A 50,977-nucleotide genomic window follows, 5' to 3' on the forward strand; every position below is an offset into this window, starting at 1 on the left:
TTCTGAAGGGTCTAGGCCTGAAACGTCAGCCTTCCTGCTCCTCTGATGCTGCTTGGCCTGCTGTGTTCATCCAGCTCTACATCTTGTTATCTCATTAAAAAAAGTTTGTCTGGTTCCCAACACCACCTCTTCCAGTGATTAAGCTTTTTTAAAAAAAAAGCTTTGCTTAACTGACACTTTAGTTTTTCCTTGGACTGCTGAGACCTATTTTGTTTACAATTTGACTGTTGAAACTTTAAATGCTGATGGTCTAAACTTTTCAATAGTTCCAACAACTTGAAGATTTAAATCCACAGTCTCCTGGATTGGAAGCTCTACAGACAAGAAACTATTAATTCTGAGCAGACTGGTTCCTCTGAACTAGTTGGAAGAAATTAGTTCCCCTGCTCACTCAACTTGTTTCTGAACTCAACTCTTGATCTTTCTGAATTTAAAAAAAAACTTTGAATCTTCTGTTCTAAAAGTTACAACTAAAGTTGTCTTAATGTGTTAATTCTGCCTCTTGTAAACCCAAGAGGGTAAGCATTTCACCTATTAATACTTTGGTATGTAGGTCACTCCTTCAAAATTAACTAACTTCTTAAACAATGAAGCCACAGAACTCACATCCATGTGCCTCTGTTTTGAAATCCAAATCCTAACAAATAAATATACATGAGGAACTTTTGCATCCTTTGTTCAAGTGCAAGTTATTCAGTTTCAACAAACTGGTGACTTGTAGGCTATTTAATTTGCATCCATAAACAGGAAAAGCAAGTTCACAAATGAAAGATACCATGAATTTACCCTAATCACCCTGATAATACTAGGTGCAGTACCCATTTGCTGAGTAATTCATGATATTGCTCAATGTGAAATCCAATATAATTCACTTGGTGAATCAGGAAAAGGAATGCAAACAGAACTATCCAAGATGCAACTGAATCATATGATTTTCCTGATTATCTGCTGTTGCTAAACAGAAGCACAAATGAGTTGAGAACTGGATTTTCTCAGCCCATCTCATCCATTTCACAGACCATGTGAAAGTGATTACTCCTTATGGAATCCCATTTTAATTACAATTGGCCCATCAATGATGCCATATCAGGGAAAACCTCAGCTGACTTAGTAATCTAAGGATAAGATTCTACCTGGTAAGCCAGTCATTCTCACATTAAAGCAGTGATTCAGTGTAGGCACAACTCTATAAATACCCTTCGTGAAGATACAAACTTGCAATTAGATGGCACCTTTCATTACCTTCAGGATACCACCCATGTGAAAAAGACTATATATAGTGAAGTATACTCATACATTCTGCCTTAAGCAATAAAAGGCAAAGACAGTCAAAAACTAAAATGACTGTTACAGAAGTTTAAAGAATGTGTTCGGTAAAGTAGGACTGTCCCTCTGTAAAACACCACAAGTTAAAAGTAGTCTAGTGTGGAGCACAATGTGCTTCTTCATTTCCCCAGTTTATGAAAAATGCCTTTTTACCTTCCTGATAATGGAAATGAGACAACCTTGATAAGGTTTAATGGTGCTAGTTTAAAGACAAACTTGTTCATGTGGCCCAAAAAAAATTTGTAGGTCTTTGCCCTGTGAAGATCTGGAAGTATGTCAGAGGTCCTCTTTCAAGTAAAGGTTGGTGACATGTTGGGTCAGGCATGCAGCATACATTTGTTATACTGACAATAAAACTGATAACACTGATTCTTTGACCATAACTAAACTAAAAACGTTTTAACAACCATTAGCTTCCCAAAGCAGACTCCCTTTTATTCCCCAAACCTGTTTTTACAAAATGATAGAGCTTTAACAGAACAGAAAGAGGCCCTTTCACCCACCATGGTGTGCTGGTCAAACAAACATCTATCTATTCCAATCCAATCTTCCAGCACTCGGCCTGTAACTTGATATGCTGTGCTATTTTATTTGTTGTTATGAAGGTTACTGTCTCCAGTGTTTTAAGAAGTTAGTTTCAAATACCTACAACTGTCAGAATTTTTCCCCTCAAAAGCACCTGCTCCTTACCTTAAAAAGGTGTCCTCCTTGGTTATCGATTCCTCCACTAACAGGAAGAGTTTCTCCTTGTCAAAGCCCCAGAACTTTCTACACCTCACTCAGATGCCCCTCAGCTTTTTCTGCCAAAGGAAAACTACCCTAGCTTATTTAGTCTTTTCTTAACAGAACTGCTCCAGTCCGGGCAATGTACAAGTGAATCTCTTGTACCCCTTTAGTACAGGCTCATTCTTCTTTTTGGAGGGTGGGTGCAACAAGATCACAGTATTCCAGTTGTGGTCTGATTAATTTATGTAGCTCCATCATAACACCTTGCTCTTGTGTTCAGTGCCTTGACTAATAAAAGGAACAAAGTATCCCATGTCTTGTTTAACCACCTTATCTAATTGTCTTGCTGCCTTCAGGCATCCATTGACATGCACACTAAGGTCCCTCCAATTCTCTGTACTTCCTGGGGTCTGACCATTCAGCATGTACTCCTTTGCACAGTTAGACCTCCCAAGACATATCACCTCTTATTTTAAAGGAGAAAGTTCCATTTGCTGCTGTTCAGCTTCTCAACATGATCCTGTAGTTTAAGGCTCCTCACTATTTGCCACATAACTAATTTTCTATCGTCTGTGAATTTATTCATCATACCACCTACACTTATGTCTAGACTATTAATGTACACAACAAACAGCAAGCAGAAGCAACATCCTGGTGGTATTATCACTGGATTGTTAGTTTAGAGATCCAGATAATGTTCTGGGGATTCAGGTTTGAATCCCACCACAGCAGATGGTGGAATTTGGATTCAATTTTAAAAAATTAGGAGTTTAACAATGATTATGAATAAAAACTATCTGGTTCACTAATGCCCTTTAGGGAAGGAAACTGCCATCCTTATCTAGTGTGGCCTCAAGTGCACCCCTATATAGTTGATTTAACTGCCTCCTTGGCAATTAGGATGGTCTAGCCAGCAACGCCCTCATCCATGAATGAATTTAAGAAAATTGACACATCAAATCTTGTCACCTGCCATTGAAATCTGCTTGCAGTCACAAAACCACCTTTTAACCATCAGCTTTTGATTCCTGTGGCTAAGCCAATTTTAGATCCAATTTACCAGTGTCCTGGATCCCATCAACTCTTAGCTTAAGAAGTTTCCAATGCAAAACCAATGTCAGAAATCCACCTTGACTACAATCAACTGCACTACCTTCATCTACACACTTAGTCACCTCAAAAAATTCAAATCAAATCTGTTAGACATGATGTCTCCCAATGAAAGCTATGCTGACTATCTCTGCATCTTAAACAGGAGATCGATTCTGTCACTCAGTTTTTCCCCCCCAACAGTTTCCAAACACAGATGTTAGATTCACTGACTTATAATTTCCTAGTTTATCCCTCGGACCCTTGATTTCTGCAGCAGAATGGGTTACATCTCACGTAGGCCAAGGGTTTTATACACTTTCAAGCATGTTAAATTGCTCATTCCTCCTCAATGCTAATTTGCTCAAGTATATCACATTCCCTCATTCATTTTCCATCACCCCAATTTCTATACCTACATCATCCTTCTTTATGGTGAATACAGATGCAATGTACTCATTAAAAACTTCAGCCATGTCTTCCAAGTTCTAAACAGATTGCCCCTCTTTTGTTCCCGACTGTTTTTCTGGTTATTCTCTTGCCCCCAATATACTTACAAAACACTTAAGTAATCCTAAGGGAAAAAACTGTTTTTTTCAGCACCCTCTTCACTCCGTTATTTAAGGGAGCCCTGACATTTTTCATACACCTAGACTATCTGCTGATGAGTGGAGTTTCTACTTTAACCTTCCTTTTCGCCCCCTGTATTCTGTCCTGTACGTCCCTCAATTATCTAGGATTCTCTGGATTTGTTGGTCTCACCCTTCACCTTTACAGCAAAGTGTTGGACCTACACCATCACTTATTTTTCAATGACTCCCACTACTGATGTGAATTTTCCTGCAAACTAGCTACTCCAATCTGACCAGATCCCAGCATCTTAAAAATCAAACCTCCAACAAATGAGAAACTTTATTTCTGGTCCACCTTTCTCCTTATCCATAAGGCCTTAAGTCTTGAATTAAAGGTCGCTAACAAAATGACCCCCCACTGCCACATCTTTCACAAGCCTGGCTTTGGTCTCAAACTAGGTCCAGCATCACTCCCTCTCTTATTGGAGAGTGTGTGTCGGCTTAAAGCCGATCTGGACACTAAAGACTTTCACACTTTGTCCGTCCAAGTTAATATTGGGGAAAATTAAAGTGTTTAGTTTTACTTGTGTGGATCCATCAGATGCGATTAGCTCACTCCAAGTGAAATTTAGCTAAACTCACACCACTGCCCTCTTCTGGCAGCCTTCTGAATGATTCCAGTCACATGCTCATTACCTTTTGAAAGCAAGAATTGAAATACCTCTCCAACTTTAAGTCTAAAATTTTGGATCTCTATTCCATGTAAATGTTTTCCTCCAGCTTCATTCCATGCTTTTACCATTCCCCTTAAGTTATGCTGTCACTTGGTCCTTCCAGCAATAGCAATAGTTTCTTTTTGATCTATTGATTGGACCAGACCCTTCCTAATTTTGTATATCTCTATTGCCAAGGTAAGTGACTTCAGCTTCTCCAATCTATTGAAGTTACCAAACCCATTTATCTCTGATAATAGTATCATTGATCTTTTTAGTACAAGTTCTTTTCACATCCTGTCTAAAAACTGAGATTTTGACAGTTCTCCAGTTGTGACCAAGCTAGCCAGTTATAAATATTTCAGAGATAGTAGGAACTGCAGATGCTGGAGCATCTGAGATAACAAGGTGTAGAGCTGGATGAACACAGCAGGCCAAGCATCAGAGGAGCAGGAAGGCTGACGTTTCAGGCCTAGACCCTTCTTCAGAAAGTTATAAATATTTACTGTCTTTCACACCCTTCCCAAAAAGAGAGTGGTGCCTAGAACTTCTGGCAGTACCAAGTCAACATTTTACAATGCACGGATAGTTCAATCATAAGCAACAAACAGGAGTAGAGCATTCAGCCAAGATTGTAGTTAATCCAACATCCCACGTCCATTTTCCTGCCTTTTCAGTAACCCTTAAATCTCATACTAATCAAGCTGTTAAGTTCAGCCTTCAGTGTACATCAGTGTCTTACCCCACAGGTCTGTCACAAGGAGTTTTAAAAACTAACAACCCTCAAGAAATTCATCCTTTATTGTGACAATATACCCTCTAGTCCTAGAGGCTCAAGTAAGGGAAACATCCTGAGCACCTACCTGGTCTAGCTTCCCAAGAATCCTATGCGCTTCATGGAGGTCACCTCATTCTTCTAAACCCCAGTGAGTAGAGTCCAAACTAGTTTGACCACTGCTCATAATATAGTGTTCCCCACCCCACCCCTTCCCAATACCAGCGATCATTCTCGTGAGCCTTTTCTGAGCTGCTTCCAATGAAGTCTTTTATTAGTTAAGGGGACCAACACTGCTCATAGTACTCCAGTAGTGCTCTCACCAGCACCTTGTACACCAGCAGTAAGACTTCCCTATGCTTGTTTTGAGGGGGTTGGAGTACAAGAACCAACGTTCCATTAGCATTCCCAATTACATGCGTTTCATGCACAAGTACCCCCAGGTCCCCTTTTGTTGCAGCTTCTTGCTGTTTTGTCCATTTAAACATCACTATTCCTTTGTTGTACCCTTCAAAGTGAAGGAAACATTTTTCCCCCCACATTATACTCCATTTGTCAGCTTTTCACTCACTCACTTGATCCATCCATTTTTTTTGTATTACCTGCAGCTTTTCTCTATTTAGATAATACTCTTCTGAAGTTCTCCCTTGCAATATGGAGAAATGTTTCTACGTGCAACTTGCAAAGACACCCAGCCGCTAAAATACTAATTTCCCAGTCTGTTAAGACTCTTAATTATTAATTAATCCCCTGAGCCAGGTTCCTGGTCATGTTGACTTTATCATCAATTGCAAAAGCAAACGTGGGCGCTAAGATGTCGAAGCGTCAAGTTTGTTATGTCGCTCAGCTGACCGAGTGTCGTGATAATCTGGGTCGACACACGAATCTTTTGCGGACCATTATCTTGCTGCGGACTTTTCCGCCGCTGGCCCTCCCTCTCGTCCTGCGGCCCAGCCGTTTCCGGGCCGCTGCTTTCTTGTGTGTGCGGTGTTTCCTATTCCCGGCGGCGCAGCCCACCGGCTGTACCACAAGATGGCTCAACAGAGAGTTCCAGTGTTGTAGGCGGGAAGCCTTGGAGGCGCTGCGGCCGTACTTGCACACTAGACTGGTGCAGTGGCAGCTCCGAGGCCTGACACGCTCAGCAGTCTTGAACCTATTGTATCTGCTCGGCCAGAACCTGTGAACAGCGGTAGCGGCCTTAATGAGAGACCTGAGGGTATTTGGAGGCCGGTTCGACGGCATGATTGGCCAGATCCGTCGGGGTCGCCCACGCTGCTGGTCTGGCGATTGGTTTACACCTGGTCCGCACCTTACTCGTTATTGGCCGCATATCGCACTCGTTGTGACGTCAGGTGCATCTCCGTAGCAACCAGTGGCGGCCGTGGATCCAACCGATACACTGATTGGTCGCTGTCCTCCCGGTCGTCTTAACAACACACCCCAGCCGCGGATACCTGCAGCATTTCTAGGAGGCAGGCCGAATTTATGATTGGCTACGGCTAAGCCTGATCGAAGCTGCGATTGGTGGAGGTGTTAACACCTTGCGGATTGGCTACGGATAACCTTTTTGCCAATTGGCTGCTGCCGAGATCCGCCCACTGCGCCTGTCCCCTTCTCTAATTGGCCGATGCCGCCGCAGTCGTTTCCATGGGCGGAGACTCTATCCAAGATGGCGGCGGCGGAGAGCCTGTCACAATTGGTCTTGGACTTGACTTGTTCCCTCTGTCAGGCGATCTTCACCGACCCCGTGGAGCTACAATGCGAACATTACTTCTGCAGGTACAAGTCCGCTGTAGTGACTGATCTGGGCCTTAAGAACCTCACAATGTGACCGATTATGGTGTGGGGGATGAACATTGGTCTTGGAAAGGGAGGACTTTGGGCTTGGATGGAGATTATTTATCTGGAGAGGATAATTGGCTGGGAAAGGGAGAGCCATAGAGCTCTGGGTGACGATGTCACTGGGCTGGGGGAGAGAGGAGGATCCACTGGGCTGGGAGAGGCAAGAACTTACTGGCTGATAGGGAGAAGGAATGAGGAGGCTGGGAGTGGCGGAGGGGAGCTGACATTGGGTTGGGAGTGATGGGAGGGAACTGATACTATGATGGTGGGAGAAGTGGGGAACTGTCACTGAGTTGCGAGTAGTGTGGGAGCTGACACTGGGCTGGTGGGAGAAAGGAGGGTGCTGCCATTGGGCTGAGAGTTATGCAGGAGCTGTCACTGGATTGGGAGATGCAGGACGCTGATACTAAGCTGGGAGTGGTGGAGGCAGCTGACACTGGTTTGGGAGCGCTGGAGGGAGCTGACACTACACTGGTTGGGAGAAAGGGGGCTGCTGCCACTGGGTTGTGAGTAATGCAGGAGCAGATACTGGGCTGAGAGAAGCAGAGTGCTGACACTAAGCTGGGAGTGGTCGGGGCAGCAGACACTGGGCTTGGAGAAGGGTTTGCCATCACTTGGCTGGTGGAGGGACTGTTTTTGAACTTGGCAGGGTGAATGTTACAGGGCTTGAGTGGAGGAAGAATGTGTCATGGCTTGGGTTTGTTTTACCTATGACGGACTGAAGAGAAGTACGAAACTAAGTTTGGATTTAGTTCTGGATTAGCAATGCAAGGGTACTGAGTTCAAATTCCACTTTAAGAAATTGAGATAAGCAATAGTTTGTTTACATTATGGGCTTACGCCAGAAATGAACCACAATATCTGGCAGGTTGTTGCAAAATAGAAAAGCCTCTTGCACAATCTCTGTACTTTCCAAAGTGCTTCAGATTGAATTGTGTGCCTTTTGAATTGTAGCCACTGTCGTAATGTGGGAAATGTGTCTGCCAGGTTGCACACAGCAAGACCCCATGGACACCAGGGAGAATTCCCCTGCTATCCTTCAGAACTATGGGATCTTGTGTCTAGCTTGATGATCATGCAGGGTTGCCTCAGTTTAGGCTAGTAACCAAAAAACAGCTACCTTACAACTGCAGTACTCCCACAATGGAAACTTTAGATTTTATTGTACCATCAAGTTGGTCTTGTGTGTGACAAATCAAGATTAAGCAATTTGTTAACTGGCTCTATTTCCCCTTTGTGTCAAGACGGCATGAAAGTTATTGGATGTACAAAGCTAACTCAGTGTTGAGCATAAATGAAGATATTTGAATTTTTAATGGTCAGCAAGGCTGCATTCACAGCCAGCTCAAAATCTCACCAGTATTCAGTCAACTGCTGCAAGGCGAATCATCCTAAGACTTTTAAAAAAATGTTGATCTTTGAGACTCAGCTCCACTTACCCGCCCACTCACCATAACCCTTAATTCCTTTACTGTTCAAAAATTTATCTAGCCTTGCCTTAAAAACATTCAATGAGGTAGCTTCAACCACTTCACTGGGCAGGGAATTCCACAGATTCACAACCCTTTGGGTGAAGAAGTTCCTCTTGACCTCAGTCCTACATCTGCTTCCCTTTATTTTGAGGCAATGCCCTCTAGTCCTAGTTTCACCTGCTAGCGGAAACAACCTCCCTGCCTCCACTTTATCTATTCCCTTCATAATCTTATATGTTTCTATAAGATTTCCCCTCATTCTTCTGAATTCCAATGAGTATAAGCCCAGTCTACTCAGTCTCTCCTCATAATCCAACCCTCTCAACTCTGGAATCAACCGAGTGTATCTCCTCTGCACCCCCTCCAGTGCTAAAGAACCAATCCAGGTTCAGTACAATGCTGAGGGAGTGTTGTCCTGCTGGAGGTCAGTAGTGTGATGGAATGCTCCCCACATGCTTGGATTAGTGTAGCTCCAAGAACACTTGATAACATCCAGGTCGCTTGATCAGCACAGAATCCACCACCATAAATATTCACCCTCTCCACCACTGAAACAAGCAGCAGTTATCATGTATCACATCACTAAGGTTTTGGAGTAGATCTGTAGCCCGGGTTGTGGGTGTTGAGGTTGGTTGGCTCGCCAAGTTGATTTCTTGTTCCGCAGATGTTTCGTTACCGTGCTTGGTAACATCCTCAGTGCAGCCTCTGATGAAGCGTTGGTGTGTTTTCCCATCTGGTTTTTAAACTCTGGGGTCCGTTGAGATGGATTGCCTCACTTCCATAGTGGAATGTATATGGGGTCGAGTTCAATGTGTTTATTAATAGCATGCTTCGTGGAGTGCCATGCTTCCAGGAATTCTTGTGCTTGTCTCTGCCTAGCCTGTCCCAGGATCTTGGTGTTGTCCCAGTCGAAGTTGTGGTTCTCCTTGTCCATGTGGATTGAGATGAGTGAGTATTGGTCGTGCCTTTTTGTAGCCAGTTGGTGTTCATCACTGTTTATAAAACGTACTGCAGCAATCATCAAGGCTCTTCGTTAGCACTTTTCAAACCTACGACCTCAACCACCCATAAGAACAGGGGCAGTAAAGTTAAAATCACCAAAGTCTCACCAAATCATAGGGCTGCTCTCTTATTAGAGCGAGAGGGACACCTGTTGGTAGTTTAACCTGAGGGTCACAAAGCCTCAGGTGAGGGGTGGTTTTGAGAAGGACAGTCCTTCATGGTGACCTCAGCCAATTTGGGAATCGAACCAACACTGTTAGCATCACACTGCATCGCAAACCAGCATCTAGGTAACTGAGCTAACCAACACCCGACCCCAAAAGGCAGTAGACACATGGGAACACAGTCACCTTCGAGCCATGCATCTGTAATCATCTTCAATATCGTTGGATCAAAGTCCTGAAACTCCCTCCCTAGCAGCATTGCAAGTGTTCCCACACCCCATGACTGCAGTGGTTCACGAAGATAGCTCATCACCATTGACTTAAGTGGAACTTAAATCCCAAGAATCTTTAAGATCAGTAATGAAGGGTAGTGCCATCTGCACTCTTGCGTTGATGTGCACATCCCATGGTGCAATATTTGAGTAGGAAAGTACTTCCTGGTGTCCTGGGTTAATCTTTATCCAGCAAAAACCAATCTCACTGAAATTGTGATTGTTGTTTTCAGAAAATTGTGCACAAGTTTGAGCTGCATGTCCTGCATTTCAAGTTGTGAGCTATGTTACATGAATGCAAATCTGTCCTTTCATTAAGCTCCTTGGATATACTTAAGTCCCTAAAGGTAAAAGCTGAAAGATTGCCCTGGTCTAAACCAGTAATAGGTGCAAACACAAATGGTGAGGATGACAGAGTCTGTAGAGGGATGCAGACAGGTGAAGTGAGTGGGCACATACTTGGCAGACAGAATATAATGTGGGAAAGTGTGAGGTTATGCACTTTGGCAGGAAGAGTAGAGGAGCTAAATGTTGTCTACATGGAGAAAGATTGCAGAAATCTACACAAGAGGGATTTGGGAGTCCTTGCCCATGAATCACTAAAAGCTAAGTTCATCGGTTAATTGGGAAGACAAATAGAATGTTGGCTTAAATTTCAAAGCGAATGAAGTATAAAAGTAGGGAGGCTTTGCTAAAACTACACAAGGTACTAGTCACAGAGTCCTCAGCACGGAGACAGGCCCTTCGGCCCAAACTGATCCATGCTGACCAAAATGTCCATCCATGCTGACCAAAATGTCCATCCACGCTAACCCCATTTCCCTGCACTTGGTCCATATCCTTATAACCTTTCCTATCCATGTATTTGTCCAAATGCCTTTTAAATGTTGTTAATGTACCCACCTCACCCACTTCCACGGGCAGCTCATTCTATATGCCTAGCACCCTCTGCGCAAAAAAAAAAAGCTGTCCCTCAGGTTCCCATGTATTCTTTCCCCTCTTACCTTAAACTAATGCATCTAGTCCTTGATTCCTCAACCCTGGCAAAAAGACTGAGCGCATTCACCCTATCCATGGCTCTCATGATCCTATATGCTTCTATGAGATTGCCCCTCAGGCTCCTACACACTAAAGAAAAATGTCCTAGCTTTTTCAACCACTTCCTATAATTCAGTCCCTTGAGTCCTGGTAACATCCTTGTAAATCTCTTCAGCACCCTTTCCAATTTAATAACATCCTTCCTATACCAAGGTGACTAAAACCGAAAGTGTTTTCGGTGTGGCCTCGCCAATGTCCTGCACAACTGCAACATAACTTCCCAACTTTTGTACTCAGTGCCCTGACTGATGAAGGCCAGTGTGCCAAAAGCCTTCTTCACTGCTCTGTCTACGTCTGACTCCAATTTCATGCACCTGAACTCCAAGGTCCCTCTGTTCCACTACACTCCTTAAGGCCCGACTATTCATCATGAAACACTTACCTGGATTTGACTTTCCAAAATGCAACACCTCACACTTGTCTATATTAAACTCCACTTGCCATTTCTGGACCCACTTGCCCAGCTGATCAAGATCCTGCTGCATAATTGATCCATCATGGTCCATGATTGTCAGACCTACAACTGGAATACTGTGGACAGTTTTGGGACTTTTATCTAAGGATAGATAGACTGGTGTTGGAGGCATTCCAGAGATGGTTCAATAGGCTGATACCAGGAAGAGAAGAACTGCTGCCTTATGAGGGGATGTTGAGTAGGTTTAGCCTATAGTCTTTAGAATATAGAAGAATGAATGGTGGCCTCTTTGAAACATTGAAAATTTTTAGGGGACTTGACAGGAGAGATGTGGACAGGTTTTTTCCCCCTTGGGAGAGTCTAGGACCAGAGGGGCATAATTCCTAGTAAAGAATCTCACATTTAAGACAGATGAGGAAGTTTTTTTTCTCTGAGAATGGTGACAGATCACAGAGGTCTGTCGAGGCTGGCTCATTAAGCATTTTCAAGATTGAGGTGGACAGATTTTCATCAGTAAGGGCATTTAAAGGTTATGGGGAAAAATGTAAGAAAGTGGAGTTGAGGATCATCTGAGAAGCCATGACCTCATTGAATGACGGAGCAGACTCGAATGGCCCTACTTCTGCTCCTACGTTTTGTAACTCCCAGCTAAATAACCTATCATCTAATCCTTTCTTCACAGGGATTGCATTACAAAATACTGGGAGCAGCAGGGCCAGTTGGTTTGCGCGGTTTGCTCCAATATCTCTGGGTCGAGTGCTTTGAAGAGTAACCGCAAGCTCTCGAGTGTCGTGGCGACAGTCTGCAAAGGATGTGCCCAGCTAGAGGAGACCTTCCCCAGCCAGCACACCTGCCCAGAGCACCGGAAGAAAATGGAACGCTTTTGTGTGACAGACTGCGAAGTTATCTGCCTGGACTGCCGGGACTCCAGGAAACACTTGCATCACGATGTCCTCAACATACAGGAGGCTGCGGAGGAGTTCAAGGTACCAAGTGTGACACCACGCCCTTCTCAGTTAACTTCAGGTTCTCCGTGACGTTGCTACCATCCCAACACACCCCTCCCCAGGCACGCAAGTGTCCCGCGACACATATGGCTCACGTGTTGCACACCGGGCATCTGCCCTTCTCTGTTTCAAATCTCAAATCGGCACTGCTGGAGCTCTCATTCAGAGTCAGGGGTATGATACTTGTACAGCTAATTGACCGGACCTAAGCTGAGGCCCAGTTCCTCACCAAGCAGGGGCTGTCCTTTGAAAAACCAGAAGCCCTTACGGTGTCCCGGATGGTGTTTACTCAGCCAACATTGCTAAAGGCAGATTAACAGGTTATTCACCTTGGAGCTAAGTGATACATTTAATCTTGTACCTAACAGACAGTTAGGCTAATGATGATCCTTAACTCCACTTTCCTGCCTTTTCCCCATAACCCTTAATTCCCTTTTAAAAATCTGTCTACCTCAACCTTGAAAATGCTGAATGACCCAGCCTCGACAGACCTCTGTGGTCTGTCATCACCCTCAGAGAGGAAGTTCCTCCTTTATCTATGCCTGAAATGTGCAATCCTTTATTCTGAATTATGCCCTCTGGTCGTAGACGTTTCCGCATCTCCCTTTTCAAGTCCCCTAAGAATTTTGTATGTTTCAACAAGGTCACCTCTATATTTCAATAAATACAGGCCAAAGCCACTCAACATCTCCTCATAACGTAGTCTCTCTAGGCCTAGTACCAGCTACTGAACCTTCCCTGGACTGCTTCCAACATCTTTCCTTAGGTAAGGGGCCCAAAACTGTTCACAGTATTCCAGCCGTGGTCCAACTAGTGCTTTGCATGGTTTTAGAAAAACCTTCCTACTTTTACACTTCATTCTCTTTGAAATAAAATAAAACATCCCATGAGTGAATTAAAAACAAGAACTGAACCGTTGGTTGTGGGTTTATTTAGCCCAGTTTTTTGATGCCATTTCAGCTGTTTGGCATGCAGAGGACACTATTGTAACCTCACCAGGTCAACCCCTCGTTTTTAGACATGCCCTGCTATATTTTTCATTGAACCAGGGTTAATCTCTTGGCTCAACGGTAATAGTGGAGTTGGCGATATGCCAGAACATGGTGCAGAAGGGAGCCATTTGGCCCATTATCCACGTACTGGCTAGCGAGATTACTGAGTGTGGTAAAATCCAATTCTGCTGTTGCTGATGGTCCACAGCTAGGTCTGTTTGAAATCGGCCCTGTTTAGCACAGTGATAATGGATGGAGGGCACCCACAGTGTGAAGACGGGACTCCATCTCCACAAGGACTGTGTAAGTGGTCAATGCACCCGATGCTGTCATAGATCCATCTGCAGCTCCCAGCTTGGTGAGGATGAGGTCAAGGACATTTTTTTCCCTCTTGTTGGTCACAACTGGCCGCAGACTCTCAGTTTAGCAACAATGTCCTTTAGGACTTGGCTAACTCAGTCAGTAGTTTTGCTGTTGAACCGTTCTTGGTGGTGGACACTGGGGGGTGTGTGTGTCCCCACCCTCAACCAAGTACATTCTGTGTCCTTAGCACATTCAGTGCTTCCTCTAAGTGGCGTTTAACATAAAGCGGTGATCCCTCAACTGGGAAGAGCTGGTGGGGTGTAATCATTAGGAAATCTCCTTGCCTATGTGCGACCTGATGCCATGACATATCATGGCATCTGGAGTTAATGTTGAGGTCTCCGAGGATGACAACTTGACACTAAATATACTTATTTCTGAATTTAAAAATTCTGTTCTATGGCCATAAAATCACATAAATTCTGGATTCCTGTTGTATCTTCTGCTCTTGCAGAGCCTCAGTATGCTGTGATTTGATTTTTTTTTCCCCCCTAGACACAACTTCAGAAATCTGTGATCAAACTGCAAACCTTGATTGAAAAGCGAAACGTAGCAAAAAGAAAATTTGAGGGTCTGCTGGAGGACACCTTGGTAAGGCCGGTGCCCCTTTTCTAACCTCGCAATTTGACACTGTTTTGTTATGTTGAACTCTTAAATTATGTATCTGTATGTGATTATTCAGAATGACCGGATTGTAGAGTATACGAGGAGAGCATTCAGACTATTGAATGAGGTGATGGCCTAGTGGTATCATCACTGGACTGTTAATCCAGAGACCCAGATAATGTTCTGGGGACCCAGGTTCGAATTCAGCCACGGCAGTTGGTGGAATTTGAATTCAATAAATATCTGGAATTAAGAGTCATGATGACCATGAATCCATTGTCAATTTTCAGAAAATCCCATCTGGTTCACTAATGTTCTTCAGGGAGGGAAACTGCCACCCTTACCAGGTCTGGCCGACGTGACTCCAGACCCACAGCAATGTGGTTGACTCTCAACTGCCCTCTAGGCAATTAAAGCAACATGCTCCTCATCCTGTGAATGAATAAAACAAAATCTGTACTGGTCCTTCTGAGGAGCAGTCTAATTGGTTGCGCTGTTTTCCCATATCCTAGATATATTTCCCTCCATCAAATATTTAGCCCATTTTAAAGACTTGTTGAAACTATCACCACTATTATCTCAAACAGAGTGATTCTAATCTTGATTTATTTTCCCCCTCCTGTCACACCCATCACCTTAAATCTTTGCCCTCTGGTTATGGAGCCTTCAGTCATTGAAAACAGTTTTGACTTGACTCACTTGATCCAAACCTTTCCTTATTTTTGATCTTGAAATACTTTCTCAGCAAACCTGTGCAGAAGTTGGAAAATCCGATGTCCTCTGGCATTCCTCACTCAGTGTCTTTAATCTTTCACAATTCCCTCCCACCTTGCAACACCTCACTGCTCACTTTTAAAACCCTCCTGAAGAGTGAATGCCTCCGTCTCTCACAATTCTTCTGCCATGGCATCTTTTTTTTTTTTGGCATTTTCCTGACTTCCGTCAGGTTTTATTCGAGTCGTTATCTGAATGTATGTTGCGAGTGACTAGAATGTAAAATTGAATGTTAATAAGGAGAGGTATTGATTGCTGGCAGCAATGCACCACTTTCTGCACATGACCCATTCATTTGTTGCCCACTCAGGTGTAAGGCTGGTGCCACTATCCCTCTGGTGCCTCGTCCAATTGGCTATTATTGATGTGAACGTATGAATTAGGAGCAGGAGTAGGCCGCTTGTCCGCATCTCTCATTCAATAAGATCATGGCTGATTTAATTATTCCACATTCTTGCCTATTCCTGACAACCTTTCACCCCCTTTGAAACCCACGGGAGGAGCATTTTAGCTGAGTGTGATTCTGTTTCTTCTCATGTGCGACAACGACCACCCGTACTTGTATTGTGTCTGCCAGCCATTAAAATATCCCAAATCTTTTCATCAGAATGTTACCTGCCAGAGTTTGGCATGAAAAGGAGGAAACATTTAACCAAATGTTTGGTCAAAGGATGAGCTTTTGAGGGAGAGACAGAGGTTGAGAAGTTAGAGCTGGGAATGCCAGGGCCTGTACTAGAGGCCGGGAAGCTACATTTCCAATTGTCAGTGGTGGAATGATTACAATTAGTGATAGACAAGTGGCCAGATTTGGAGGAAGTGACTGAGTTGGTGGAGATATGAGAAATTTGACCTTGGTGAGAAAATTTAAATGGAACTGTTAATGGACTAGGAGTCAGCAAGTACAGGAGTGATGGGCAAACTAAATTTGATGCAAATCAGGGCATGGGCTGTAAAGGTTTGTACAAGCTGTAGGAGTATGGAGAGCTGAAGATGGGCATTCAGCGAAGAAATCCTTGGAATAGTCCGATCTGGTGATTGAGTATCATCCTGGCTGAGGGTTTCAGCAGCAGATGGAGATCGTTCATTGTGTTTAAGGTGGAAATACTCTGCCTTGGCTATGTAGTTGGAAGCTTGACTTAGGCTCAAACAGGGACATTTTGCCAAAATAGGAAAGAGCCTGATCTGGCTTCAGACATTTCCCAGGGAAAGGAATCGTTTCAAACAAAAAACAGAATTCGCTGGAGAAACTCAGCAGGTCTGGCAGTGCCCGTGGAGAGAGAAAGCAGAGTGAACATTTCGAATCCAGTGACACTTCTTCAGAACTAGAATTAGCTCGGAGAAGGTGGTATTTATGCTGAAGACGGGGGTGCATTTGTGAGGGAAAAAGAATGAGGAGATGGTGGAGAGGGAGCCCAGAGAGAGCAAGAAGGGAAATGGGGAGACAAACAAAGGGATTGTTGATAATAAGCCAGGGAAGATGGAAAGCTAGATAGCTGACAGTGGGGGCTGCGGGTAGTTGAAAATGGGTTGGCTGTGCTGAAAGCAACCCATTTCATCGCAGTACCTGGGATTGTTGGGGTAGGTAAGAGACGAGGAAGGGGATATTCTTGCTACAACATTGTTAAACTCGATGCTAGTCCTGAAGGCTGTGAGGTCCCTAAGAGGTGTTGTTCCCCCCTGAGCTTGCATTGAGCCTTTCTGGAATATTGCAGCAGGCCTGTGATAGAAATGTTGGTGTGGGAACACAATGTGTTGAAGTGATAGGCATCTGGACGCTTGATGAATTAATTCAGTGGCTGCAGAACAGGGTTTGGGGCTGGGTCTGAGGACAGTATCTTCGATCTTAAAGCAATTGGATATGTTGGACCATAGGGTCCGTTTCCATGCTGTATAACTCGATAAACTGATTACAAAGACATCTTCTGGGGAGGTGTGGGGGGAGTCACTCACAGCCAGAGATAGTCAGGTTATTGGCTGTGAATCCAGCATGAACTCTGTGTGCAGATGCATGTCTGTATATGTATTTAAAGTGAAACTTACTAACTGCATGTATTTGCTTGGGCCTAGAACATGACCCAGAGTATAGTGGACAGCATCAAGAAAAACTTCGAGGAGCTGCACAGCTTTCTTTACAAGGAGGAATCTGTCCTGCTTCAGCAGTTGAAGGAGGAGGTGAACCAACAGAGCCACCAATTACAACGGCAGATCGATCAGATTCCCAGAGATCTGTTGTCACTGGATGGCAGCATCAAGGCGATGGAGGAGGAGATAAACCAGAAGGATAACATTACCTTCCTATCGGTAAACCAGCTCGCATTCTCTCACCTATCCGGGGCCAGGCTCTAGCTGCTTGTTAGCAGTCTGCAAACAGTAAGCCAAAATGTAAAGACCAGTGGCCACAGACACCCCCTCTCCATCTCACGACAGATGGGGTCTGTAATTTAGGGATTTTTTTGCCCCCAATGGACTGATCGAGAATTGGGGTTTAGTAATGTAGGATGGCCAGTAAAGAATCCAACCAAGGAATTCAAGAGGAGTTTGTTTAATGGAATGAGCCACCTGAGCTGGTTCTGCGCTGTGAATTCTGCATGATTCTACAGCTCGGTGCTCAGTCCAGTGGAATTTGGCTGGCCTCCAGTACTGAGGGCAGCAAGGTAGAGCGAGACTGTTGTTGGCTAATTGCCATGACTGTGAAGTGCCATTGGAGCCACCAGGTCTGCATTAATAACAGCCCAACCTTATCAGTCAGTTCACCTTAGAGAAACTCTGCTTTTTGGTGTGAATTAGGAGGTTACACTTGTCAGGAAAATTTGGACAGGCTGAGGCATTTTCTTTTATTCTTCGTCAAAGAGGAGACGGACGGATGACCATGAAGTTATCTCCACATGAGTTTGCATGTGAGACCACAACCAGAGACTTTCCGATGGTAGAGTGGCCACACACAAATCTAGTTGGAAGAATTCAGGAAATCCGTCTTAGGTTAGGGTGGTAGGCCGTATCACCACAAAGAATTGGTCAAGGTGAATGGGTTTGAAGGATCTCTGTTTGAAGGAAAGCATTGAAGGATATGCTGGTAGGATTGGATGAAGGGAAGGAGGAATTGAATGTGGAGCATTAACAACAGCAAGAAACTGCTTTGCTGAATGTTCTGCTTCGGTGCAGTACGTGCCATATAACTAAGCTGCAACTGTCAAAACCAGAATCTGGGTAACAGTTTGGTCACTGGATGAGTAATCCAGAGGTATGAGGTAGAGACATGAGTTGGAATTCACAGCGGGACAGCTAGGAAATTTAAATACATGTTTTTTTTAATAGAAAAGCACAGCCTGATTAATTATTGGCTTGCATGTGACTCTCAATCCCCAGCAACATGGTTGACTCTTTGACTGCCCTCTGATATGGACCAGCAAACCAACTGGGTGGACAAATGTATTTATTGGTCTTGCTGGTTAAAAACAAAAAAGATTAGTTTCATTTTTAAAAATCCTCCAAGTTAACTTGTGCAAAATAAATCAAATCTTGTGTGTTTATATTCTAATCTCTTTTTTATTTTGCATTTGCAGAATCTGAAAGAAACACAGAAAAGGTAATCAATTCTAGTTCCGTATTACCACGTGTTAAAGCTTGTTAGGTTTATTCCTATTTAGTCGTGTGGTTTTACTGTTTTAACTCCATGAAGATACTTCATAAGGTCTTATTATTGTTATAAAGGGGAATCTACAATCAGTGCGGCAGCTGTAAGCAGAGAACTTTTTAAAAAGACACTGACAAGCTTATGTTTGACAGAAGGTACTTTATTGTCCTCAATGTTACTGGTCACTCTAATGAGCAGATCAACACATGGGTAAAGAACCGAAGACCTAGGGAATTTCAACAACTTTTAAAATCTAACTTCTCAGGTATGCAATAAATTTGAAAGTACTTGGAAGAGGATACTGAGAGCCTGGGTGGTAAAAGAAGAGGTAAGGCCAGTATTGAGAGAGGATCTCAGCCCAGAAAATCAGAATCCATACAGTTGGAGCTAAGAAATAGCAAAGAGCAAATGAGTAGTTTACCACCTCCTAAATGTGTTGTGTTGTGCAGAGTACAAATTGGGAAATTGGACAAGTATGTAACAGAGGTAAGACAATACCATGGAACTCTGTAACCATTATGTGAACTGGACAAATCAAATTGGCAAAAATAAATTTGAGGGTGAATATATCTTGAGACTATCTTCTAGAACAACATATTTGTTTACCTAAACAGCGAGCAGACTATTTTTCAGTCTACCATTATGCAAAGAACTGGTGTTATCAGTTTTATAGTAAAGGGTTCTTTAGGGTGGGGAGAAATGATCATAATACAAGCGAACACTATGTTGAGTTTTGAGATTGATGTGGTTAAGTCCCAAACAAAGGTCCCAAACTTTAAAAAAGCCAAGTTGGAAAGTTGGCTTAGATAAACTGGGAGCATAAAGGTGTGACAGTAAGTAGGAAATGATAAATGTTTCAAGAAATAATGCATGATGTGGTTAATTTGTGATGCTGTGGATAGCATACTTTCCTTTACGTAGCAAAGTTGAGCTCAGAACCAACTCCAAGACTCAACTGCAACAATATAAGCTGATTCTTCAGTTCAGTACTAAGGGAGTACCACATTGTAGGCAGTGCAATCTTTAGGATGAGACTTTTAAACTTTCTCTCCCTCAGACATGGGAGATCCCATTAGCACTGTCTTGATGAAGAATGGTGGGAGTTCTTCAGGTAGACTGGGGATCACCGGGGCCAAAGTAGTGGACATAAGCCGATTGGTGCGTTTTCACCGGATACAATGAGTGATGATTTGATCTGACATTTCACAGGATAGTTTTGATATGCATCAGCTGAGCAGATGGCTAGGGCCCTATTCACAACTTGCCAGTAAGTGGAACTGTAGGAACCACAACACACACATTGACCAGCGAACTGTAAGACCAAAGATATAGGAACAGGATTAGGCCATTCAGCCCATCAAGTCTGTTGTACCATTCGATCATGGCTCAAACCCATTCTCCTGGCTTCTCCCCGTAGCCCTCAATCCCCTTATTAATCAAGAGCCTATCTCTATCTTAAATACCCTCCATGACTTGGCCAACACAGCCGTCTACTGTAATGAGTTCCACAGAGTGACCACCCTGTGGCTGAAGAAATTCCTTTTAGAACATAGAACATTACAGCGCAGTACAGGCCCTTCGGCCCTTGATGTTGCGCCGACCTGTGAAACGAATCTGAAGCCCATCTAACCTAAACTATTCCATTATCATCCATATGTTTATCCAATGACCATCTAAATGCCCTTGAAGTTGGCGAGTCTGCTACTTTTGCAGGCAGGGCATTCCATGCCCTTACTACTCTCTGAGTAAAGAACCTCATCTCAGTCCTACAGAATCACTCTGAGGCTGTATCCTCAGATCGTAGTCTCTCCTATAGTGGAAACATCTTTTCTCCATCCACTCTATCCAGGCCTTTCAGTATTCTGTAAGTCTTAATCCGATCGCTCCTCATCCTTCTAAACTCCAATGAGTACAGAGCCAGAGTCTTCAACCGCTCCTCAATTGACAAACCCTTCATCCCTGAAATCATAGGCTGAATGTAGGCTTCAGTAAATTGCACTCAAGAACTCTTTCTTCAACTAATACATTGAGGAATGGGAGCTCTTTGGTTTTCCCATTTCAGTGGCAGCTTTGAGATTTGAGCTCAGATGGAGCTTATTCAGGTGCGTGAAGAGATTATTTGATGCAGCTATCGAAATTACTAAGCTATCCAAATATAGACCACAGTTTAGAAAAATCCTAAAACACACGGCAAAACAAAGTTTTCACTTATTCTCCAACACCATTACATTACAGCATCAAATCTGGAGAGACGACCCCTCTATCTGAAATCTACGTTTGATTCAAATGACTCTTCACAGTTCTTCTTCCATGAATACTTTCAAAACTGAAAACTTATACTTTCTCAGCTTTCAATAATCTGTTGATTTCTAATCAAGACTCCTGGTCTGGAAGTTGTATGAACCAACTTTCTGCAAAGGTAACGTATTCTTTGAACTGTTCCATTTTCCTTTTTAGGAGAGAAACTATATTGTGCTTCCAATCCAAGTCAGTTTCATTCTGAACTGCCCAAACGTCCAATTTGTGGGTTTTCTAAATTAAAATCAATGCTTGATTACCCTAAATCAAAAGCAACCCAATGGTCTTAATGTTTACACTCCTAATTGTAAACCCTAATTGTAATCCTGGGGAGGTGATGACCTAGTGGTATTATCGTGGACTGTTAATCTAGAAACCCAGGTAATGGTCTGGGCGCAGGTTTGAATCCCCCCATGGAAGATGGTGGAATTTGAATTCAATAAATATCTGGAATTAAGAATCTAATGACTACGAATCTATTGTCGATTGTTGGAAAACCCCATCTGGTTCACAGGGAAGGAAACTGCCATCCTTACCTGATCTGACTTACAAACAAGCCCAGACCCACAGCAATGTGGTTCTCTCTTAACTGCCCTCTGGGACAATAAATGCTGGTCTAGCTAGTGACGCCCTCATCCTGTGAATGAATAAATTTTTAAGAAGTAAAAAAAAAGTAACAGTCTTCCATTAACAACCCAGAGATCCTTGCTCTCTGACACCCAAAAGTTAGGCTATTCTGCTTCAGTTATACCTGGCATCAGTGAGGCCACATCTCAATCCTTGAATATACGTAACAACCAGCCTCCATGGCTCTCTGCGGTAAAGAATTCTACAAATTCACAATGCTCTGAGTGAAGGAATTCCTCATCTCCCTTTAATATGTGACCCCTTATTCTGAGATTATGCCCTTTGGTCCTAGATTCTCCCTCGAGGAAACAACCTTTCCACATCTCCCTGTCAAGTCCTCTAAGAATCTTGTGCATTTCAACATGATCCTGTCTCATTCTTCTATATTTTAACGAGTACCGGCCCAATCTACGAAACCACTCTCGTAAGACAGTCCCTCCATACTTGGTATCAGCCTAGTCAACCATCTGTGGACTGCCTCCAAAGGCAGTATATCTTTCCACAGGATTTCAGCTGTGGTCTGACTAATGCCTTGTATAATTACAGCAAAACACGTCCCTACTTTTATATTCCATTCCCTTCGAAATATAGGCCAAATTCCAGGAAAGAGATATTAACAAGAGTAAAGTTATGAGGAAGAGTCACTGGCCGCAAACGTTAACTTTGCTTTCTCTCAACAGGTGCTGCCAGGCCTCCTGAGTTTTTCCAGCAATTAATTTACATTTGGGCATCGGGAAATGGCAGAGACAATAAACAAATATTTTCTACCTGCCTTCAAATGCACTAAACAATTTAGTTTAGAAATGAGAGTCACAGAGTGAAGAACTTAATGTTAAACTGGAAAATGTAAATTACTCGAAACAATACTGGGAATAAAAACTGACAAATTTAATCTGGTGGATGTTTACCCTTGGGTTTCATCACATAACTTGCCCACACAATTCTATGACTGAACGATCCTCAACAAAGACACAACATTCATTCTCTCTTCATAGAAAAGTGGAAAGGGCTATTACACTATCTGGATAGAATAACCTGCATTAGTAAAGCACCTCCTGTAACCTTCGAGCTGTAAAGAAAAAAGTATTTTAAGCCTATTTTTGAGGTGTAAAGAATTGTAACAACACTTAATCTTTCTAGATGTTTTTTCAACTATTTAAAATCTGTAGCCTCTGATTTTTTTTTTTTGATTGTCGATGAAAACACACCAAAATCTCACAACATCCTTAAAGTCTCTATTGGGTCCCCTGTAGAACCTTGCCTAGCCTCATAACATGAGTCTGATGTCACTGGTCTTGGCTTACTGAACAGTTGTGTCTCTTCTGTATCTATCTATTTGCAATACTTTCTGTTGTCCCAGTGAGGGACGTTTGGAACACCAGTACTGCACCGTCAGTAAAGAAATGGCTCTAACTTTTGCTTCTTTCGCTTCTGAATGTAGAGCGAAGGTTTGCGTGGCTCCCTTGGAGAATATATCTGTGAAGGTAAAGCCAGAGAACTACTTGGGTCCGCTACAGTACTGGACGTGGAAAAATATGTTCAAGATCTTAAACCCAGGTGACGCAAAGCGACAGATTTTTTTATCTCTGCTGCCTGTTTGGGCGAGGGCGCTGGGAGGGGTGGTTGTTGGGGAAGGCCCCACGATTTCTTATGGAATTAAGATGGGTAGGTGATAGTTTACATAAAGATATGTCATTAATCGAACTGGCGGTGCACTTGAGGGACCGAATGGCCTCCTGCTGACTCAGTGTAAGTGAGTTGAGGGGTTGATCAGGCTGAACTGTGAAGGTGTTTGACCTGCCCCCCCAGTTTGGGATAATCCATTGCTGGGCAGTGGAGGGTTGAGGGTGATGAAGGCTGCCCAGCGCTGTTGGAACTGCACTCCAACACGAGCCATTTGCCTTGCAGCAGTGGCTGAGTGGGGAGTGCTTTTGCCTCAGTCCCTGAAGTTGTGGGCTCAAATTGCAGTTCCAGAGCCTTGAGTGTGAGCTCAGCCAGCACTCCCAGTACAATCCTGAGGGAGTGCTGCGATGTTGGAGGCATTGCCTTTTCAGATGAACTAAAGCTGCGGCCTGGCCCACCCTATTGGCCTGGCAGCAGGGGGAGTCGATACAATCCGAGCTCTCCCGGGTGTGCTGAGCCATATGTCTTTTTTTTGAAAAAAAGAATAATCTGGTGATTGTCGCATTGCTGTTTTTGGGAGTTTACTGTGTGCACATTGGCTGCAACTTTTCCTGTGTTGCACAGTGCCTTAAAGGATCATAGAACAGTTACAGCACAGAAGGGAGATCGCTTAGTTCGTCCTTCATGTCCTGGCTTTCTGCAAGGTCAATTCGCCTACCGTCCCACCCCCACCTTTATTCCTTAGGCCCACAACCTATCCCTTTTCAGACGGTGATCACGTTTCCTTTCAAGAGCCTTGACTGAGCCTGCTTTCATCACATGTTCGGACCGTACACTGCAGATCCTGAACCTTCACTGAGAAAAACAATTTTTCTTCATGTCGTAGGCCAGGCAGCATCAGAGGAACGGGAAAGTTGAAGTTTCGGGTTGGGACCATACTTTCTGAAGAAGGGTCCCAACCCGAAACGTTAGCTTTTCTGCTCCTCTGATGCTGCCTGGCCTGCTGTGTTCATCCAGCTCCACACTGTGTGTTATCTCAGACTCCAGCATCAGCAGTTCTTATTACCTTTTCTTTATGTCGCCTTTGTTTGATTGGTCAATTGCGATGCAATGAGGAAAATATCCCATAGGCTGAAAAGATGGTTTGCTTTGTCCTAAGGTTCTGATGGGTGACATATAAATGCAGGAAGAAGCAAACCAGACCAGTTTAATCTTTCTGTAAAGATACGTACCTGACGGCAGAGAAACAATTCTTTTTGTTTTAAATTCTTGCTTATCTGAAACATTGTAACGTTGAATAATCTTTACAGGTCTGTCAAATCTAACCTTCAACCCTGCCACTGCATGCTCCCACCTCTCCCTCTGTGGCCCAACCAGAGTAAGGTACAATGAGAAGCCTAAGATGGTCCCTGACACTCCGGAGCGCTTCAGTGTTGCACCCTTCATCCTGGGCTCTGATGGCTTTGCATCAGGAAGGCACTACTGGCAGGTTGATGTGGGCGATGGCAAAGACTGGAGCCTGGGTGTTGCCAAAGAGTCCATCAACCGCAAGGGTGACCTGCGTCAGTCTCCCAAGCACGGGTACTGGACCATATACAGGGAGAATGACAGCTTCGGGGCATTCCTCTTCCACCCTAAAGTGATTGAGGTGAGAGGCAACCCCACCCGGATTGGGATCTACCTGGACTACGAAGGAGGAAGGGTTTCCTTTTACGATGCGGATCTCTTTTCCCATCTGTTCACTTTCCACGCCAACTTCACAGAGAAGGTGTATCCTTTCTTTTACCCAGGCCTGAAGGTGACCAAGAGCAATAACAGTATGCTGAGAATACAGCACCTGTACTTGTGAACGGTGAGAGTGGTCCTGCACCAGACCAGTTCTGCCTGCAGCTTCTTAATTGAGGATTTGACATTGTTCCCTCCCATTGTCCCCGCAACTCACCACAACCACCCTCGTCCCACCACTGACAGGCCTTGGCAACTGAAATCTCTGCTGAACTGCCAATTCTGCCTGCAGTGGGAGTGGGGGGAAGGTCCTATAAGTGGCCAGTGAGCTTGCCCAAAGGAGGGGTTGGGGAGTGGGGTCTAGCTGCAGTTCCAGAGAGTATATTTGCAAACTGTTCAGCCGGTAGAAGAGGTGGTGATTTGTTTTTCAAGAGAGAAAGTTTCTAGCATGATGCCCACGCAGGCATGTAGGACAAGAGGCCTGTATTGTTGGGGTTACTGGGAAGAAATGTATTTGTTTTTATCTTTACAGTGAAACCGCAACCAAATCAAACCCCACCCACCCCACCCAAAAAATAAAGCCTCCCCACCACCCTGCTTCACCACCCGTCCCCTACCAAACAATATGAAGGGGCAGGGGCAGACCAGGCATCTCAGCTCACAAAACCAATCAAATTACGTCGGGTTTTACAATAACAAAGCAGACCATTTGAATGTTCTGGTCTTTGCCAGTGCTTATGCTCATCGCTTACTACTTTGCCTCATATCCTTGTATCCTTCCAATCATTTGCCCCTATAGCTTTCCCCTTGTTATCTATTGTTCCATTGTTATTATCTATTATTCACATCAACCAGTGGTAACCAGTTCCACATTCCCACCGTTCCTGTAAGGCCTCCGTTTCGGTGTCACTCGGAGAATGCAGTTGTGCCGGGGTGGGAAAATGTGTCCACTGAATTTGGTATTTTGTGAGTGGAGATATTGGCGAATCAACAGCTTTAGAAGCCTGTCGTTTGTAAGAGCTTACTGGCAAAGCCATTTTATAATTTCCTTCACGGTGTGAAGCAAGTGTATCTGGTAACTCCAGTTCCTCTCAATCCGCGGTAGCCAGCATAAACGTGATAGCACCATTCTCTGTAACAGGAACACTGCTTCTGTGTCACTTATTTAGTTGTTCCCAGCTTCCATCTGACCTGCAATGCTCAGTCAGCGCATCCCGTAATCTTAACTTGCTCAGAGGCCTCAAAGTTTAAATACACAAAGGATGATTGAACATTAATGAGATGGTGTTTACTTGGTGGCAGTGGCTTGTGTTCAGTGTTCCCTGACCAGCTATAATTTGGAGGATGAGTACAGCCCAACATAAAGGGAGCCCTCAATATAGTATCACTGGCAGCTTTCAAATTGTTGCTGTAAATGTTCTATGTTTTGTGCTTTGTGGACAACATAATTTAAAAGTGAACAACTGGACCAGTGGTAGCTGTATGTCCCTTGGTTAGTTGTCCTGTGCTCTACAAGCTGTCAGATTACCAGGCAATGGGTGCAATTGCTTCTTGTTAGGTTTTTGGTATGTAGCCTGGTACTTAAATTGACAAACTGGTTCTGTTTCTAATCATTACTGGTTCTTGTTGCATTAATAGTGCAGCATTTGTTGGTGATTTAATGTATTAATTGGATGAACCTTAAATCAATTCCTCCATGTTTTCTTGGTTTCAGCTTATGTGTAACTTGTGCAGGCAAATGAGAGTGTGGATTTAAACCTGTTGTGCATATGTATGCAAAGTGTGCAGATCCCTAAATTGCTTGTCCACTTACTTGCACAGAGGAAAGTTTTATACAAGGTCTTCACCACATCACCAGCTTTAACCATCCAAAGATATTGGGCTAAAGTCTTCCTTATCTGCCAGCTCATCATTCACAACAAAATTGTTGGCACAAGTGCAGAGCACAAAGCCTCTCGTTAATAAATAACTGATATAGTTAGGGCTGTGCATTTGCGCTAGGGTCATAGTGAAGCAAGCTTTCCTGGTGTAAATTACACATTGCCTGAACGGTATGAGTAATCCCATTGCATAACTGAGGTCCAGCAGCGCTCTCTCGCTAAGAGTTAAAACTGGTAATGTGGGGTGTGGGGATGTGAGAAAGGAGTAGCAAAGGAAGTGATTCAAAAGCATGTAAACCCATGAAATCATGCAGTAAAGGAGGCCATTTGGCCTTCCATGCCTGTGCTAGCTCTTTGAAAGAGCATTCTAGCTTTATTTTTCCTTGCTGCTCTGAACGTTTTTCCACTTTGTGTAATTCTCCCTCTGGGACATGGTTACTGAATCTGTTTCCAACATCTTTACAAGCGTTGCATTCCAGATACAAGTACACCACCCTGAAACCTCAATTTTCTTATTCCTACATCCTCGGTTACTGACTCGACATCCAGCAGAAAGCTTTTCTCCCTGATCACTCAGTGTGAACCCCACTATAATCCAGAAGGCCTCTGATAAATTTCCCCTTGATGTTCCAAGAACTAAGCAGAATTAAACTTCTGTTAAATTATCTTTAGCAACACTTAATATTACCGAAAATATACTTTGATAAATTGCAAGTGATAAATTGAGCACAATGCAGTAATAAGACTGTCTAGTAATGTGACCACAGCATTAGTTACAACTTAAAACTTTTTAAGTACTTATCTCAACATTATCATACATAGTAAAGACAACATAAACAGTGCTAATTGCTTTATTCTTTAGTTAATAGCAACATCTATTAAGGCTACAATTGATTGGTGTGCAATCTTTAGCCTGCATATGAACTCATTCAGATGAACTTAAAATGGCAAGTTTTACTATTTTAACCTGCTTCAAGTAAATTAATTGGTGTCAGTTATGCTCACCAGAAAACTTCTATATACATTTGTGACAAGAATTTCTTAATGCAGTTAAGCAACCAGCTGGGAAGCGAGCAATTCTGAAACTCCTATCATTGCTGTTTAGTTGTAATATTCTTCAAAACTTTAATCTGAGGGAGAAGATCTTTAATGCTGTTTTAACTTGTGTTGCGGAAATGTTGCTTTTGTTTTGAAGAAATTATTGTAAATCATTTTGTGTTTTCTAATATTAAAACAGCCCTAAACTTATTGATGCCAATATCAGTGTTGTTGCTTAGGTTATTTATTCAGTGTATTGCTAATGCTTAGGACAGTATCGCAATTGAAGGCAAACTGCTTTTAAAGATGTTTGGTAATCCCATTGTAGTTGTGTCCTTGGTTGTCATTGGGAGAACATGTCAGGCTACAGGTTACCAAGGTGATGTCAGACACACTCATAAAGCCTAACATATTTTGATCAGCAATGTATTGAACGCACTTGCTAGTGCGATCCTGTTTAACTTTATGCAAGTCCCCAGTATGTGCACAGTTTAATGCGACACAGGATATCAAGTGTGAGTGGTAGGAGATAGCAGGAACTGCCGATGCTGGAGTCAGAGACAACACAGTGTGGAGCTGGATGAACACAGCAGGCCAGGCAGCATCAGAGGAGCAGGAAAGCTGACATTTCGGGTCTGGGCCCTTCTTCAGAAAAGTTATTTGAGTGGCAGGAGGCTACCTTAAGGATTGAGAGTTACTGGCCTTGTTTCATAATGGACACCACTCTGTGTCAACATCAGGAGTTGTGGGCATCACAGCTAAGGCCAGCATCTGTAGCCCATTTCTAAGTGACCTTTGATAGCAGTTATACATTAACCATTGCTGTGGGCCTGGAATTGCAGGTTGTCCAGATGGGGTAAATACAGTCAATGCCCTTCCCTAAATGAATTCCAGATTTATTTATTGAATTTAAATTCTACCACCAGCTGCTGCAGTTAAATTGGAATCTCTGTCCCTAAAGCATTAGGCTGCACTTCTGGATTGCTTGCCCAATGGCATGACCAGACAAATTAGGAGGAGTCGGACATTCAGCTTCTTCAGCACACTCTACCACTCAATAAAATCACGCCTGATCTGAATGTAACCTCAGATCTATATTTCCACTTACCACGATGCCAACAAGTCTCTCGCTTGAATCATCAAGCATAATTCTAAACTCCAGCAGGCCCAGTCCGCTAGGGAAAGACCTCGAGTTACTTGTGTTAATCTAAAGCTAGTCACTTGGTAATAGAGTTTCAGGAGAAACGTCTTGCCCAAGAGAGTGGTGAAAATGTTTCTCTCAATTTTTTTTGTCAAATGGGGAATATGCAAAACCAGGAGATTGGCTCTGCCATACCTAGTAGATGTTAATAAATGAATGTTTCTCAGCGGGGGGATTAATAGAAAAGTAGGGAAGTTGTGCTTTAGGGGACTGGTGAGACCACGTCTGGAATAATGTACACTGTATTGGTCTCCTTATTGAAGGCAGGATGTAAATGCATTGGAAGCAGTTCAGAGAAGGTTGACCATACTAATACCTGGAATGGACGGGCCTCTCTTTGAGGACATTATTGGACAGGCTAGCTGTGTATCCAGTGGAGTTTGGAAGAATAAGAGGTGACCTGATTGACACACAGTTCTTGAAGGTTCTTGATAGGATTGGTATGGAAAATTTGTGGAAGAATCTACAACTAGGGAAGTCACTTGAAAAATCAGGGGTCACCAATTTAAGACAGATCTGAGGATTATTTTCTCTTGAGAGTTAGGAGTCCTCAGGACTCTCTCTTCCTCGAAAAGCAGTCCATGAATATTTTTAAGGCAGAGCTAGTTAGATTCTTGGAATCCGTACAGTGTGGAAGCCATTTGGCCCATACCAACCCTCCAAAGAGCATCCCATCCAGACCCACCACATTCCCTCTAACTCTGCATTTCCAATGGCTAACCCACCTAGCTTACACATCCCAGGATACTACAGGGCAATTTAGTATGGCCAAACCACCTAACCTGCACATCTTTGGACTATCGGGGGAAACCCATCCAGTCACAGGGAGAATGGGCAAACTTCACACAGTTGCTAGAGGGTAGAATTGAACCTGGGTCCCTGGCGCTGTGAGGCAGCAGTACTAACCACTGAGCCACTGTGCCTTGATAAATGAGGAGGTGAAAGGTTATTGGGAGGAGGTAGGAATGTGGAGTAATCAGACCAGCCGTGATCTTATTGAATGGTTGAACTTGAGGCATCAAGTGGTCTATTCCTTGTTCATATGTAACTCAGGACACCATAAATGCTTTGTACCCAATGGAATACACCTGAAGTATAGCTATTATAATGCAGGAATTTGAGCAAAACAGTGTTCAAAACAGAATATAATCAGAAAATCTGTTTTCTTTTGCTCCTGTTGATTGAATGTTATCAGCCAATATACAAGGGATAGCTTGTCTGCTACTCTTCAAAATGGCGCCATAGCATCTTTGACATCTGAAAAACTGATGCAAAGTGCAGGTGGTTACCTCACATTGGCAGAAATAAAATCTGCATGTTTTGTCTGTAAATGATTTGGTCTCGTGACCCAAATATGGAATGGGTAGTGCTGCAAATGAATTTCACTTGGCTAAGCACATGTGCTGTTGTCGAAATAGAATCACTCTTGGCTGTGTACGTGCCCTGTTGATGCAAACAACATACAGAACCAAGGAAATAGTAGGTTACCTATCTGCCTGTCTTTCCATGCAGCACAGCACCTTGCCAATGTAGCCAAGTGTTTTACATGCAAATTAGATTGAGATTGGTGACATTCTGCTAAACCATGGGCATTGCGTTACAGCGGAGTTCAGTTCTATGCTCATCTGCCCACCACACATTTCCATTTTCCAACAAAGGCTTACAGGACTGCACTGACTGTGGAATGACTCACTTACCATACATCTACTTCCCCACCCAACCCCCTCTTGCCCCCACCCTCTTTCGCCAGCTGTACCAAATGAGGTCAAGAAGATCAGCATAGACTGGACACTGAACCTGAGGTCTTGAGGACTCCATGTTAAAAGTAGCCATTTGTGCTCATGATCACAGTGAGGATACTATTGCCACTAACTCAGTAAGTCATAAATTCAAGCCCTTACTTCAGAGCTGAGGACAGAAAAGCTACAAAGAAAAACACTAAGCAAGTACTGTGCAGTCAGAAATTCCAACTGCCAGATGACTTTTTAAACTGAGGCTCTGCTTTCCCCCTCAAACACTCACAACAGATCACACAACATTATTCTGAAAATAAAGAGGTGGGTTCCTCACAGTTCCTCGGCCACTAGCTATCACACAACAAACTTTGTGTTAAAAATTTATCCGGTCATTCTCACATTGCTGCCTATGGGAGCTGCAGTGTGAGAATTAGCCGGTATCTGTTTCCCATATCACAGCATGCTGTGGAGGTGCTAGTGTTGGACTGGGTTGGACACATCAAAAATCACACGACACCAGGTTATAGTCCAACAGGTTTATTTTTAACACAAGCTTTCGGAGCAGTGACGAGCACTTGAATGAAAATATTTCTAGACAAGTTGTTTCCTTCTCTTGAAAAAAGAATTGTAAAGTTTTGCCCGCACCATGAAATAAATTTAAATTTAGATAATTAATTTCATTTTGTCCCAAGTGACTAGAGATTTAAAACATGAAGATCAGGTTCTCGCGAGTGTGTTGAGTGAGCTCGATAGGCTGAAAATCGAGTTCTTGTTCCATACTTGTGCTTCAGGACTTGGCAATGATAGTAGTGGAACACAGGCATCAGCTTCATCTTGGACATTCTGTTGCTCACATCTGCTTTCTTGTGTCATTTGTGTTAACAGCAACAATGTGCCATCATTACCAAATTAATAATGGGCTCAGTACTTACAAGGCCTAGTTTGGAGTAAACATATTATCATCCATTTGTGCCGACCTAATTGCATATACAACTTGATTGTAAGTCTTCTATTTATTTAAATGATAACAATATATCTGTAAATGGAAATCAAGTAATTTGTGCTTGAATAAACTATGTTTGCAAATTTCTGATTTCTGTTGTGCATACTATGTGTATTGAGTTATATCTATCAATCGCTACCCTCAATGTGCTCCAAGACCAAGTCTCCAAAGTTCTCCATAGTGAGAAATTCCAATGATTCACAAACTTCTGAATAAAAAAACAATTCATCTCAAACCCAAGTGACAACCCCTTATTTTTAAACTGCACGCCCTGGTTCTAGACTTCCCAATCAGTGGAAACTCTTCCCTGCATCTACCTTGTCTGCCTCTTTTAAATAAGATTCAGTGAGATTGCCTGTTATTCCTTTGAAACTTTACAGAATATCGCTCTAATTGTCCAATCTCTCTTCATAGGACAGTCTCACCGTCCCAGGAATGTGTTTGGTGAACTTTGGTTGTGCTCAATGGTCAGAGTCTGGACTTGACAACAGTCTGCCAAACAGTCGCTGTCAAAGTAAAGCAGTGTAAAAGCAAACCCTCCAAGTTACACACCCTTCTGTCCTAGAAATATCCACAATTCTTTCACTGACAGCACTGTGGATGTACCTACACATCACAGAATTACAGCAGTATAAAAACACAAGATATACGCCACATTCTCTGAGAAATTAGGTATGTCAACAACGAGGCTTTTTTCTGTTGATGGGTCTCACAATAAAAATTAAGAATGAAAGGGCATGGACTTACCCCCAAGAAGCACATCAAAACATGTTTGGCCTTTTTTCTGTGATTTCTTAAGCACTTGTAGGGTTTGTCTGCAATGTGTAACTAAGCAACAAAGCAGCATATTCTATTACCAATATTTCAGTGATACCTCTGTGGAATCCCCTGCCCAGTGAAGCAGTTGAGGCTAACTCATCGAATGCTTTTGAGGCAAAGGTAGATCTTTGAAAAGTGAAGGAATTAAGGGTTATGGTGAGCCGGAGGGCAAGTAGAGCTGAGTCCATGAAAAGATCAGCAATGATCTTCTAGTGGAACAGGTAAAATTAGAATCAATGGGTATCAGGGGCAAACTCTCCCATGGTTAGAGTCATACATGACCCAGAGGAAGATGGTCGTGGTTTTTGGAGATCAGTCATCCCAGCTCCAGGAGATCTCTGCAGGAGTTCCTCAGGCTAGTGTCTGAGGCCCAAACATCTTCAACTGCTTCATTAATGCCCTTCCTTCCATCATAAGGTCAGAAGTGGGATGTTCACTGATGGGTGCACAATGTTCAGCACTATTTGTCACACCTCAGATACTGAAGCAGCCTGTGTTCAAATGCAAGAAGATCTGGACAATATCTAGGCTTGGGCTGACAAGTGGCAAGTGACATTCGCATCACACAAATGCCAGGCTATGATCATCACTAATAAGAGACAATATAACCACTACCCCATAACATCCAATGCTGTTACCATAACTGAATTCTCCACTATCAACATCCTGGAGGTCATCATTGACCAGCAGCTCAACTGGACCCATCACATAAACACAGCGGCTACATGAGCAAGTCAGAGACTGGGAATCCTGCAGCGAGTAATTCACCTCCTGACTCCCCAAAGCCTGTCCCACCATCTACAAGGCACAAGGCAGGAGTGTGATGGAATACTCCACACTTGCCCTGGATGGGTACAACACCAAAAACACTCAAGAAGGTCAACACCATCTAGGACAAAGCAGCCCCCGCTTGATTGGCACCACATCCACAAACATCCCACTCCCTCCCCCACTGACGCTCAGTAGCAGCAGTGTGTACCATCTACAAGATGCACTGCAGAAATTCACCAAAGACCCTCAGGCAGCACCTTCCAAACCCATGACCACTTCCATCGAGAAGGATAGGGACAGCAATACACGGGAACACCAGCCCCTGCAAGCTCCCCTCACCATCCTGACTTGGAAATATATCGCCGTTCCTTCAGTGCCGCTGGGTCAGAATCCTGGAATTCCCTCCCTAAGAATCTAACTACAGCACATGGACTGCAGCAGTTCAAGAAGGCAGATCATCACTGCCTTTGAAGGCAGCAGCTAGGGACGGGGCAGTAAATGCTGGGCCCAGCCAGAGACGCCAACATCCCACAAATAACAAAAAGGAAGAGGGTACGTCTCATATTTCTGTGGAACGTCTTGTGGAATTCCCTGCCCAATGAAGCAGTAGAGACTGACTCAATGAGTGTTTTTAAGGCATAGGGGTAGATGTTTGAACAGTAAAGAAATTAAGGGTTATGGAGAGTGAGACGGTAAGTGGAACTGAGTCCACAGCCATGATCTTACTGAATGGTGGAGCAGACTTGAGGGATCAGATGGTCTACTCCTGATCCTATTTCTTATGTTCCGGACATACCGAGATGTTTCTCAGGACTGGTACTAAACAAAATTAGAGCAGGAGCCATTCAAGATGATATTGTGGCATATGGTGTTAACTCCCACCCCCAATATCACAGACATTATCAGCCGCCATTCCCATTCCAGATCCAACCCAGTCCCCTGGGACGCTGGCCATGTTGCTATAATAACGGACACCATGCAACAATCGCCAGACAGGAATGTTCCCTACCAGTCAGGGAACACTTCAGCGCTCAAGGACATCCAACCTCTGATCTTTGGGTAGGTGTCCTCCAAGGCACCCTTCGAGATACACAACAACACAGAATCACCGAGCAGAGACTGATAGCCAAGTTCCGTACCCATGAAGAGGACCTCAAACGTGATCTTGGGCTCTTATCACACTACATGTAACCCTACCACACTTCTGTATTTGTAAAATCTTCCTTACTGTCCTGTTCTGACACTATCACCTTGATAACTTGTTATGATCTCTCTACCTTAATTAGTTTGTACAGTTATGGATTACTTATTACTTTGAATAGACCCTCATCATGCGACTCTTATACCTATAATGTTATTCTGGCCATGTGGTTTGTCTCCAGCGTCATCTTATTTTTGATTTTTGCAATTATCTCTCTGCCTTAATTAATTGGATCATAGGTCATCCCTTCACTTGCTATTCAGCTCTTGACACATTACTCACACCATTTGACATTTTTAATCGCCTGCAAATTCTTGTTATTCAGCTTCTCAAAACTCCACTCACACCATTTGTACAATCTTTTGACACTCTTAATTACCTAGAATTATCTTGCGATGATCCCTCCACCTATAAATTCTGTGCCTGTGCACTTCCCTCCACTTCATTTGACAAAGGAGCAATGGTCTGAAAGCTTGTGATTTCAAATAAAGCTGTTGGACTATAACTTGATGTTATGTGACTTCTGACTCAGAACAAGGAGTTGACCATGACTGAGTGTGGCAGACTGGCATATTCTAAGGTCCGGGATTAAGTGCTGAGGGATGCACTAAAGCTTGGGGCAGCTGCTGCCAAGGTACAGTGGGGAAGGACCGTTGCCTGAGGTTCTTCTGACAAAGTTAAATGCTCAGTTATTTGCCCCTCCCATTGCCTCAAATAATTTGTACAGGCAAGAAATGCCTTTGGTTTGTTGGGTAAAGCCAAACTCCAATGTTTGATTTTCTCTTCATATGCTACTGTTCAGAACTGAACTGCTTTAGTAGAGGAGTGGCAGATGAAGTTTAGATGAGACAAATGTGAGGTGGTACATTTTGGAAGGGCAAATCAGGGCAGGACTTATATACTTAATGTTAATGTCCTGGGGAGCGTTGATGAACAAAGAGACCTTGGAGTGCAGGTAGACAGGGCGGTGAAGAAGGCATTTGGTACACTTGCCTTTATTGGTCAGTGCATTGAGTAGAGGAATTGAGAGGGTCATGTTGCACTGTACAGGACATTGGTTAGGCCACTTTTGGAATACTGTGTTTAGTTCTGGTCTCCCTGCTACAGGAAGGATGTTCTGAAACCAAAAGGGTTCATAAAAGATTTACAAGGATGGAGGGCATGAGCTAAAGGGAGAGGCTGAATAGGTTGGGGCTATTTTCCCTGGAGCATTGGAGGCTGAGGGGTGACCTTATAGAGGTTTATAAGCTCATGAGTGACTTCGATAGGGTAAATAGCCAAGGTCTTTTCCCAGGAGTGTGGGAGTCCAAAGCTAGAGGGGCATAGGTTTAAAGTGAGAGGGGTAAGATTTAAAAGGGACCTAAGGGGCAACTTTTTCATGCAGGGGGTGGTGTGTGTATGGAATGAGCTGCCAGAGGAAGTGGTGGAGTCTGGTACAGTTACAACATTTAAAAGGCACCTGGATTGGAATAGGAGTAGGAAGGGTTTAGAGGGATATGGACCAAATGCTGGTGAATGGGACTAGATTAATTTAGCATATCTGGTTGGCTTGGACAAGTTGGGCCAAAGGGTCTGTTTCTGTACATCTCTGTGACTCTAGGACTCCAGTGACTATGTATGTATGCACACATGGTTTATAAGAATAAAGTATATTTTTGAAATTAAAACAATGATATTCTCAGAAGGACTTCCCCAGCGGAGGCTATTTCAACCTCACCTTCAGCAGCAGCTTGACCCTGGAAGCTTGTACGTTTCAGAGAATTTACAAATTGATCCAAGATCCTTGGAGATAGTAGGAACTGCAGACGCTGGAGAATCTGAGATAACAAGGTGTAGAGCTGGATGAACACAGCAGGCCAAGCAGCATCAGAGGAGCAGGAAGGCTGACGTTTCGGGCCCACACCCTTCACATTTTCAGATCCAACCAAAAGCAGATTCTGAGAAACTGGTTTAAATCCCAATTCCCGAAGAAAGGATAAAGTTTCTCAGAGAATTTATTCCCAGTGAAGCTGTGGAGACGGGACTTGGTGTCTGCATGAAATTTCTGAAGACGGGTCTAGACCCGAAACGTCAGCCTTCCTGCTCCTCTGATGCTGCCTGACCTGCTGTGTTCATCCAGCTCTACACCTTGTTATCCAAGATCCTTGGAGTCTTTTCGACAACATGGTACAGGACTGCCTCTGCCTGGCAGGATACGGTACTGCAGCCCAATATCATACAGTGACTATAACATCCACAAGACAGCGCTGTCACACCATCAAATCCTGGGGATGCTGGAAATCTGAAATAAAATCAGAAAATGCTGCAAATCCTCAGCAGGTCAGGCAGCATCTGTGGACAGAGAGCCAGAGTTAAATACTGGGGATGCTGGAAATCCTGGGAGAGAGTGGATTTTATTCTCCCTAAGCCAATGATACAGGGAGCTCAGTAGAACATGCTATGTAAATACAGCTTTGTCTCCCTTCAGTGTTTGGATTTCTCCCTCAGGATTTCATGTTCCGGGTGCAGAGTGAGAAATGGAAACACAGAGAAATCCCAGATTCAGATGATGGTACTGGGGGGAATTTGACTGAAGCAGGGAGTAAATGAAGGAAGGAGAGACATAAGAATTTAATGTCTTTTTTATTGTCACCATCTGACATTTATATTTGGATATGATTTATTTACACTTTGGTTGTGACTTTATAAAGTATCATCTTGAAATTCAATGACACATTTTGTAACAACGTGTGGTCAATGGAGGAGGTTTCTGACCCCAATCCCTGACCTCTGACCTTGACCCTAATCCCAGGGTCAGTTTATTGTGGGGTCAGGGAGACCCCAAGGCCCCTTACCTTTCACATTTTCAGATCCAACCCAGAGCAGATTCTGAGACTGGTTTTCATCACAACTCCCGAAAAAAGGGTAAAGTTTCTCAGTGAATTTATTCCCAGTGAAACTATGGAGACGGGACTTGGTGTCCGCATCGTAAAATGAAACTATCCCAGATTCATAACTGAGATAAACTCCCACCTTCCCCGGGACCTGATTGACAGGGAGAGTGGGTTCAGGAGTGTTTATGTGTAACCGATCCCAAAATCTCTCAATGATCCAGAATCCATTCTCTGGGATCAGGCTGACTTCTCTCTTCCTCTCCACAGATTCTGAGACAACTCCGACACTCCAGCGCCAATTCCCCTCCACCTCCACCTCCCACTAACGTCGCCCCGATGTGAACCCCTCTGATCCCAGGGCACACTCCCAGTAGGTAAACCTCTTCCCGGAGATTCCTCCGGGTCCCGGTAAGTCTCAAACTGTTCAAATCCTCAGACACCTCGAAATCGGGATTCGCTGTTTCCACATTCAGGATCACAGAGACTGGGAGAGAACAACACAGAATAGAGTCAGTCTCTCACTTTGTGTGTGTGTGTGTGTCTGTGTGTGCGTCTGAACTGAGATTCGTGTGTTCCCACAGTTAAAGGAGCTGCATTCCTAAAGTTGACTCGACTGTTCCTCGTTGTCCGGAGACTAACTATTGGAGGAAGACGTTTACGTAAAACTACCTGCAGGAAAATATCAATTATCAAAGCCTTGCTACACCTTGCAAATTCAGGGAACCATTTTCCCCTGGGAATTAAACAAGCAGACAGTGGCAGGATTCACTACTTCCCACAGGAGGTTCCTTTCTCTGCAATAATTATTTGCCATGTTTTTCCCTCTTCAGAGTGATCTGCTTCTAGCAGCATCCTTTGTGAATCACTGGGCAGGGGGACAGACCGCAGAGTTTTTCTTGATGTTATGGTTATTTGACGATAAGCAGGTGTTTGGGAGCAGCTGGAGCGATTCCTCCTGCTCCCTGCAGTGAAGTGTCTGCCTTCAGGGTCAGTTCGGTTCCTGCTGATTGCAATCGGTGAGACTGGCTCCCGGCACAGCTCCTGATCCCCAGTACAACCGAGCAGCGACGTGAGCTGCCAATTCTAGCGAACGCCTGCACTCCGTCCCAGAGAGAAATGTGCCTCTCACAACCGTTCTCGGGAACGAAAAACAAAAGCGCGCAACTTCTTGAGATGGAGACGGCTGTGGTGACAGCACTTTCCATACAAAGTACTCCCGTGGTTTGCAATCGCTTGTAGCTGCTGGGAGCGGACTGAGTATCAGCCTGATACTGGCAGCTCTTTGGAGACCTGACAGTTTGGGTCTGAAATTTGGCAAAGGGCCAAACACGAGCAGCAGAACGGCTCAATGTCCAATTACTGCTAATTAGCACGTTTTTCAGTCACGCAAAGCACGAACAATCCCATTTTGTATGAATGGATTGAATAATATTTAATGTATTAACTGGTAATGTATTCTGCATCACTGGGTATGCCTCTTGCAGATGAGGTAATGTATGAGGAACTATGAGGAACAAAGTTACATAAGTCAGTCTGTAACATTGTATTGCTGCTCTGTGAATCAAACCGTCCTGATTTCTATCTATTATGGTTAGCAGTAATTATAATGCTACGCTTTCTTGCCGTTCCGTGGTGCAGCTGTACTCTCCTGACCACATGTGCGAGCTTGTAAACAGTGAAGTCAGAATGTATAGCTTTTTTTAAGAGGGTCTATTAAGAAGGAGATGACATCTGTATTGAATGGGAATCGTTCCCAGGGAACCACTTCATTTGCATTCAAATTATGGGCCTTCCTTACTCTTCCATCGCAGCCAGTTACCCTCTTAAAAGGATTGTTCAGAAGATGAGGCAGAACAGGTTCAAAATGATTCCCCTCAGGAAGGGAGCGAAGCACATTGCCTTCGTATTCTGCAGCTTTTCATTAGAGCGAGTTTACAAAACATGTTGGCATAGGTCTGGGCACAGGACACATGCATTTATCCCCTCTCCATCACCCCCTCTCCCCACCACACCCATCCCACTGGCACACCGGAGAATGCAGTGCAATAAAGGGTGGAAGGAAGGAGGATATTTTGTTTTTGCTAAACTTTGCCCTGTGCTTTAATCAAACCCTTTTAACAGTCGCACAAGGCTTTCGCTCCTTCCGGATTAACCATCATTTATTTTCTTCCCATTTTAACATTATTTTCTGTAGGTAACGAAAGGTAGTTTGTTTTACGTATAAGGTGTGATTGAAACATCCTTTTTTAAAAAAATTCTTATTGTTATGGAGGCCATATATAAGGTGCAGAGTGAGATGGCTACTGGACTTAGAAAAGTTATTACCGAGCAGGATCAGTCAGATAGATGGGTGACTGTCAAGAAGGTAAGAAATTAGTTCAAAAGGCTCTGGTGGCTATTCCTCTATCAAATAGATTTCAGTTTTTCAAACAGCTGAATCGAATAGTCTCTCTGATAAAAATAGAAGGGGCAATCAGTTCTTGGGCACTTCGAATAATTCTTATGTTAGGCCACATTTGATAAGATTTGATAGAATTATTGTTGTAGGGGACTCTCCTGTCAGGGGCATAGACAGGAGACTCTGCAGCAGTGAGAACAAATTTACAATGGTTTGTTACTTTCCTGGTTTTCCTAGGATTAAGGACGTTTCTAAATGCTTCTAAGTGAGTTATACGAAAAGGCTGGACAGGCTGAGAGTTTAAACACTGGAATGTAGGAGTTTGTGAGGTGACCTAATATAAGTTTATAAAATACAGATAGTATCAGAGATAGTAGGAACTGCAGATGCTGGAGAATCTGAGATAACAAGGTGCAGAGCTGGATGAACACAGCAGACCGAGCAGCATCAGAGGAGTAGGAAAGCTGATGTTTCAGGCCTAGACCCTTCAGAAAAATTCTTCTTCATTTTTTTGAAGAAGGGTCTAGGCCCGAAACGTCAGCTTTCCTGCTCCTCTGATGCTGCGTTCATCCAGCTCTCCACCTTGTTATCTTAGAGTTGATGGTAGTTGTCTTTTCATTAAGATGGGGAATTTCAAGATTAGGGGACACATTTTTAAGATGAGAGAAGAGGGATTAAAAAAAGACATGAGGTAAATATTTAACACAGAGCATGGTTCACGTGAGAAATGAACTTCCAGAGGAAATGGTGGATACAGGCACAATTACAATGTTTAAAAGACATTTGGATGGAGAAATGAATCGGAAAGTTTTGGAGGGATATGGGCCAGGAGCAGGCAGCTGGGACTAGTTCAGTTTGGGATTATGTTGGCATGGACTGGTTGAACCGAAGGGTGTGTTTCCATCCTGTATGACTCCATGAAAATTCCATCAGGAAGTGGTCAGCACGTAGCGTCCTCGAGACCCTGCAGGAAAAGGGGAGGGTGGATCCCATTGCATGGCAAACTGAGCACACCGTCTAAGTCATTTGGCAGAATGCCTCATCACCAGAACTATCTAACAAGCACCAAGACATCACTTGGCAGGTGGTTGTTAGGACACTACCTGTGAGATCCATCTTGTACGCCCAGTTACTCTGTGCGACTGCAAGCTGCCCTCGAAGTGGCTGCGGAGGCGGGGTGGGGGTGGGGGGCGGGGTGGAGGTGGAGGGGAGATTGTCACACATCTCCTGCTGGAATGTGCCTTTGCAAAGGAACTCTGGAGAAAGATGCAGTGGTTCTTGTCGAAGTTCATCCCAAGCAGCTCTGTGATGTGGCACTCTGTGCTTTACAGCCTGTTCCCTCGGACGCACACCCAGAGAAACATTGACTGCCCTTGGGGGACCATCAACTAGTGAAAGACGCACTTTGGATGGTCAGAATCTTGTTGGTCTTCCAGAGCAGGGAGTTGACCCTGACTGAGTGTGCGGACTGGCACATTCCAAGGTCCAGGACAATGTGCTGAGGGACACACTAAACCTTGGGGCAGCTGATGCCAAGGGGCAGTGGGAAAAGAACACTGTCTGAGGTCTTCCTGCTGAAGTTATCGGACCATCATCCATCCCTTCACCTGTTTCCCAGTCTGGAGCTGGGATTTCTCTGTGTTTCCATTTCTCACTCTGCACCCGGGACATGAAATCCTGAGGGAGAAATCCAAACACTGAAGGGAGACAAAGCTGTATTTACATAGCATGTTCTACTGAGCTCCCTGTATCATTGGCTTAGGGAGAATAAAATCCACTCTCTCCCAGGATTTCCAGCATCCCCAGTATTTAACTCTGGCTCTCTGTCCACAGATGCTGCCTGACCTGCTGAGGATTTGCAGCATTTTCTGATTTTATTTCAGATTTCCAGCATCCCCAGGATTTGATGGTGTGACAGCGCTGTCTTGTGGATGTTATAGTCACTGTATGAGATAGCAAGAACTGCAGATGCTGCAGTCAAAGTCAACACAGTGTGGAGCTGGAGGAACACTGGCAGGGCAGGACTCCTAGTGAACTGTCCCCACTTAAATGTCGACTTTCCTGCTTCTCTGATGCTGCCTGACCTGCTGTGTTCCTCCAGCTCCACACTGTGTTGATTCGTCACTGTATGATATTGGGCTGCAGTACCGTCGCCTGCCAGGCGGAGGCAGTCGTGAACCGTGTCTGTGAAAAGACTCCAAGGAGCATGAATCAATTTATCAATTTTCTGAAAGTTAAAAGTTTGCAGGGTCAAGCTGTTGCTCCTGCAGGTGACGTCGAAGTAGCCTCAGCTGTGGAAGTCCTGCAGACACAGAATATATTCTTTTTATTTCAGATATGTATTTTCTTCATATAAAAATAAGCATGCAGACAAAGACACTGGAGTCTCAGAGGTGTACAGCAGCGAAACAGACCCTTCGGTCCAACCCGTCTGTGCCGCCCAGATATCCTAAATAAATCTAGTCCCATTTTTTTCCATTTCTAGTCCCTCACATTGCACACCACCAGGGGACTGGGTTGGATCTGGAATGGGAATGGCAGCTGATAATGTCTGTGACATTGGGGCTGGGTGTTACCACCATATGCCACAATATCATCTTGAATGGTTCCTGCTCTAATTTTGTTGAATACCAGTCCTGAGAAACATCTCGGTATGTCCGAAACATAAGAAATAGGATCAGGAATAGGCCATCTGGTCCCTCAAGTCTGCTCCACCATTCAGTAAGATCATGGCTGATCATTTTGTGGACTAATTTCCACTTACCGTCTCACTTTCCATAACCCTTAATTTCTTTACTGTTCAAACATCAATCTTTGCCTTAAAAATATTCATTGAGTCAGCCTCTACTGCTTCACTGGGCAGGGAATTCCACAGAGGGACCACAGAAATATGAGACGTACCCTCATAATACAAATATGCTGTTTCATTGCTTAGTTACACATTACAGATAAATCCTGTAAAGTGTTTAGGAATTCTTAGAAAATAATGCGACACATGTTTCGATGTGTTTCTTGAGAGTAAGTTCGTGCCCTTTCATTCTTAATTTTTCTTGATTATGAGATCCATCAATGGAAAAGCCTCAATGTTGCCATGCCTAATTTCTCGGAGAATGTGGTGTATGTCTTTTCATTCACTGCTGTCAAGCTGTGATGTGTCGACATGTCCACAGTGCTGTTAGGATGTTTTCAGTGAAAGAATGCGAAACATTTCTAGACAGAAGTGTGTGTAACTTGAAAGGTTTTCCACACTGCTTTACTTTGATAGTGACTGTTTGGCCGACTGCTTTCAAGTAGGTTCTCTGACCATTAAATGCAAACAAAATTCATCAAACATGTTGAGATAACAAGGTGTAGAACTGGGTGCCTTCTCTGACCATTAAATGCAAACAAAATTCATCAAACAAGTTGAGATAACAAGGTGTAGAACTGGGTGAACACAGCAGGCCAAGTAGCATCAGAGGAGCAGGAAAGCTGACGTTTTGGGCCTAGACCAAGTTCCTGGATGGTGAGACTGTCTTATGCAGACAGGTTGGGCAATTAGACCTAGATCCTGCAAAGTTTCAAAGAATAAGAGGTGATCTGACAGAAATTTACATATTACTTAAAAGGGTAGATGCAGTTAAGATGTTTCCACTGACTGGAGAGTCTAAAAATAAGGGGACACTTGGGTCTGAGATCAGATTTTTTTTTTATTCAGAGGTTTCTGAGCCATTGGAATATCTTAATGTACAGAGCTTTGGAGACATGGTCTGGGAGCAAGCTTAAGGTAGAGACTGATAGATCTCCACACTCATAACTCAATACAAAACAGAAATCAGGAATTCGCAAACAAATTTTATTCAAGCACAAATTACTTGGTTTCCCTTTACAGGCATCTTGTAATCATTTGAACAAATAGAAGGCTCACTCCCGGGTCTCACGTCAGTTCCCAGTTGGTAAGCCACCCTGCAAAATCTGGCCATTCGGCCCATCAGGTCTGCATGGACCCTCAGAAGACAATCCTACTCAGACGCAACCCATTCCGTGGGGCTTTTGCCATGGTTAACCCACCTCAGCTGCACATCTCTGGACTGTGGGAGGGAGCCAGAGTACCGATGGGGAAGCTCACGCAGACACGGGAAACCAGGCAATCTACACGCCCAAAGCGGAGAGACCAGCGTTCCCCGAAGTGGGGAACCAGTGACTAGCCTCCTGGGCGGTTGCAGTGGCCCAGTGCGGGAGCAGCAGTCGCGGCCCATTTAGTCCCCAGGGACAGACACGTAGAGGCCCCCTGCGCTGGTCTGCTGCAGACAGCCCTTGGAGAAAAACTTGCTTCTTTTTAACTTGTTTCTTGCTTTTCTGACTGTGCATAGCTTTAATGCAACTTTTTTCCCCTTAATTTCTCTATTCTGTAACGAAGGATTGTACCTAACTTCCTCTGTACCTAAGACGGCACTGAAAATGGCGATTTATAAACTTTTCACTGTACTCAATTGATTACATGTGACAATAAAGTTAATTCCATTCAAATCAACATGCAAACTTTACACAGTCTCCTGAGGCTGGAATCAAACCCAGGTCCTTGACGCTGCAATGCAGCAGTGCTAACCACTGAGCCACAAAGTGATGAGACTCATTCGTTCCAGACGGTGATCCTGACACTGACCAGAAGGAACGAACTTAACACTCTTTAACACATTAGAAAGGAAGGCCCTAGAAGGACTGAAAAAAGACAAAAACATCATAATCCTACCAGTGGACAAAGGGCCCATGGCAGTAATAGTAAACAAACGGGACTACCTCACTAAAGCACAGACAGTACTAGCAGACACGAATACATACCGGCAAGTGCAAATGGACCCAACACCACAACTGGGTAATAAAATAATCAACACACTAAAGAGACTCAAACAAACCAGATAAATCAACAAAGCCAACTACCTAAAAATGAAACCTGAACGGACAAACACCCCCCGATTCTACGGCCTCCCAAAAGTACACAAACCGGAAGTACCCCTCAGACCCATAGTCTCCCTCCCAGGAACACCAACACACAGGTTAGCCAAGGAGTTACAAAGGAGACTGAAGCACCTCATCAGCAAGTCACCCCACTCAATCCACTCAGCCCAGGAGTTCCTCAGTTCCCTCTAGGATATAAGAATAGACGAGGACAAGATCATGGTGTTCTTTGATGTTACCACCCTATTCACATCGATTGATATACCACTAACAAAAGAAACATTAGCAACACTACTAAAAGAACGAGACTGGAGTGACACATCTCCACAGACAACATGCTGAAATTACTGGACCTATGCCTCGTGACCCACTTTACCTTTAATGGCCAAATCTATGAACAAATCAACGGAATACCCATGAGGTCACCTATCTCCAAACTAATAAGCAGAAATGGTGACGCAGAGACTTGAAAGCATGGCCCTTCTGCAGATCCAACCTAAACTATGGATCCGAGATGTGGACGACACTTTCGTCATCATCAAATGGACTAAGCTAGAGGAGACACACCAACTAAGAAACAACACTCTCACCGGCATCAAATTCACCAGGGAAGAAGAAAAGAACGAACAGCTCCTATTCCTGGACGTCATGGTAGAACACAGGGCCAACAGGGAATTTCTGACAAAGGTACACAGAAAGACGACACACACAGATCAAGTCCTGAATTTCAGCAGCAACCACCCCAACACTCACAAACAGAGTTGCGTAAAAAGACTACTTAAACAAGCCACAACACACTGCAGCAACCCAGTACTACACCAAAACGAAGAAGAATACCTCTACCAAGTATTTAAGGACAACTCGAACAACTGGGTCCGACGATGCCTACCACACAAACAACAACAGGAAGATATAGTATGCCCTGACACACTCATCACGTTACCATACATCAAGAACATAACCGAACTGACCACAAGACTCCTACAAACATTGGCATCAGAGTGGCACACAAACCTAAGTGAATCCTACACCTAACTTGAACCAAAGACCCTTTACCCACAATGGACAGAACCAATGTGATATACAAGATCCCATGCAAAGACTGCGACAAACATTACATTGGACAGACAGGAAGGAAACTGGCCAAAAGAATAGACAGGAAATAGATATCTTTGCAGCATCCTTGAGCACGGGTGAGGTCCTGGAGGACTGGAGAATTGCTGATGTTGTCCCCTTGTTTAAGAAGGGTAGCAAGGATAATCCAGGTAATTATAGACCGGTGAGCCTGATGTCAGTGGTGGCGAAGCTGCTGGAGAAGATACTGAGGGATAGGATCTATTTACATCTGGAAGAAAATGGGCTTATTAGTGATAGGCAGCATGGTTTTGTGCAGGAAAGATCATGTCTTATCAACTTGATAGAATTCTTTGAGGTAGTGACAAAGTTGATAGATGAGGGAAGGGCTGTAGATGTCATATACATGGACTTCAGTAAGGCATTTGATAAGATTCCCCATGGTAGGCTGATGGAGAAAGTGAAGTCGCATGGGGTCCAGGGTGTACTAGCTAGATGGCTAGAGAACTGGCTGGGCAACAGGAGACAGGGAGTTGTAGTGGAAGGGAGTTTTTCAAAATGGAGAACTGTGACCAGTGGTGTTCCACAGGGATCCATGTTGGGATCACTGTTGTTTGTGATATACATAAATGATCTGGAGGAAGGTACAGATGGTCTGATTAGCAAGTTTGCAGATGACACTAAGATTGGTGGAGTAGCAGATAGCGAAGGAGACTGTCAGAGAATGCAGCAGAACATAGATAGATTGGAGAGTTGGACGGAGAAATGGTAGATGGAGTTCAATCCAGGCAAATGTGAGGTGATGCATTTTGGAAGATCCAATTCAAGAGTGAACTATACGGTAAATGGAAAAGCCCTGGGGAAAATTGATGCACAGAGAGATCTGGGTGTTCGGGTCCACTGTACCCTGAAGGTGGCAACGCAGTCGATAGAGTGGTCAAGAAGGCATATGGCATGCTTTCATTCATCGGACGGGGTACTGAGTACAAGAGTTGGCAGGTCATGTTACAGTTGTATAGGACTTTGGTTCGACCACATTTGGAATACTGCGTACAGTTCTGGTCGCCACATTACCAAAAGGATGTGGATGCTTTGGAGACGGTGCAGAGGAGGTTCACCAGGATGTTGCCTGGTATGGAGGGAGCTAGTTATGAAGTGAGGTTGAGTAGATTAGGATTATTTACATTAGAAATTCAGAAGTTGAGGGGGGACCTGATTGTGGTGTACAAAATCATGAGAAGTATAGACAGGATGGATAGCAAGAAGCTTTTTCCCAGAGTGGGGGCCTCAATTACTAGGGGTCACGATTTCAAGGTGAGAGGGGAAAAGTTTAAGGGAGATACGCGTGGAAAGTTGTTTACGCAGAGGTTGGTGGGTGCCTGGAACGCATTGCCAGCTGAGATGGTGGAGACGGGCACTATACCATCATTTAAGATGTATCTAGACAGATAAATAAATGGGCAGGGAGCAGAGGGATACAGATCCTTGGAAGATAGGTGACAGGTTTAGATAGAGGATCTGGATCAGCGCAGGCTTGGAGGGCCGAAGGGCCCGTTCCTGTGCTGTAATTTTCTTTGTTCTTTGTTCTTTGAATACATCAACACCGACTAGCAACAAAAAAAATCACCAGTACTCACTCGTCTCCATTCACACGGACAAGGAGAGCTGCCAGTTTGATTGGGACATAATCAGATTCTAGGACAGGCCAAACAGAGACAAGCACGGGAATTTCTAGAGGCTTGGTGCTCCGCCAAGAAGGCTGTCAATAAACACGTACAATTAGACCCTATATATACACCACTGCGAAGGAAAACCGGAAATGAGGTAATCAAATCCAATGGAACCCAGAGTTTAAATATCAGGTGGGAAAACACAACAGCGCTTCGTCAGAAGCTGCACTGATGATGTTACCCAGTAGGGTAATGAAACGTCTGCAAACTAACGAACCAGCTCAGCCAGCAAACCAACCACAGCATCCACAACCCAAGCTACAAATCTACTCAAGAACCTTAGGTGCAACACCTGCCCATTGAACTCCTCCCTACTCACTATCCAAGGTCCCAGACACACCTTCCAGATGAAGCAGTGATACACTTCCACTTCACTGAATCTAGCCTATTGTGCTCACAATGCAGTCTCCGTTACATTTGGGAGACGAAATGCAAACTGGGGATAACCATGTGCTGAACACCTCTGCTCTGTCAGTAAAAATGACCTTGCGTTTCTAATTACCTGCCACATCAACACCCACCCCCTCGTGTTTCCATGCCAACATTTCTGTCTTGGACCTCCTGTTGTGCTCCAGTGAAACTCATTACAAGCTGGAGGACGAACACTTTGTCTTCTTCCTCAGTACCTTACAACCCTCAGGGCTCAGCATTGAGCTGAACAATTTCAGAGTGTGAGCACCTTCCTCTACATTTGTTCCTCACCCCCACAGCCTTAGGTCCTGTTCTCTATTGGTTGTTGTGATGATACAATGGCTTTAAGAAGTGTGTTTTGTCCTGTTTTTTTTTGCATAAAGGTTAAGGCAGAGGTTATGGGCAGCCTGCTCAAGCCAATGTAGTAAACAGCTTCTGAGGTCTTGGGTTTTTTTTTTGAAGTTTGAACAATAGAAGCAGCCTGAAGGGGTTGGGGTTAAGCTGCAACAGAAACAAGATGTTTAGTTTTAGCTGTTAGCAGTTGCTGGGGTCTTGAAGCTGAATGTGGAAGCTGTTACTCCTCTCTCTGTTACAGCCTAAAGATGCGGTTCTCTTCCAGCTGCTACAGTTGCATGTGAGACAATCTATTTTACTGAATTTACCTTTGCTAAGGGTGTGTTTATGGAATGTTACTATATTGGAACAGTTAATTTGTAACATATTGGACATTGTTAAGCATTTTAATAGTTACAGTTAAGGCAATTCTTCCATTTTTATGTTGCCTGTATTTTAATTATAGGGTATGAATAAAGTGTGCTCTTTCCAAGCCTGGTAGTTCGACCAATCAAGTTGCATCCGTGATACAACGCCTTACACTTACCTTTAAAATAAGAAAAAAATTAGGGTCAAGACTACCTTTGTAATATATTTTGAGGGGGTTTGGTCTAGTTCATAATAGTTGTTCCAAGCAAAGGCATAACATTTTCAATGATTCACACTTTCCGTTAGCACGCATTCAGCATTTAACTCCCTCTCAGCTTAGCATCAGGAATCCCTTTGTCTGTTTCTCCTTTGTTTCTCTCTCTCTGGGCACTTCCATCAATTTGACTCAGTCCTCCTCCATTCAATGAGCCACAAACCCAACCCCCCATCATTTGAACAAATACCACCACTTCCCAGCTACTTTCGGTTCTAAGGAAGGGACACTGGATTTAGGACAAGAACTCTGCTGAGTTTCTCCAACACTTTCTGTTTCTGATTCCTTAGAGAACGGGGCTGGAGAAATTGTAACTCAGAATCAGGAAATGGAGAAGGAGTTGAATAAATATTTTGCATCAGTCTTCAGAGGAGAAGACACAAATAGTATTCCAAAAATTATTAAATATTCAAGGGGCGAAAGGAGGAGAGGGAATAAACTCAATGACAATTCTGGGCTAAGAGTACAGGAGAAACTAATGGGGCGGGGGGGGGGGGGTGCGAGAGAGACCAATCAGTCCCCTGGGCCTGATGGGATGCATCCTAGATATTATTGGAAGTAGCTACACAAATCTGGGTGCCCCATCAATGAAGTTTATGGCGGCACGGTGGCTCAGTGGTTAGCACTGCTGCCTCACAGCGGCAGGGCCCTGGGTTCGATGCCACCTCTGGGCGACTGTCTGTATGGACTTTGCACATTCTCCCCGTGTCTGCATAGGTTTCCTCTGGGTGCTCCAGTTTCCTCCCATAGTCCAAAGATGTGCAGGTTAGGGTGGATTGGCCATGCTAAATTGTGCAATAGTGTTCAGGGAAGTATAGATTAGGTGGGTTATAGGGGTCTGGGTGGGATGCTCTGAGGGTTGGTGTGGACTTGTTGGGCCGAAGGCCCTGTTTCCACACTGCAGGGATTCTGTGAAGATGGTTGACGCACTGGCAGTATTCTTCCAGGAATCCTTACATTCTGTAAAATTGCAACATATGGGAAAACTGACAATGTAACACAATTATTTGAGAAGCGAAGGAAATAAAAACAGGCAACTCTCAGCCAGTTAGTTCATTGTCCGTTCTTGGGAAAATATTCTAATCTGTTATACGGGATGCAACTACCAGGATAGCGCTAAACATGGAATTCCTGATCTCCAGTACATCCCACTCCATCCACACTCCCATCCTTTCCCCCGGGGGGTGGATCCTCGGGAGATCCCGCTGGAAATTGCCGCCTCATTCCAGAACCTTCTTCCCCGGACTCGCTCCTTCCAGAACACTCTCGGGCTCTCGGCGTCTCGCGGACCCGCCGCGCTCTCATTGGCCGCCGCTTCAGAACCTTCCACAACATTCCGAACGTGACATCACCGCCGCGATCCCTCATTGGTCCGCGCCGCCGTCAATCAACAGCTCGCTGCCGCCCACACACTCTACATAACGGGCCGCAGCTCAGCCGGAACGTCACAATCACAATCGTCAGGTTCGATTGGACACCGCGTGCCAGCTCCATCGCTACGACAGGAGACAATCCACAACAGAGGAGAAGACTCAGTTGTACACACTCCCATCAACATGTCTCCTGCAGCTCAAGGAACAGCCATTGGTATTGACCTTGGCACCACCTACTCCTGTGTCGGGGTCTTCCAGCATAGCAAGGTGGAGATCATCGCCAATGACCAGGGCAACCGCACCACCCCCAGCTACGTGGCTTTCAATGACACTGAGAGGCTCATTGGAGATGCTGCCAAGAACCAGGTGGCACTGAACCCCCAGAATACCATCTTTGATGCCAAGAGGCTCATCGGGAGGAGGTTCGATGACCCAGTCGT

General features: G+C 44.1%; 1 protein-coding gene across 4 annotated transcripts; it reads left to right on the forward strand.

Moving 5' to 3' along the window:
* Positions 1–6,425: 6,425 nt before the first annotated feature.
* On the forward strand, positions 6,426–45,053 carry LOC109935267 (zinc-binding protein A33-like). 4 transcript variants are annotated; one of them, XR_007265536.1, is made up of 8 exons: positions 6,426–6,980; positions 12,149–12,452; positions 14,324–14,419; positions 17,276–17,509; positions 18,772–18,794; positions 23,209–23,324; positions 37,905–38,045; positions 43,907–45,053. XR_007265536.1 is itself a non-coding variant. In XM_048616617.1 (7 exons), exons 1-7 carry the CDS (start codon positions 6,829–6,831, stop codon positions 37,961–37,963), a joined length of 984 nt encoding a protein of 327 aa, XP_048472574.1. In that variant the 5' UTR covers positions 6,426–6,828; the 3' UTR covers positions 37,964–40,406. The 4 variants fall into 4 exon arrangements, 3 of the variants coding, with proteins under 3 accessions (XP_048472574.1, XP_048472573.1, XP_020389520.2); XM_048616617.1 differs by lacking the exon at positions 43,907–45,053 and having other exon boundaries at positions 37,905–40,406; XM_048616616.1 differs by lacking the exons at positions 37,905–38,045; positions 43,907–45,053 and adding an exon at positions 32,388–32,740.
* The last annotated feature ends 5,924 nt before the right edge of the window (positions 45,054–50,977 follow it).

The sequence above is a fragment of the Rhincodon typus genome, chromosome 35, assembly GCF_021869965.1.
Source record: "Rhincodon typus isolate 14 chromosome 35, sRhiTyp1.1, whole genome shotgun sequence".
Classification (NCBI taxonomy): Eukaryota; Metazoa; Chordata; class Chondrichthyes; order Orectolobiformes; family Rhincodontidae; genus Rhincodon; species Rhincodon typus.

Coding starts and splice junctions, on each gene's coding strand:
- LOC109935267 (XM_020533931.2), top strand. CDS start 6,829: ATGCCGCCGCAGTCGTTTCCATGGGCGGAGACTCTATCCAAGATGGCG. Junction 14,420..17,275: donor GTCTGCTGGAGGACACCTTG/GTAAGGCCGGTG, acceptor GCTTGGGCCTAG/AACATGACCCAGAGTATAGT. Junction 23,325..24,700: donor GTTCAAGATCTTAAACCCAG/GTGACGCAAAGC, acceptor TAATCTTTACAG/GTCTGTCAAATCTAACCTTC.